At 31.7% G+C, this 72,089-nt stretch overlaps 5 protein-coding genes, 1 long non-coding RNA gene and 2 pseudogenes across 6 annotated transcripts in view; 4 read left to right on the top strand and 4 right to left on the bottom strand.

Moving 5' to 3' along the window:
• The first annotated feature begins 12,589 nt into the window (after nt 1–12,589).
• LOC120146583 (protein CHROMOSOME TRANSMISSION FIDELITY 7-like) lies at nt 12,590–14,537 on the top strand. Its single transcript, XM_039160105.1, has 6 exons — nt 12,590–12,815; nt 12,895–13,162; nt 13,354–13,449; nt 13,554–13,628; nt 13,924–14,246; nt 14,324–14,537. Exons 1-6 carry the CDS (start codon nt 12,631–12,633, stop codon nt 14,463–14,465), a joined length of 1,089 nt encoding a protein of 362 aa, XP_039016036.1. The 5' UTR covers nt 12,590–12,630; the 3' UTR covers nt 14,466–14,537.
• Nucleotides 14,538–19,729: 5,192 nt separating this feature from the next.
• On the top strand, nt 19,730–24,135 carry LOC120146613 (exocyst complex component EXO70A1-like). Its single transcript, XM_039160128.1, has 11 exons — nt 19,730–19,960; nt 20,106–20,201; nt 20,506–20,711; nt 20,802–21,035; nt 21,691–21,829; nt 21,919–22,131; nt 22,620–22,825; nt 23,130–23,327; nt 23,394–23,493; nt 23,570–23,820; nt 23,914–24,135. The coding sequence occupies exons 1-11, from the start codon at nt 19,802–19,804 to the stop codon at nt 24,029–24,031; spliced, it is 1,920 nt and encodes a 639-aa protein (XP_039016059.1). The 5' UTR covers nt 19,730–19,801; the 3' UTR covers nt 24,032–24,135.
• Nucleotides 24,136–25,708: 1,573 nt separating this feature from the next.
• LOC120146567 lies at nt 25,709–26,424 on the bottom strand (annotated as a pseudogene).
• A 4,923-nt stretch (nt 26,425–31,347) lies between these two features.
• On the top strand, nt 31,348–32,165 carry LOC120146606 (NDR1/HIN1-like protein 1). The gene has a single exon (XM_039160122.1). The coding sequence runs from the start codon at nt 31,366–31,368 to the stop codon at nt 31,993–31,995; it is 630 nt and encodes a 209-aa protein (XP_039016053.1). The 5' UTR covers nt 31,348–31,365; the 3' UTR covers nt 31,996–32,165.
• Nucleotides 32,166–35,790: 3,625 nt separating this feature from the next.
• LOC120146574 (NDR1/HIN1-like protein 10) lies at nt 35,791–36,694 on the top strand. Its single transcript, XM_039160099.1, has one exon. The coding sequence runs from the start codon at nt 35,881–35,883 to the stop codon at nt 36,556–36,558; it is 678 nt and encodes a 225-aa protein (XP_039016030.1). The 5' UTR covers nt 35,791–35,880; the 3' UTR covers nt 36,559–36,694.
• A 7,880-nt stretch (nt 36,695–44,574) lies between these two features.
• On the bottom strand, nt 44,575–45,466 carry LOC120146552. The gene has a single exon (XM_039160078.1). It carries the CDS (start codon nt 45,308–45,310, stop codon nt 44,621–44,623), a length of 690 nt encoding a protein of 229 aa, XP_039016009.1. The 5' UTR covers nt 45,311–45,466; the 3' UTR covers nt 44,575–44,620.
• A 17,271-nt stretch (nt 45,467–62,737) lies between these two features.
• On the bottom strand, nt 62,738–65,281 carry LOC120146639 (annotated as a pseudogene).
• A 5,330-nt stretch (nt 65,282–70,611) lies between these two features.
• LOC120146641 overlaps nt 70,612–72,089 on the bottom strand; it is a 4,753-nt gene continuing 3,275 nt past the window's right edge. Inside the window, exon 6 of the long non-coding RNA XR_005518245.1 lies at nt 70,612–70,890. This is a non-coding gene — a long non-coding RNA (uncharacterized LOC120146641). The remainder of the gene's footprint in view (nt 70,891–72,089) is intronic.

Genomic DNA, 72,089 nt, shown 5'->3' with positions numbered 1-72,089 from the left:
GATTTGCAAAGGGTGTCTACTACTACTGCTTTTTGGATCCATCTTAGGGTTTTTCAACTGGTTCAAGGGTCAGCTTGTCGTGGTAAATGGGAATCACATGACCTCAAACTCCATTTTTAAAATACAAAATAAACAAGGTGGGATTCACACGTGAACCGCACGCACACAAGAGTTTAAATTGCAGCAGTTCCTTTGTCTCCCTCCATGAATGTGTTGATTTTAGTTTGCTTGCCTAACAGCTTTTGGTGATGTGCATGAATTACATATTAAGCTGCAGCTTGTGACTCCCTGGGTTAAAAAATACGTTGAGAAAAATGATGAAATGTGCTTAATTAAATTCTCTATGTCAAAATATATATATATATTCTTTGTTTATTCTTATGGTAATGGGTGAATATTTATGGTTGTAGCGGTTTATCCTTTTAATTTAGATGAAGACTACACTTGATGTTTTTAGGAAGAGTGATGTGTAGAGAATGGTGAATGGCTTCAAGAGAGAGAGAGTTCCCTCAATTGTGTGAAGAATTTATAATGACCCTTAGTGATAGTGTTAGGTCTAAGATAATAATGATTACTTATGATATTACCATCTACTGATCATGTGAGTCTGTTAGATACCATGTCAAATAATTGTGACTGATAAGATAATATTGGTCTCCAAAGACTATGATCAGTGAAAGGGTTTTTTTTGGAAATTTTTAGGCAAAAACGTGACAACAAAATCGTGACTTGCAAAGGGATATGGAAGAAGTAAAACACTTCATGAAAATAATAATTTTCAATAATTAATTTTATGTAGTTTAAATTTATAAAACCAACCAAGTATTAATTATATTAAATTATTCGAATTTTGGATCATTTGTGGGTTTAGATCCAATTATATTTGATTAAAATTTCTCGATTTACTTTCAAGTGTCATTTTAAACCATATGTTTTTGAAATTTTGCAATTAAGGTTGATTGTTTTCAAATTGCTTTGATGGTTGATTTACTTATGTGTACATGTTTAGTTTCGGGTTTTCGTTATAATTTTTTTATTTGAATTGGGTTGGAAACTTGCAGGTTTTATAATTAGGTTCCCTAATATCTAAATATTTGAAGAATTATATTTGAAGGGAAAAAAGAAGATTAAAGTTTAAGAGTTGTTAAGACAATGCACCATCCCTGGCCAGATTTCATTGGACTTAAGGCCCACTACATTAAACTTTTTCCTTTTTTTTAGTTTTTATTAATCAAATAAATAATAAAACAAGAAAACATTTCAGTACATAATTATTAGAATTAATTGCACCATATGTCCTCAAAGTATGGATCTAATTTAAATTAGTCCTAAACTTTTAATATTCCAATTTCATCCTTAAACTATGATTATCATTCTAAATTAGTCCCCCAAACTTTACACTTTAACTTCCCTCCATATTCTTTTGAGAAACTACTAAATTGTCATTGAAGTTTATTTATTTTATTATTTATTATTTTGGTCTCTAGACTTTACACTTTAACTTTTCACTTTTTCCATTTTGGTCACTAACCAAAATTTTGGGGTATTACAGTACGTGTATACTAATCACATCCCTTGTTAATAAAATTGTTAGGCCAAGTTATATGATTATATGTTTGAAAAAGAAAACAAAATTTAGGTTATATTATGGTTGAAACTAACTACATATTTGCATGAATTTGGGGATGAAATTGGAGTATTCAAAAGTTTGGGAACCAATTTAGAAAGAGGGTCATGGTTTAGGGATGAAATTAGAATGTTCAAAAGTTTAAGGACTAATTTAGAATGAGTCATAGTCTAGGATGAAATTGAAATATCAAAAGTTTAAGGACTAATTTTAAAATGAGAGTTATAGTTTGGGACATATACGATTATTCTAATTATTATGAAATTTCTCGTAAAATTCATTTTATTTTATGAAAGTAATAATAAAATAAAACTTAAACAAAAAAATCACTCTTTAAAGAAATATAGTTTAGAAGTGATAGAAGTGATTTTCCTCTCAACATGGAGCTTAGTAATATAGTTTAGAAGGGTAAAATTTTTTTTTTTAATTATAGGAGGTTCAAAAACTATTTTCAAAAATTTTGGAGGATGTTTAACATATTTAAAAGTAGTTTATTGAGATTTTTAATAATGTAGTAAAGATAAATTTTCATTTTTAAAGGTTGAATATATATTTGATGACGTAAATCATTATTATGATCGTTCAGCTTTCAACCAACAATTTTAAAGAAAATAAAAAAAAATAGAAGAAAAAATGTTTCAACTTTTATGAGTGAGGATTAAACTTACCATTATGGATTAAACTTACAATTATGATAAGGGATTTGATGAAAAATCGTCACATCACACTTCAAGGTTAAAAAGATTACAACTTTTACTCTTTTAGTTAATGTATACTTTAATACAATGACTAAATTATCCAAAATCAAATCTACTCATAAATTTAAATACGTTCTAGGATAATTGTTAAATATTTTTAGAAATATATTTTAGTCTAAAATATTTTCTTTTACTCAAATGAAATATAATCTTGTCAAAGAATTAGTAATTTGGATAATCTATGTATATCATAATATAATTGGAACTGGAATTTAGTCTTATTATTTATTATTTATTTTTATTCAATAATTTCAAATTATAAATTATAAAAGTCCAATTGATTATAAAATTATTTAATTATTCATAATAAATGATAAAATATATTATTACTAATATAAGCATATTTTAAACATAATTTTGTTGAACAATTTATGTAATTTTTACTTTTAAAATAGGTAAACTCCATTGGTGGTCTCTTTTGTTTACGGTTGTCTTATTTAAGTCACCAATTTTGAAAAGCATATGTTTTAGTAGCTTATGTTATCAGTTCATTACATTTTGGTCATTGGGTCATTAACTCACCTTAGTTTGATGTCGTGACATTTAGCAAAATTGTTAAATTTTAACTTGACCCCTGAATTTTAGACAAAATACTATTTTGACCTTAAATTTTAGATAGAATACTAATTTAACTCATGAACTTTAGATAAAATATCAATTTGATCTCTGAATCCAGTCAAAGTCTCGTTGCGGCCTCCATTCATCATCGTCGCCGGTCATCGATTTCAGTTACCGGTCACCGCCGATTTTAGTCGTCGGTCATCACCGACCCTTAGTAACGAAGTTAATTATTTTGTTAGGAGTGAAAAATGTTTGTTTTGCCATTGGAAGTGCGGGATTGTTCTTCACTTTGCAGTAGTCATTTGCAAAATTTTATGTCAACTCCATGGAATTCCATTTGATGTTGAGAAGTCTGCATCACTTCTTTGGGGTGAAATTTATTATCATCCTGATTCAAGAGGAAACCCCCTGCTGGTGGATGAGAACGATGATTTGTTGAATTTATGCTTGAACCCCTTTATAAGATATAGAGCCACGTGATTGCTGAACATAGGAAGAGCGTAGAGTCAACTCTAGCAGAGTTGGGTGTCACTCTTAGCAATGCTGCTTACAAGTTAAATGTTGCGCCTTTGCTAAGGCTGGCTTTCAACACAGTTTTTGGTTAAGCCTCAAGCTTCACTGATATGCTGGTTCAACACATACTGTCTCTAAAGGATCTACAGCAAACAAGGTTGATCACACATACACGGGACCTAAACATTCTATGATTTACAGTGCTAGAATCCAAGCATGGCAGAGTACTGGGAGAAGGCTATTCACCAGATGACAAGGAGGACATACATGACAGTAAAAGAACTAACCAAACTATGGATCTACCAAGCTTCATATAGAATACCTATAAGCATTGCTCCTCCTGGCTCTTAGGTTCTCATTTATGAAAACTGCCACCCTTTGGATCTTGATGAATATGTATACATTTTCCGGCCTTTACAGTTTAATACTATTCCTATTGTAAAAACAACTACCGATCCTTTAAATCCCAGTGAGTAGCCCAAAAATGGTGAAGGGTCTTCGCAAAACCAGCAAAAGTTATCCTCTAGTTATTACTAAAGTTGAGGAATCTGGTGAACTCACTTTATTAGATAACGAAAAGTTGTACTTGGATTCAAGTATGAAGGACCTCAGGGAGCTCTATTCTGAGGTGGAAGTCAAGGTATCTAATTTGTAATAATCTAATAAAAATTATATATTAATTCAAATATTTATAAATTCACTTTGACTCATAACAAACAAACAAAAAATTGACTTAGTCCGTCGACAAACAGTGACCGGTGACAAGAGTTTTAGCTGGATTCAGGGTCCAAATTGATATTTTTATCTAAATTTTAGGTTTAAATTAGCATTTATCTAAAGTTTAAAGTCAAAATATATTTTTTTCTAATTTATTTATTTTTTGTTGCTCTCCCCATTAGAGCTGTTAATGAGACGAGACAGATTGCGAGCTACTCGAGATCGACTCGATCAAGGTTCGATAAATACTCGGATCGAATAGACTCGAATCGAGTTCTTAACGAGCCGAAACGAGCTACTTGATATTTGACTCAAAAAGCTCGTGATCAGCTCGAAGAAATTATTATTTTCTTTTCCCCTTATTTTTTATATTTTATCAATTTTATATATCTTTAATTAATGCAATTTCAAATGCTTTGATGATTGATTCGAGTATTAAGTTAAAAAGTTATACATATAGTGTGAGTTTGTATGAAAAATGATTTGACTGCTCTAATTACCAAATTTTTTACATGTATTGCTAAGCAAATAAGAGGTACAAAAATCGAGTGGATAAAAATAAAATAAATAATTAATATTTTTTATTTTTTATTTAAATTTTAAAATTTAAAATTTAAAATTTAATCCATAATTTTCTTAACTTTATAATCGATACAATATAGTTTTTCAATATACTTCTTTTTTTATAAAATTTAATTAGTTAAAATAATTAAGTTCAAACTTCAGAGGTTTTGAAAAATATAATATTTTAATTGCAGAAGGAGTTTCAATTTTTTTATTAATATGAGTTAAGTAAAAGACAATATTTGTTCAAATATAATTATCAATAATTTGATATTGAATGCTAATATCCCTAACATTCTTGATACTCGAATCTCAAACTTTAAAGAATAACATCAATTCATTTACCACCGAAATTGTTTGATTCATGCATGTAGTTTCAATTTTAAGTAAAATAAATGGATTCTTATCAAAATTAATATATACTAAAGTTAAATTTCATATGATTAAAAAAATACAAATAGGGGATGGTTTAATATTGTTTAAGCAAGGTCTTGAGATTGAGTCTTTGTGTATGCAGAAAATCCCTACGGGAGACTCTCTCACCAAAGCTAAATGTGCGACGCGGGTTGATCCAGATTAATCAAGGAAAAATCTTAAAACATAGAGAATAACTAAAACAAAAAGAAAATGTTATTTTTAAAATGATTAAATATTGTAGAAGTAATGTCTAAATCCAATGATTAAAGGAAAAAATAAAGATCTTGAAAAAAGAAAACACTCTTTTTCGGTTTCCTCATTACTAGATTCAAATAGAAAATTAAAATAGACTCTAAACAAAACAAATGGGTTAGAAACCACTTAATAAAAGAATGTCTTAAGGATTTTGTTGAGCACTTTGATCTGAATCACGCATAGCAGATATGAGTGCAATAAAGGGATGATATTCCCTTGCATGACCCTTAAGAATGCTCGCAACATGCTCAAAAACGGGAATGAGATTTCCACAGGAGGCAAGAGCATCAGTAACTTATTTCACCTTAGTAAGATAAACTCGCATGTTATCCCCTCGTTTCTTGAGAGACTAGAGCTTGTAATGCAAACTCATTACAACAGTTGCAGTGTTAGTGTATGTGAATGCAACACGTGCAACTGCTGTGCATGATGGTTGTGCAACTAAGGATTGGTTCACTGCAGTTGATCAGTTGAAGCAGTTAGTTTGTTGTGAAATTAGTTACATCAGTTTCAGCTATAGTACTAGCTATAAATACTCTCCTTGAGAATTGTTATATACACTCTTAAAGATAATGAATTTCAGAAGTTCTCTTTCGTTTATTCTCTTTGTTCTTACTTTCATAGCTTAGACATTTGTTCATAATCTTTACATGGTATCAGAGACCTCGGATGCCTCACTTTATGTTCGAAAGACCTCGGATAGCTTGGTGTACTTACTGGTGTACGTTGATGATATCATCGTAACAGGGGATAAAGAGATGGTTGTTCAGAGTGTTATAGACAGACTGAATGCTCAGTTTTCGTTGAAGGATCTTGGACCATTGAGTTTTTTTTAGGAGTGAAAGTCAGTTATGAATGTAGTGATGTTGTTTTAAGTCAACACAAGTATATTAAAGACCTTTTACAGAAGCATGGTTTTGGTGGAGTAAAGAGCCTTCCCACCCCTATGGTCTCTAACATCAAGTTGTCAGCCAAATAGGGAACACCACTTGAAGATGTTGCACGATACAAAAACATCGTAGGTGCCCTGCAGTACATTGTGATCACTCGACCTGATGTGGTGTTTGCTGTGAATAGGGTGTGTCAATTCATGCAAGCCCCACTGGATGTTCATTTTCTGGCAGTGAAGCGGATACTTCGTTACCTACAAGGCACTGTTGATTTTGGACTGCGTTTTACACCCTCATCGAGAGTGGCGTTGACTGACTTTGTAGATGCGAATTGGGGCTCGGATGTTGATGATAGACAGTCAACCTCAGGGTTCTGTATATACTTTTATGGGAACCTGGTCTCGTGGAGCTCTCGCAAGCAACAGGTTGTTGCACGTTCGACTGCTGAGGCTGAATACAGAAGTGTGGCTTGTGCAGCTGCTGAGATGGTGTGGCTTCATTCTTTGTTGGGGGAATTGCATGTAGTTTCACATGGCAAGGCTACGTTGTGGTGTGATAATACAAGTGCAGTTGCAGTATGTGCTAATCCCGTTCTGCATTCCAAGTTCAAACATGTTGAGCTAGACTTGTTTTTCGTTCGAGAAATGGTGGCTATGGGACAGCTACAAGTGCATGAAGTTCTTGCGGTTGAGCAGGTTATTGATGTGCTGACCAAACCTTTATCAGCACCTTTGTTTTTCAAACACAGACAACGGTTGTTGGTGGTGCAACTTAAGAGCAGATCAGTTTTGAGTTTGAAGAAGGTTTAAAGTTGAAGATTGCAAGGGGAATGTTAGTGTATGTGAATGCAACACGTGCAACTGCTGTGCATGATGGTTGTGCAGCTAAGGATTGGTTCACTGCAGCTGATCAGTTGAAGCAGTTAGTTTGTTGTGAAATTAGTTGCATCAGTTTCAGCTATAGTACTAGCTATAAATACTCTCCTTGAGAATTGTTATAAACACTCTTAAAGATAATGAATTTCAGAAGTTCTCTTTCGTTTATTCTCTTTGTTCTTACTTTCATAGCTTAGACATTTGTTCATGATCTTTACATTGTTAGTGTATGTGAATGCAACACGTGCAACTGCTGTGCATGATGGTTGTGCAGCTAAGGATTGGTTCACTGCAGCTGATCAATTGAAGCAGTTAGTTTGTTGTGAAATTAGTTACATCAGTTTCAGCTATAGTACTAGCTATAAATACTCTCCTTGAGAATTGTTATAAACACTCTTAAAGATAATGAATTTCAGAAGTTCTCTTTCGTTTATTCTCTTTGTTCTTACTTTCATAGCTTAGACATTTGTTCATAATCTTTACATGGTATCAGAGCATTTCAGTAAGACTATCCAGTGACACTACATCACGAGATGCTATAGCAATAATGGACTCAAATTCCATTGACAACCCAGCAAGAATCACACTTACTTGTTCTTGTTCAGGTACAACACAACCTGCAGCACTCAACAAATCACAGATTATCTTGATCTTGGCTAAATAATCACTCACAGTCAAGCCAGCTTTCCTCTGAGAGTGTAAACTGTGTCTAAGAGAAGAAATCTTGGCACTAAAATGAACTCCAAACAATCTTGAAACTGCATTCCAGATTGTACGAGCGGATGTGAGCCCTGTGAGATGTGGCAAAACCTCCATGCTAACCGTTGTCAACAACCATGAAGCAAACAACTTGTCTTTTTGCCTATGCACCACATACGCTGGATTTTCCTCAAGCTGTCCTGACTCATTTGTAACAAACTGAGATGGAGCAGAACTATCACCATAGACGTAAGCCAACAATCCATAGCCATCAATTATAAGGGTCACCTGATGCTTCCAAAGAAGGTATGTAGACTCGGTAAGCTTTATAACATCCTGTTTGGGTATATGTTGTATATTGGACATGACTGAAGAACCATATGACGTTGAGGTAACTGTGGTATTCACCGGAGAATGAACACCAGCTTGTTGCAAGTCCACCATCTTCAAGAACCTCCAAGAACCTCAAAGAATCCTCAAAGAAAAGAGGCAAACAGAAACTGCAGGACCGTTTTGGCGACTGATACCATGTAAAGATTATGAACAAATGTCTAAGCTATGAAAGTAAGAACAAAGAGAATAAACGAAAGAGAACTTCTGAAATTCATTATCTTTAAGAGTGTTTATAACAATTCTCAAGGAGAGTATTTATAGCTAGTACTATAGCTGAAACTGATGTAACTAATTTCACAACAAACTAACTACTTCAACTGATCAGTTGCAGTGAACCAATCCTTAGCTGCACAACCATCATGCACAGCAGTTGCACGTGTTGCATTCACATACACTAACATTCCCCTTGCAATCTTCAACTTCAAACCTTCTTCAAACTCAAAACTGATCTGCTCTTAAGTTGGTCCACCAGCAACCATTGTCTATGTTTGAAAAACAAAGGTGCTGATAAAGGTTTGATCAGCACATCAGCAACCTGCTCAACTGCATGAACTTCATGCACTTGTAGCTGTCCCATAGCCACCTGGGTATGAGCAAGGCAATGGTGAGCTGGTATGTAAGCTACACAAGGCGATTTATGGGCTGAAACAAGCACCGAGGGCATGGTTTGAGCGACTGAAGGCATACCTGGAATCTGAAGGTTTTTGCCTAGCCAAGTCGGATGCCTCACTTTATGTTCAAAAGACCTCGGATAGCTTGGTGTACTTACTGGTGTACGTTGATGATATCATCGTAACAGGGGATAAAGAGATGGTTGTTCAGAGTGTTATAGACAGACTGAATGCTCAGTTTTCGTTGAAGGATCTTGGACCATTGAGTTTTTTTTAGGAGTGGAAGTCAGTTATGAAGGTAGTGATGTTGTTTTAAGTCAACACAAGTATATTCAAGACCTTTTACAGAAGCATGGTTTTGGTGGAGTAAAGAGCCTTCCCACCCCTATGGTCTCTAACATCAAGCTGTCAGCCAAGGAGGGAACACCACTTGAAGATGTTGCACGATACAGAAGCATCGTAGGTGCCCTGTAGTACATTGTGATCACTCGACCTGATGTGGCGTTTGCTGTGAATAGGGTGTGTCAATTCATGTAAGCCCCACTGGATGTTCATTTTCTGGCAGTGAAGCGGATACTTCGTTACCTACAAGGCACTGTTGATTTTGGACTGCGTTTTACACCCTCCTCGAGAGTGGCGTTGACTGGCTTTGTAGATGCGAATTGGGGCTCGGATGTTGATGATAGACAGTCAACCTCAGGGTTCTGTATATACTTTTGTGGGAACCTGGTCTCGTGGAGCTCTCGCAAGCAACAGGTTGTTGCACGTTCGACTGCTGAGGCTGAATACAGAAGTGTGGCTTGTACAGCTACTGAGATGGTGTGGCTTCGTTCTTTGTTGGGGGAATTGCATGTAGTTTCACATGGCAAGGCTACGTTGTGGTGTGATAATACAAGTGCAGTTGCAGTATGTGCTAATCCCGTTCTGCATTCCAAGTTCAAACATGTTGAGCTAGACTTGTTTTTCGTTCGAGAAATTGTGGCTATGGGACAGCTACAAGTGCATGAAGTTCTTGCGGTTGAGCAGGTTGTTGATGTGCTGACCAAACCTTTATCAGCACCTTTGTTTTTCAAACACAGACAACGGTTGCTGGTGGTGCAACTTAAGAACATATCAATTTTGAGTTTGAAGAAGGTTTGAAGTTGAAGATTGCAAGGGGAATGTTAGTGTATGTGAATGCAACACGTGCAACTGCTGCGCATGATGGTTGTGCAGCTAAGGATTGGTTCACTGCAGCTGATCAGTTGAAGCAGTTAGTTTGTTGTGAAATTAGTTACATCAGTTTCAGCTATAGTACTAGCTATAAATACTCTCCTTAAGAATTGTTATATACACTCTTAAAGATAATGAATTTCAGAAGTTCTCTTTCGTTTATTCTCTTTGTTCTTACTTTCATAGCTTAGACATTTGTTCATAATCTTTACACGCAGAACGATTAGCAAAGAATTGCAGAACTTTATTCCACACATCAGCAGACGTTTCGGCATCAACAAACTGAGGGAGCAAATGGGCACTGATTGTATCTTGGACCAAGAACTCCTTGCATTCTTCATTAGGAACCACAACACCCTCTTCACCAACAACCGTTTCTGAAGGAGGCAACATCGTTCCAGTCAGCATACGCTTAAGGAGATAGCTTCTCACGGTAAACAACACTTGTTGCTTACAAAGAAGAAAATTCATTTCATCAAGAATCACGTTCACCCTTTTTGTTACTGAAAACTTTGATATTTTTTGAAGAAAACTCTACCGAAGCAACAGTTGAGCAAGCACTTTGATCCATTGAGAAGATAAAGGATACGAACAACTAAAGCTACACCTTTCTTAGAGACGAAACCCTAGGATACGAACAACGAATGATACCATCTTGAGAGAGAGCAAAGAGAGTAAGCTAAGAAAGTATAAAGAAATAATACAACTTTCATCGAAGAATACTTCTGGTACAAAAGGTTCATATAGACAGCGTTTACATGCAGTTATACTCGGGTAACAATCCTAACAAACAACTTAATTGCTACTTTGCTCCACGTGGAACACAGCTGTACTGTACAGCTTACTCCAATAATCCCGGAGTATAGTTGTCATGCTTTGTGCATAATACATTTGGATGCTATAAAATCCTAAATTAGTCAACTGCAAGTCTGCATCACGGTAAAGTAAACGAGATTCTCTAGAACTTTGTTGCCAAACGATATTTTGAAAAGGATGCATCAAAACGATATTTTGAATTTACCGGCCATATATGCATGTATGTCATACCAGGTCAGGAGTATCGTCATCTTACAAAAGTTTCGTCAGTTTCAAAAGCGTCAAAATATATGAATCATACGTACAAGATCATATATTATTTTCAAATAAGAAGACATGCATACAATGTTATGATCCACACATTAACGCCTATTTTTAAACCTAGTAATATAGACATTGAACCTTTGATTCGTTATTATTATGAATAATATTATCAATTATTGTTAAAAAAAAAGTTAACATGACACGGTAACGTTTATTCTTCTATGACTCTTTATTTTTTTCTTCTTCTCCATTGTCACATGTTTCACCTCAAACCATGCATGCTCTTTCTCCCCCCTTCTCACCAAAAATGGTACAACGACCCTTAGAAATAACCATGTGAGGCCAGGATTTGATGTTATTTTCAGTCGGCCATATCAAGCATCTACTGCAATATTGCCTTCTCTTCAAGAGCATGACATGCATAAGGAGCAATAGGGTCCACAAATTGTAAATAAATAAAGCATTGCAGCAATATCCATTTCTATAATGAAATGATATTGTAAGAAGTGGCAAAGAAATAATTGTAAATGGGACTAGAAAACATGTATGGTGTATGAAATAATTATTTTGGTGTTTATTTATTTTTTAGAGTATTTTGGTATCTAACGTGTTATTTTGGGATAAAAAAATTTATAATGTTTAACTAAATAATCATTTTAACATCTCTTTTCTAATTTTAATTATATAAATAAAATGATATTTTTACAAATTAAAACTATATTAAAAATTCATTTAGCAAATCTAAAGTCACAAACACAATCCAACTCACAAGATAAATAAATTTTTATTTATTAATAATAATTTAACATATATATATATATAACGTATTCAATTATTTTTGACATTAACAAAAAAATTAAAAATATAAAAAAATGTTATAACTTATCTTCAATAGTATGATTTGACTTAGTGATTAAGGTGTTCTTATTCATACTTAGAGTCTCCTATTCAAGTCTTTCCATTAACTTTTTCACTTCTTTTCTGTCGTTAACTACTTTAGCATATATGAAAAATATTGTGAAATATTACCTAGTAAGAGACTTGGCCATTAGCTCTCTCTCTCTTTGCCCTAGGTTTAAACTCCGCCTAATGCATTTATCACTCTCCACTTTACTTTTCTCAATAAAATGATGACATGTGTCATCATTTAACTAGAGATTAATTTTTTTAATTAAAATTAGAACCACGTCACTTCCGTTAAATACTAATAATTAGTGACTTGATTGACAACACTTAAATAATTAGGTGGTCTTAGTTATAATTAACCCTAAAAAATTTGGGAAAGTAAGAAAAATTTACAAACAGGCTAATTCCGGTAAGGCGGGGAGTTTTTAAGTGGGAAATGGGACTCGGTTTTTAAATTCTCTTTTAAACTCTTTACAGCGCCAATTCCTATGCCAAAAAAAAAACACTCCACCAATCACCTCTTCAATCAATCATCCCTCCAAAATATCGAAGATGCAATCCAAAATAAATTCCTTCTTCAAGCCTTCTTCTTCTTCTTCTTCTTCTTCTATGTTAACTGAGCGCTCGAATTCACCCCCACAGTTCTGCGGTGACGAGAACGATGAATTAGCCATCTGGGAGAAGACTCAGCACACCATTGTCAACACCTACACGCGTAGAGCTTCAGAATTTGAAAGGTATTTTTTTTATTCTGTCGAAAGAAGTAATAACATTTTCTGGGGTTTATGATTTTTTAAAGTTTTTCCCCCTTTGAAGGATTGACAATAAAGAAGAAGCAAGCGATGAGAAATCGGAAAAACCCATTTCAGGGAATATGTTATCAAGGGAAGAATGCGGTTCAAATGGGAGAAATCTGAAGAAGAAGAAGAGAAGTTATGCACAGTTCCATTTGGAGTTAGGTCAATCTAATTTTCTTCTCCATGACTGTTCAACTTGTGGGGTCAAGTATTCTCCAGGGGATGAAGCTGATGAAAAGAACCATACCGTTTTCCATAAGAATTTCACTCTTGGGATTCAATTCAAGGTACGCGTATATTTTTCCAAAAATTATATATATCCGCTTTCTGTAATTGAGAAATACTTCTAGCAAGTTCTACTATTTAATATAACAATAAAAAAGAGAGGGTTTTGAATCTTTTGATCCAAAGCTAGAATTTGAAGGATTGACAGTCGAATTTTTATTGTAGTCTTTTAACCGTGAACTTCGCTTTCCAGGGATGGAGAAATGAGAGGGTTGTTCATACACCCAATGGTGAACGTGGTCGAGTCATTTTGGTTTTGGATTCTGATCCTGTTGCTCAGAGGAATAAGGTCAATATTTTGGGGGTTTTGATTTATCATAAAGTTTACCTTTTATAATTTATTTAACTTGATGATTGTGGGGTTCTTCATTGCAACACTGCTTGTTTTAGCAGGTGCAAGAAGTTGTGAAGATGATGGAGATGGAGATGGAGCTTGGTGAGGGCTGGATTTTTCACAAGCTTTGCAGGGTGATCTGATTGCATTTTCTTATTGGCAATTCGGCACATTATGCATTATTTTTTTTAAAAGAAAATCTCTTTCATTTACCCCAATTGTATGTAAATGATTCTTTTATTGTTCCAAAAGTTCAGCATTTATTTGACTATGTTTAGTTTTTGTATAGTACTGTTTATATCTTTGTTGCTCTCATTTGATCTAATTCTGTCACCGTATTACAATCCAAATGGCTGCAAAGTTGAACAATTTCTAAACTCCAATCTTGGGATTTTTCATTTTTCTTCGTTTTCATCCTGCTGTTTACAGGTATACCTATTCATTTTGTCCCAACGGATTGCTGGATGTGTAGTTGCAGAATCAATAAAGGAAGCTTTTGAAGTCCTCTCGTGTTCGATCGGTGCAACGACAAAGCAAGCGAGGCCAAAATCTGGCAAGCTTCGGTTTGGGGACATTGTTTTACAGAGGGAAGTCATAAATATAGCACCTTCAGAGGTATCACACGAAAGCCGCAATGGAGCGATTCTATGTAAAAAGGAAGCGATGAGCGCTGTTTGTGGCATAAGAGCAATCTGGGTGACTCCAGACAACAGGAGAAAAGGCATTGCCACTCAAATGTTGGATGCAGTAAGGTAAAGGCTTGAGCTTTTTAGGTCATCCACTTTTGGGATTTTGGAGGTTGAATTGAAACCCCATTAAAATGCTGCAGGGAAAGCTTCTGTAGGGGACATGTTATTGAAAAAGCTGAATTGGCCTTTTCTGAACCAAGTTCAGATGGAGAAGCTTTGGCGGCCAACTATACAGGCACCACCTCTTTCTCGGTGTATAAAACTGGTAATTTGTGCGGCTAGATCATGTCAATTTCATTGTTTTAAGGGACAAAATCAGACAAAAAAAAGCATTTTCTCGTCGGAATCCATCACTCAAACCAATACATTTCTTGTTTTTGTACTCTAAAAACTGGAGGAGTGTCAACTATGCACACCATTTGCTTAACCAATTACCGATACGATTCCATTAACAATTTTTGTTGCAAGTTGCTATAATTTATACAAATTTAACAACCTCCACATCCCAAACTCACACGTTCTTGACGAAATTTCAAGCATATCCTAACTTAATCCCAGAAATTCTGGATATTATCCACCAGTTGTTTGCAAATTTGTATTCTCCACGTACAAAATAACCCAAAAAAATCATAATTGAAACAAAAAAATTTACACTAAGGTTATCTGTATTGATGTCGTTATATTGTTTTATTCATATTCTAAATTTTAAATATTATACATATATGTATATATATTCCTAAGTTAAAATTTTATATAAAATACATATTAATACGATGATAAGTTGTTTTAAATTAGTAAAATTGGTTCAACAGAGTTGTACTTTAAAAACAATTTAATTAAAATTTAAAAATATATATTCATATTTTAAAATAATTAGTTCCAATGATAATTATTTATTAATACAAAAATTACCTTATAATTTTTTTTTATTTTATACTTATAATTTTTACTTTCGTAAATGTTTTTTGTCATCGTATTTAGATATACTAAATTCAATTAAATATTTTAAAAAATATATATCATATAAAAATTATTAATAAAATAAAATAAATAAGTAATTATAAATGGCAAGGTAATATTTATAAGTTATTTATTTAAATCTTAAATAATATTTCATTTTTATTTAAAAATGATATAAAAAACAAATATATAAGGTAAATGTAAATATACATAGATGAACACATGACATGTTAGGAAAATGAATTTATAAAATTTTCATAAAAACAACGCTCTCACCTGCCTTCGGTTCTTCATTTTAAATATATCTCAATTGATGTATAAGAATTAATTTAAATTATTAAAATATTTAGTAATGTATTGCGTAAATTAATATTGTTGAAATAAATAAAAACAAATTAAAGTTTTAACAAAATAATGCTTAAATTATTTAATATCAAAAGGAAAGTCCTATATATTTGCGAAAGGGTACTTTGAGCCGAAAAACATTACCCAACTGACAAGGGCAATTTCGTCAAGAGAGACTTTGTAATTTAGTGCTTGGTTTCGAGTGACCGACCCCTTCATCTTGATTTCCTTGAGCTCCAAGAATGTTTGCAAATGAAAAGAGTACCCAATACACCTCTTCCCCTTCGCCTTTTTCCAAAACTACCCTCACCGCCTTCTTTTAATTTACCTTTTTGTACTTAAACCCCCTCCAAAAGCTTCTCTTTTTTCTTTTACATATAAACCCATCTTCTCTTCCCCTCATCACTGTTCTCGGTTTCCATTCCATTCTTCTTTCGCTCATATTTGCTTCGGAGCTGACGTTATCAACATGGTCGACGCCGCCTCCGGTGTCATCTTGGGTGGTGCAGGAAGAGAGGTTCCGTTTCCCATCGTTTTCTTCGATGGAGAGTGTGAAACCGGCATAGGGGAAGTCGTTGTTCATCCAACCATGGATTTCAAGGCTTTCCAATCGATTCTCAGCCGTAAGATCGGGATATCACCTCACCAATTCACTGTCTACATCACGGCTAGCAACAATCCGCGCAACCGCGTCCCCGTAACCGGGAAGGTAAATTTCTCGGCGGTTTCTCGCGAAAAGGACTGTTTCTTCCTCGTCGTATTGAAAAGATCGCGGCGGTCAAGGACAAGAAGGGGAAAGAAGGCGGAATCGTCTCCTGCGATGAAGAAGGAACCGCCGGCGAACGCCATGTTGTTGAGGCGGGGCGATGGCGGAGGCAATAATTCGATGGAGACGAGGATGTTTACGGGATTGGATGAATTCGAGAGGAGGGTAAGGGATTTGCAGATTGAGAAAGAGAGATATTTGGTGAATTGGGGAAGTGCGAATCTGAGAATTGCGAGGGAATCGAAAAGCTTGGTTTGTGAAGAGTGCGAGAACGCCAAGGATGTCGGATTCCATTGGTGCGTTTACGACGCCGTTACTTTTGGGTTCCGGTCTCATGCGGGGCCGATTGCCCGACCCGGAAAAGGCCCCGATTACTAAAAGTAGGCTTTTTTTGGGGTCATTTGTCCCCGAGGAAGAGAGGGGACTGTTTGGCCATAACTTGAAAAACCATAGTTAATTAAGAGTTGGAATTGTTTATGGATTGAGGATGAAGAACATCGTGTTCCCATGAAATACAAAATCTTCATAAATTATAGGCTTCTTTTGCTTTATTTGTGTTCTAAACAGGGAGACGCTCCCTTTAGCAAATTAATGGAGCAATGGATATTATTATCTTCTCATCATTTTTTAATATTTCCTTTCTATTCAATAATATTATATTTAAAATATATTTTAATTCTATTTAGGTGTTTACATATTTTCAATTAATATAAGTCGAATATTAAATATTTCTCCATCAAATAGGCTTTAAAAAAGTTTATTAAGCAACCGACGTGTTTTGTGTATTTTTTTTAAATTTTTTAAAATAAAATTATAATTTTAATAAAATCATTTCTTTTCCCCTCTTCACGTCCTCCCTTTCCTCCAACAGCCTCCCTTCTCTTTGGCACGCAGGAATCCTCCTTCCTTTTTCCTTCTTCGTCGTCTCCCCCTTCTGAACCATCTTAATATTGGAATAATTAAGTTCCACCTAAACCTTGTCTATTAAATGTAAAGTTAGAGATTTATAGATTTAAAATTTAGGATGATGGTAAGAACGATGATCAGTTAGTTAGTAGACGGTACAAAAATGGTAAATGAAGATAATAGATAACTATAAAATATTTATAATGACCGGGAAAAAAAATTAAATGCCTAAAAAAAGGATTTAAATGTTTTTTTATTAAACTTTTCAGTTTTGATATTGTTTTTTTTCCATTAATGATATCTTATCAAATTTAATTTTTTAGGATATAGATGAGTTTTTGAGATGAGAATTGTGATTTACATTTTATTATAAAGTAATAAAATAACTTCTTGAGTGTTTCAATTCAAACATGGCCTGATTTAGCAAACCGTGTGAACCAAAAGGAAATTAAGATGATTCACTTTTCTAATTCAGATATTGGGTGATTAAAAGAGTTTTAATAATTTCGTAAGATGATTTTATTCTCACATCATCATAAAAATTTAAATGAAATATGAAGGATGGTTTTCAATATATACACAAATGTGAATATTTTTAATTTTTTAATATAAATAACTAAAAGGTGCATTAATACTTAATACAATACACAATTTTCTTTTCTTTTTTTTTAGATCTAATAATAAAAAAATTTGAAATGCAATTATAATGCATAAATTATCTATAAATTTTAAATTAAAAATAATTTTATTTTAAAGTATTCGAATATATCATCTTCTGAATATAATAATAATAATGTTTAATAAATAATTTAATATAAATTTCACCTCTTATATTTTAAAGTATTCAAACATAAATTTGTCCATCATCTGGATTTCATTTTTATTGATCGTTCTTTTATTGAAGTTGCAATAATATTCTTAAATTTCAGTATTTAAATTATCTAAAATCGATTGGCTGTCAACTGTCCTAATACTCTTATTGATTAAATAATTGAGCATTGGGCATGACTAGATCCGAATAACAATTCTAAATTATTTGTCACTTAATGAATTATACGTAAAACCTGAATTGACCAATTACTATTCGTTCCTAACATAAAATAGGATAGAGTGTGTGGAAACGAACCAGAAGTAGACGTCCTTAAAGGTTAATTATAATTTACTTTAGTGGTTTTAAGTGGAACTTGTGGATCGATCTTCACTTACCACAGTTAGGATTTATCTTGACCATTCATTAGCAATTGAAAAATCTCTAAAGCTTGTATATCCTTCCCACTCATTGATTTTTTTTTATCTTTTTAAAAAAGATTAAAGTTGTTATTGTCGAAATTATTTTGTCTTGATTTGAATGTGTTGAAATTTTAGAGAGTTTATCACGTGATTGGATTTGTTATTATTGGTTTTGTATTAAGTACCACCGAATACCCATTAATACTTGCAAAATTAAATTTGAGAGTCGGATATATGTGAGGAATATTGAAGTATCCGACGACGCTCAAAATTGAAAGATCGTTGTCAAAACAAAAATGACAATAGTTAAGTGATCATAGTTATAATTTACCTAAATAAAAATGAGAGTAAAGTACACAAATGAACCATCGACTATAGGACGCTTCTTTATTGAGTTTCAAGTTTTAAAAGTTACGAAATTATCATTTGAGTATATGACATTGCTTTGTCGAGTCTTCCAACAATTAAAAGTTACAAAATGATCACTCGATTATTCATATGTTCCAAACTTATCTTTTCTGTTAAAAAATTAGCGACGTTAATCGATTAGCTAAGATATGATAAAATCTGATCCCATAACTTTTTGAATTGTATTTTATGGATTGACTCTCCATTTACATTAGTCGGTGAACCAATGCTTGAAACATTAGTGCTTAAAAGCAACAATAGTGCCAGTAAACATCATTAAAGTATTATTTTATCATATTTCAGTCAACATGTTAATGTCCAGCTCAGATGATCATCAATTTTTTAACGAAAAATGACGAGTTTGAAACATATGAATAGTCAGTGACCATTTTGTAGCTTTTAAGAGTCGAGAGATTAAAAAGATATCATCCTATAGTCATAAGACCATTTTATAACTTTTAATAGTCGATGAACTCAACAAATCAATGCGCTATAATCAATGAACCATTTGTATACTTTACCCTAAAAATTATATTGGAAGTATAACATAAATGCAAAGTTTAAATAGAAAAAAAAATGAAAATATTAAAAGAATCAAATAAGAAGCTTCTTTCTTGTGAAACCATGGAAAGCATTTTCTTAACAATGGCAACCAACATCCATCCCAAAACTTGGTTGCAATAAATAGAACATAGTGTGACCGTATTCATTTCATGCATGAGCAATAGTTTACTGACGTGGAATAAACAATTTAAATCTTACAAATGGGCCCCGACGCCAGTCCCGTCTTTCCTTGCTTCATAGCTACTACATATTTTGTCGTGGAACTCAACGAGGAAAACCGGAAAAAAGCGATACGTCAACTGCCACTCAAAATCAAAATCTCTTTATTTTTAAAATTAAAATAAATGTATGATTAATTTTCAAAATTAAAGCTTTCGTCTGAAATCAAATCACTCCCCACCAGAAAAAAAAGAAAGATCGTCGGCCATCGTGAAAGGAAATGGGGGTGCCGCAGGCAATGGATGCATTGCGGGGGAAAGCAGCGCTGGTAAGAGAGTCGTTGCAGAAGAGCCAAACCATAACCGAAAGCATGGTCTCCATTCTCGGTTCTTTCGATCACCGTCTCTCCTCTCTTGAGACCGCCATGCGCCCAACTCAGGTTTCTCTTCTCTTCATTTCCTTTTTTTCCTCCTCCTTAATTTTGTTTGATGGAGGAATTAAGAGATCTTCCTTTCTCGTGTTAATTGAGAGATTTTTTAAAAGTTTTGGCTTGCGTTTTGATTTTCTTTCTCGGTTTTACGTAGATACGAACGCATTCGATCAGGAGAGCGCATGACAATATTGATAAGACATTGAAAGCAGCTGAAGCTATTTTGACGCGATTTGATCTCACGCGCAAGGTTTTTTCATCGCTGATTTGTTTATAGTATTAATAAAATAAGCCTAATTATTATCTGTTTATTGGATCTATTTGGTGTTCACGATATAGATAATTTCATTCTGGAAAGGAAGAATAATCGCTTTGAGCTAGAAGACAAATTCTAAATTTAAACGTGATGAATAATTTCGTATTATTCTGCGGCCAAACACAAGTTGATTTTCAAATTTAGTTTTTATTCTCTCGATTATACCATATAATTTGGAAATGAGATGCTGTTTGGATTGTAAATGCCTGTTGTTTGTACTAATTTATATGTGCTAAAGGCAGAGGCAAAGATTCTGAGAGGCCCACACGAGGATCTTCAGAGCTATCTTGAAGCAATTGATCAGCTGAGAAGCAACATTCAGTATTTCACTAACCACAAAAGTTTTAAAAGTACAGCCGGTGTACTTACCCATGCCAATAATTTGCTGACAAAAGCTATCTCTAAATTAGAAGATGAGTTTAGAAATCTATTAACAAACTACAGGTTGGTTTTAAAATTATACTGCATTATGTTTGGGTGATTATCTTATAATGAGAAATGTTAAAAGTGTTCTACACGTTGTTTGAACTTCAGCAAGGCGGTGGAACCTGAATGCCTTTTCGATGGCCTGCCAGATTCGTTGCGACCGTCAGCATCACTTGCAAAGCGAGGTGATAACAAGAAAGATTCTGACAACCAAAAGAACTTAGAAAATGCTGTTTACACACCTCCTACTCTTATACCTCCCAGGGTTCTACCTTTGCTGCGTAATTTATCCCAACAAATGGTTCAAGCCGGCCACCAGCAACAGTTGTTCAGGATTTACAGGTGACACCTTTTCTTCTTGATCTGATGCTATGATTTATATGTTTCTTCTCTTAGTGATTATAGCTTTCTGAACTTCTTGACTAATTGGCTTCGGAATTCATATTTGTAGTGAGGAATATCTGAAGTATTATATTATTAACTCTTCTCTTCTGGTCCAATTTATGCTTACTCCAAGAAGGGAGAGCAGAGTCCAAAGTGTATAATCTTAGATTTAAAAAAAAATTATATGGTCTTGGTACCATTTGGTGCTGGCAAGTAGCCAAGTAATGATACATCGACCAAATAATGCTGCTGAGTGAGAGCTTTTACTCGCCAATAATGATTCATATTTTGTAGTCATCTGTGCAGATCTCAAAGACTGTAGTTTTAGGGATCTATTTCAATCATTGATGTTGGTATTTTTCAATACATATAACAGATATATCTGCACTTTTAACTTTGCACTAATGTATGCATAAGTTCCCTGTAGAAACTCTAGAACTTGGCTTGATAAAATTAACTTATGAAAAACGTTTCTTATTAGAGTTTTGCACATATGGTGAATCTTCTTCTTCTTTAATTGGAAAACATTTTGAGTTTTTTTTCGGGTTTCCCCTTATGCTTCTCTAGAGTCTTGAATAATTGGTGCCAATGATATGATATTTCTAAATGCTAGGGATACTCGTGCTTCAGTCTTGGAACAGAGCCTGAGGAAATTGGGTGTAGAGAGACTTAGTAAAGATGATGTCCAGAAAATGCAGTGGGAGGTTTTAGAGGCTAAGATTGGGAATTGGATACATTACATGCGTATTGCTGTAAGGGTTCTATTGAAATTCTGCTACAATGGTAGCCTTCTACTTCTACTTCTGTTCTCCAACCACTATCAAAATAATATTTGACACAGGTCAAACTGCTCTTTGCTGGGGAAAAAAAACTCTGTGATCAAATACTTGAGGGCATTGATTCTTTTCGGGATCAATGTTTTGCTGAAATCACTGCAAACAGTGTATCTGTACTCCTTAGTTTTGGAGAGGCTATTGCCAAAAGCAAGAGATCACCTGAAAAGTTATTTGTTCTTCTGGATATGTATGAGATAATGAGAGAACTACAGTCAGAGGTATCACTAATTTTTCTTGTAGCATAACCTTTACAATATGATGTAATTTTTTTTCTTTGAAACAATGTTAGTTGTTTCCTTTTATCTGAGATAATCATCTCATTGTTTTTGTTTCTCATTAGATACATGAAAAAGACACCATGATTACTTTATTTTCTTTTTTGTTCTTAATCCATTCAGTTCATGCATAAATTGAAACTTCTGAGTTTGAAGAAGGTTTAGATTAGATGTGATTTTTTTAATACATTATTGTGAACGTGTATTTATGTAGTTAACTTCCAAGATTTTTTATGCATTAAAATGGAAATCATTCAGTGAAAAACAGTATCTCTGTAGTGATTAAGTAGGACCGCCTAATTGGTTAACTATGCACTTCGATAAAACTACAGCATGCATTATAGAGACAAATGCATATTGATTCACACGACTTTCTAGGATGACACTATTTCTTACTTCCCTTCTCTCTATTTCTGGGGGCATGTGGACAGATTGATAATCTCTTTGGAAGTAAATGTTGCGCTGAAATGCGGGAATCTGCTCAAACTTTGACAAAGCGGCTAGCTCAGACAGCACAAGAGACCTTTGGCGATTTTGAGGAAGCAGTAGCGAAAGATGCAACAAAAACTGCAGTTCTTGATGGAACTGTCCATCCTTTGACTAGCTATGTGATAAATTACGTGAAGTTTCTATTCGAGTAAGTTGTGTTTCTTCCACTTTTATCTGCTGCCAGATTTCAGTTATAATTGCTGTATCGCATCTATATTTGGATTGTATTATACAAGTAATATTTGCATGGTCAATCACTTTGATTTTGTGACACCAATCTTGCTTGCTACGTTTAATGGGACATATTCTAATATCAGATATTGGTACTCCTATTCATTTTTTTGCGGTATATGTTGGAAAGGAACACCCCCCCCCCCCCCATAAAAAAAAATCACACACCAAAAAGAAAAAGTGAACATTAAACATCTGATTGTGGTTGTTGAGTGATGCAGTTACAAAACAACACTGGAGCAACTTTTTCAGGAGTTTGAGGGGGGTGATCCTGAAGGTCAGTTGAAGATTTTAACTAAAAGGATTATGGAAGCCCTACAGAATAACCTTGATGGGAAATCCAAGCAGTACAAGGACCCTGCATTGACACAACTATTTCTTATGAACAACATGCACTACATAGTGAGATCTGTGCGAAGGTGTGTTGTTTTGTTGGAACGATTCACAATACACACTTGTATGCCTCTTTAATATTCCATTTACAGGTCAGAAGCCAAGGATTTGTTGGGAGATGATTGGGTTCAAATTCACCGACGGATAGTTCAGCAGCATGCAAATCAGTATAAAAGGATTTCTTGGGCAAAGGTTCTGTTTGCCTGACTTACCATGCATTCGTATGGTTAAAATAACCATGCTAAGTGACTCTCTTTTAGTCCTGCAGGTCATTCAATGTGTCACCATTCAAGGGGTTGCTCCTCCAGGTGGTGCTGGAATACTGGGAGGCGACTCTGGCAGTGGAATTTCAAAAGCAATGGTGAAAGACAGGTTTAAGAATTTCAACGTCCAGTTTGAGGATCTTCATATGAGGCAGTGTCAATGGAATGTTCCAGACAGTGAATTGCGCGAATCGTTGAGGCTAGCTGTTGCCGAAGTACTCTTGCCGGCCTATAGATCTTTCCACAAACGTTTCGGGCAGGCTCTCTTTATACTTTTGCTCACCCTAAATCTTATCTTCTAAACAAAATTCTGTTGTTTTAATTTCTTGTGCTTCAATGAACAATTCAGGCCCATGGTTGACAACACGAAGGGCCCTAATAAGTACATTAAATACAAGCCCGAGGACCTTGAACGAATGCTTGGTGAGTTCTTTGAAGGTAAGACATGCGCCGAACAAAAGCGATAAAAAAATGTTGGTGAGAATCTGTTGAGAAGTTTAGATACTGATGAAATGCAGCAGCTTTCAACTAATCATTGTACAATGATGAGGTAAAAATAACAGGGTAATGATGTGTACTTTTTCTGCAAGTCTTGCTTTGTTCTTCAGTCAATTTTGTACAGTTTCAGTTTAATAATTTATTTTATAAATGTTCACATATTTATGTTATATTCTTATTATTTTTCAAGTGTATTTTTATTTTTATATTGTTTTGTACCGTGTCTAATTTATTTCATAAATGATATGATTTTTTTATTGTGATTCAATTTTTCAAGAAAAAATTATACTAGTGTTGAAATTCGTTTGTATTTTACAAAATTTATTTTACAGGTCCAATTTAAATATATGTTTTTCTGTTAATGGCTTGTTTACACTCGTTATATTTTCTTTATAAGGATTCAATTTTAACTTATTTTTATTTCTTAAGTTTTTTTTTTCGGAAACATTTTTTTAAAAGTTGGATTATTGCACCTTTTTTTATTATAAATTATATCAATATATATATAACATTAATGTAACTTTCTGAAACGTGGGTTTTCTTAATCCTTTGACTGTCACGCTTGCTTAATGGAGGACCGGATCGAGGGAGTACGATCGTACATTATAAAATTTTAATATAAATTTACATTTCTGATATAAATTTCTGCGTAAGTCTCTAACGGAGGGTAGTTAGGTACCAAACGTACTCTAATTATAACAATTACTTCAAGCAATGAATATGTTTTGAGCTTAATTAATTAACCAAATACACAAGCTTCGGTGTTTATGGACTGCACTGATTAGGCACCAAATGTACCAAAGCCTCGTATCATTAGCATACAGAAAACCTCATTTTGAACCGAATCTTCTATTTTTAACGAAAAAAGAATATGAATAAAATGAACCATCCTATTTTGAATTTGAAAAAGTAAGATCATGAGGATATAAAAGTAAAATACGTTTTTTAATATGTTAACTTATTGTCGCGGCCGTCTTTCAGTTGGGGCTAGAATTGGGCTTCGACTTAAATAAGTGGGTTAGAGTTGTCACTGATCATTTAAAAATAATTTTAGGTTGATGGGACACTATATTACCTGATCTGCGTTTTACCAGAAATGTGTCAGGTTCGAGAGTCGGTTACAGTCACGGAAGGATTAACACCCTTGTATTGTTCTTTCGATACCAATTAATTTTTCGATTGTCTTAATTGCGAAAATTAAAAATTAAAAATTAAAATTAAAATTTAAAAATCCGATTTGATTTGATTACCTTGTTAGATTGTAAAATAAAAATAAATATGACAGAAAAAAAAAGAAAAATATTAATATAATAATAATAATAAAATAAATAACAAAAATAAATAAAAGTTAGTAAAAAAAGAAAAATAAATAAAATAAATAAATAAAAAAGGATCAAAATAAATGATATTGAAAGTTGGCATGTATTAATCCTTAAAAAATCCAAAACACGTCAATTTAAACACAAACAGATGGGTTATTAGCTCATGGGTCCCACAATAGGATATCTCAATTCAACTTACAGCTTGAAGTTGTTCCCCTATCACATCAAGGCTTATGGAGCTTGAAGCCAAAAACTCTTGGGGCATAGTTTTGTATCGGCTTTTGTGGCTTTAGGTGTCCATATGTCATTAAAAATAGATGCGGAAATGGCGTTCCAAAATAAGCTTCATCATATCTCAGCTGCCGATTCAACCAATTCATTCTGTTCTTCAGTGAACATATCACCATGGGACGATTCAACGTCCAATATTAAATCGAGCGCATAGTCATAATACGGAACTTGACTTCTCAACCCACAAAGATTAAAATCGTCCTGGATGTAGTCATCATCAACTTCGCAGAAAAACTCGTTGCCACGCAAATTGCAAAACCACGAAATCCAAGATGGGCCATCTCCATCAGAACCACTGACATCTGATTCTTCACTCTCCGTTTCAGACTCCTCATCACTTTTGGCTTTGGAGAGAGCTGATGAACGTGAATCGCGATGATCAAGCTGGGATTTAGCAATGGAAGTTGAAGGAACACATGATCTTTCTGTCTTTTTTGCTGAAGCCCCTCGAAGTGGATAGGGACGACTTCTCTAGATGCTTGTCCAGCGCATTCCGATCCAACAGTTCTCCAACTAGCTCCGGTTTCGAAGACTCTCCTCCTCGATCCCTATGACTGTACATAGCTTGTTATTATTATTAAAAAAAATACCACCAAAAGCCTGAAAGGTACGAGCTTCTTTTGCTGTCAATGGGGTAAAAAATCAAGCTTTTTGGAGGCGCAATGCATTGTGGAGGGAGTGAGAACGAGACGAAACTCCATGATTGAGAAATAAGGAGGATTAAAGGTGGAAGGAGGAAATGGCGGCCGTTTACCTGGAGAATCGGATAAAGATGACAGCTAAAAGAAAGAGGTATAGGGCTGAAGGGGTTGATAGAAGATGAAAAACTATGGTTTCTGAATAAGAAGGAGAGAAACACGAGCTCCTCAAGGTGATCTCCCAGTGTCCCCCCTTTTTCAGAATCGAAGGTGAGTCCCCTTTAAAGGAAGCGCTTCAAGATTTTTTAAATCCAATCCCCTTTGTGCTTCGACGTGCCTTTTCTTCCGCTTGGAGGAAAACCGACTGAAAACCTCACTCCCACTTCCCCCAGCAAAAATGTGAGTGATGAGATCATGGGGTTTCCCACGAAGAGAAACGGTTTAGATACGTGGGGTTCAACATGGGGTGTACAAAATAATTGTAATATATAAATTAATAATAAAAAATAAAATAATAATAATATAATATTTTTGTAGATCCGGATAAAAACAGATGTCAATACTTATATTTATTAGAAAATATCTAAAATTTATATAGTTGATATTTTGTGTATGGATTTTTTTTAAAGTATAATTATAATATATTTATTCACCAAATAAAATATTATCAATAACATCTTGTCACATGCATACATGATAAATACATTCATGTTTATCATAAGCAAAATATAACGGTGATCGACCGGTGACCGACCAGTGACAGCCTGATGAGTAAGAGCGTGAACAATTGAGGTAACGTCATATAAATATGGATCACTCCGACATCCCAAAGCATCAGAAAACCTGAAGAATATTCAAAGTAAATGAATGAAAAATAATCCTCCTTTAACCACAGTCACGTCTGATACATATATTCGAGAACCAACAGAATGTCATATGCAAACAAACAAAGAAACCAGAAATCGGAAAAACAAGCAATAATGAAATCTTGAAGAATCATAGACCAAAAAGATCAATGGAAGAAACCTGCACCCGGCGTCCAAAAACACTGATAGCCATGATACCCTTTACTAGATGAAGGGCCAAGAGAAAACATTATTTAAATACGTTAAAATATAACTAAAAATTAATAAAATCAATCAGTAATCAACCAAAGTAAATAAAAATGACAGGAAAGTGATCGGAGGAAACCACCACCGCTACCTTTGATGAAAAGTAAATATAATAATGTATTTATATAATAAATTATCATGATTTTAAGAAAGAAATTGTTCAATATTACTCTTTTTTTTGGAAGGATACAAAACTAAGAGAACAAAAAAAAAAGGGAAATAATTATAGTATGTGAAATATGGAGAAGGAAACTTCCTTTTTATAAAAAATAAAAGAGTAAAAACATTTTTTAATAGATTAAGATATTTATAAGGGAATATACGTTCAGATTGATAACGTAAACACGTAACTACTTGAAACTAAAACCTCTCATTAAAACTAAAACTTTTAAGAAGAATGACACTCCTTAACTATTTATACCACTTTATGAATTCACAAAAGAGTTAAAATATTAAAAAAGAAGGTGAGTGGTAGAAATTATTCTCTCCATTTCATCACCAATATAATTTTACAGTATTATATTTTTTAAAAAATCTGATTTTCTTTGCATTATCTATTATACAAAGTATTAACTTAAAAAAAACTGAACTAACATTCTGAGTTGCACTAAATTGGGTTTGAGAGAGCTAATTAGAACTAATTAATTCCTTGTCTTTAAAATATTATTTTTACATTAAATCATATAATATGCAGCAAATGAAGATAAAAAAGCATATATATTATAACAAAAATCCATGCTATAACATACGTAGTACCAATAGATATCTTCTCATTTTCGATGAAATTAAACAGATGAGATTAAACGATGTTCTGTTTGGAGATTAAATTAATTTAAGGTTTGTTTTTCTGATTCTATCACAAGCCCAACAAATTCATTCATACCCAAATTTTAGTTTAATAGCAAATGCTTGTTATTTATCCAAAATAACGTAAACAAGTTCACATAAATTATTCTAGCTTCCCTGATATATATGTATCCATAATTATCTTCTGTGCCAAAGAGAATCCATGGCTGAATCTTCAATCGCAATTGAGAAAAGCAAACATGACCCCGCTGCTCAATTCTTCCTCTATCTTTCCGTCATAATTTCGGCACTTTTGCTTCTTTACTTATTCCTGCTTTTCCTTCGGAGCTCCACTCCATGTTCACCCAAGAGAGGTTTCCGTTTCGGAGCTCGACGTATCGGATCGGAAATTAACACTCAACTTGAGCACTGCATTTTCCGTTCGCAACCCCAACGAAGCCTTCACGGTGATAATCAAGTCCAACCAAGGCACATTGTATTCCAAGAACATCGAACCATTGGCCGCTGCTACGGTTTCGACTTCATTCGGCTTGAAAGCGGGTGGAGCAGTGATCGGAAGGTTGCGATTTCGAGCGGGAATATGTCCGAGGATTTGAAAACTGGGGTGGTTCAGTTTTGGGTGAATATGAGAATCATGGTGGTGTATGAGGCATGGCCATTATCCTGGAATTCGGATACGGTGTTAATGTGCGGAGGGCTAAACGTTGTGTTTAATAATAAAACGGGGTCCGGAAAATTGATTATCCGCCTCCCAACAATTGTTTCGGCATGTTTTGTTTTAAATTGTCTGCCATTTGTGTATCAAAATTCAATGATTATACGAGTAAATAAGGACTATTTTAGAGTGTTGAGACATAGTATTCAATTATAAGATAAATATAATCATTCAAATTAAGAAAGAAATTCTATTCAAGAGTTCGCCATGGGCCATGGAGAAGGAGAAGGAGAAGGAAAAGCGGTGTATTATATTAGGAAGTTGTAGATTCTGTGCTTTTTTAAGAGGGGGAAGAAAAGAAAATATATTACGAAAATTTATAAAGTGTGAAATTAAAGGATTTAAATACATTAATTCAAATAATTTAGACATATTAATATATTATTAAAAATTGTCAAAAAGGAATAGTATTATGTTGACCATCAAATGAAACCAGAACGACTCTTCGTTACCAAGTTGACAACTCAATTGAGCTTTATATATCTTTTAGTAATAAAATAATTAGAATAAAAAAATAACTTAAAAATAGATTTAATCCGAAATATTAAAAAGCTTAACCCACAATATTCTTAATTAGTAATAATTAAATATAAACGTTCCCCACTCGTTTCACCGTTCAGCTCTTAATCTTTTCTCTAGAAAGAAAAATATTTTGTATAGAAAAAATAAAAAGAGGAAATGGGCTCTCAAAAGGATAATCCTGAAGGAAATGCAGTTGAATCAAATAACGAATCGCCGGCATCACAATGACCGCCGCGGAGTCAGCCGCCGCAGGTGTGTTACCCTCCGGCAGTTTTGCGCAAAAATGCATACATTTGTCATTCAAGCATCAGATGTTTATACATATTCATTTAGTTATTTAATGTGTAGTTTGCACTATAAAATAGATCAGCTATGTATGACTGATAATCTACTACTCACCAAAGAAGCTTGGCACCTACACTGAGCTTCTTTAAATCAAAGAAAACATTTGATTATTTAGATGGACTATAATATAATAACTTAATTTTATTAGAAGAGCTGTTCCCATAGATAATTTCCGTAATATTTAATTAAAATTAATTGATAATAAATTAAATATCGATGTTTGAATTAAAAAATTAAGTTTTTTTTGGCTGTTTCAACAACCCTTCCAAACCTTTGATTAAAAACAAAAAGTATGTATTGAATAAACTTAAGTTACAAACATATGGATTATGAAATAAGATGGTATTTGATTGCTGGACTATTGAAGGTTTGTTAAGATGTCACATTGAAAAATCTCCTCGGGAAAGAATAAACACCTTCTTTTGTCTTTGTTTTTAGTGTTAGTTTTGATCTTTAAATTAATAAAAGAAATTATATTAAATGTACAATTGTTAACTGCCGGAATCAATTATTTAAATTTTGTAAAGTCGGTGAAATGTCATGTAACAAACAATAATTATTATTTATGTCATAAAGAGATTAAAACACTCTGTGATGAAAGATGCTTTGTGTGATATAATCTTAAATGAAAATAAGGGTCGGGTGGTTCTGATTCGGTGATTGTGTGAGTCAGCCATGAAACTCATTTCCCTTTCCTTTAGTATAAACTTGAAATTAAGAGAGAGTCATATGCAGAGGTAAAACTGTTTTAAATCTTTTTCCTTCAAATAATTTAGAAGGTAACATATGTTTATAATTGTGTATATTCTATTATAGAACCTACAAAAGAGTGGGTAGACCAAGGCTGTCTAGATAAGCGGGGTCCCAGGAATCCATTGCTTACGTGTTACTTGGACTTCATGGAAATGATTGAATTAAGCTCTGATTCTCTACATTCAATGCATTAATAAAAGGGTAAAGGACACAAATTTGTCTCTCGACTATGTGGTATTATTTTGTTGAATTTTTTGATTATTAAAAATTACAAAATGATCTCTCAACTATACGATGCTGCTTTGTTGAGTCCCATGACTATTAAAAGTTACAAAATGGTCACTCGACTATTCATATGTTCCTAACTCGTCATTTTCCGTTAGAAAATTGACGACATTCTTAATTGAACGCTAACATATTAACTGAGATATGATAAAATTTGATCTCAGAATTATTTGATTATAACATATAAATAATCAGATGACCATTTTGTAATTTTAATAGTCAAGAGACTCAACAAAGTAACGTTCTATAATTGATGGATCATTTTGTAACTTTAATGGTTAGTGAATTTAACAAAGCAATGTTCTATAGTCAAAGGACCATTTTTATACTTTACCCTAAATACAATTACTGGTATATATATATATATATATTTTACACCATGCAATATAGTAATAAGCTCTTATTTCAAGTTGACATGGATTCTATATATAAATCAACAAAGACAGCCAACACTTTGATTTCATTACACAAACCAAAACAAAGAGGTCCCTCCTTCATTCTTTTACACAAACCATGTCGTCAAAGGATTGCCACCATCATAGCAAAAGCCGTGGGAAATTAGTCCGAAGAATCATAGCCGGCGTTCTCATCTTCCTCCTGGTTGTTCTTATCACAATCCTTATCATTTGGGCTATCCTTCGTCCCAACAAGCCCAGGTTCATCCTCCAGGACACCACCGTCTACGGCTTCAACGCCTCAGTCCCCAATTTCCTCACCTCCAGTTTCCAGGTCACGGTGACGTCTCGAAACCCCAACGACAGAATCGGAATCTACTACGACAGGCTCGACATGTACGCCACTTACAGGAACCAACAAATCACACCCCGCACTGCAATCCCTCCCACTTACCAGGGTCACAAGGAGGTCAACGTTTGGTCGCCTTTCATAAACGGGAACATGGTTCCTATCTCTCCGGACTTTTCCGTGGCTTTGGGGTCCGAACAGGCTGCCGGATCGGTTTTTCTAACTATCAAGATTGACGGACGGGTGAGATGGAGAGTTGGAGCTCTCGTTACAAGAAGATACCATCTCCACGTTAGATGTCCGGCTTATATTACTTTCGGAGCCAACAGTAACGGCGTTATCGTCGGCAATAATGCTGTTAAGTTTCAGTTCGTGACTAGATGCAGCGTTAGTGTCTGAAGTTGGAACACTCTGAGGATTAAGGAAGAAGAGGAAGAAACTAATGCGTTATGTCCCAATCTTGATCTAGCGTCTCGCCCTCGGTTGAGGAAATTGTACACTTTTCTACAGAATAAATGGAGAAACAAATTGAAAGGAGAGATACGTAGCAAAATTTAAAATAAAAATGTACAAAACCGTTGTAGAAATTTTATTTTTCAAATAAAAAAAAGTGTGATTAAACCAGATTCTACATCATCCAAAGTCTACCATTTCTTTTCTACTGCATAACAACACCATATGTGAGACATTTTCATAAAATTTATGAAATCCATACCACAACCTAACCTTACTTGTCATCTGAAATTTTTTAATCAGAACATTAATTCCACATAAGCTAGTTCAATATTTCGTCCATCTTCGGTTCCTAAATAAACATCGTTTATGCCTTTGAACGATTGGCAAGTTTCCTAACTACTATAGTTTTAGCAACAGTCCCGATTTCCTTCATAAAGTCCCCTACCAGGGTTTCAAATCGCGGTCGCGGTCGTGTTTTCAGTTATTTCGGATTTTCCGTGATTGCGGCCGTCGCGGGCGCTATTACGGTCGTCGCGAACGCTATTGTGGCCGTCGCGGGTAACTCAGACAGCGGCGAAACCACTATATTGCGGACGAAAACGCGGTCGCTGAGCGTTTTTTGAAACCCTGTCCCCTACTACTCGCGACCCTAACAATGTTTCAATATCCTCTAAAACGCGAACCATTTCATTATGGTTGTGTCTATTGACTATTGAGTTGAGCCATGTTTTTTCATACCGTGGACCTAATGAGGATACCCTTGAAAATAACTTTTATAGAGAAATCACGGTGTATTGGGGCCACCTGAGAGTTATAAGAGTTTGTTGGGAAATATTTGGGCTTGAATGGATGAGAATTAGCCCAATTGAGTGTAAAAATGTAGTAATTTTTTGTGGGAGAAAAGAAAAGAACTAAGGGTGTAATTGAACCCTCAATTAGAAAAGTATTAATACTAATATCCCTAACATTCATGATTCTTAAATCTAGGACCTCAATGAATAACAATAATTTCTCGTGTTTACGTAAATAGAATAGAGAATGGGGACAAATCTGAAACTCATGAGCTCATCCCTTCTCCCATATGTTTTATTCTCATTCTCCATCCTTCTTCATTCATTATTTCTAGAGCCTAAACCTTAATAAGGTGTTTTCTTTTATTTCCATCCTTCACCCTTCTTCATTTAAGAAAACATCAATTTAAAAAATTGCAATCAACCACATTTTACTTATGTGACATGAGAATTTTCATACATTTGACTATTTAATGTATGCATGTAAATATCAGCTAGAATTTGTTTTTATGTAACTATCACTCAAACAACAACAATCATCTTTGTGGTCAACTCAACTATGTGTGATAGCCGTTTGGGTAAATTTGTTAAGGACTAATCGAGTATATGAGTCTCATATTAGTAATAACTAGTTTGTGATGAAAGCCTATCGTATGTTCCAAAATGTATAAAATTATATTAAATGTCTTTGGTAATTCATGTCATGTATGAGTTCAACTACTTACATTACATGTTTCATGTTATAATTATTAAATAGTTGTGTATTATTAGGTGGTGCAAAGTTTAATGTTCAAATTATTTACTCTTCACTTGTAGTTAGATTTTGATTTGGTTTGGGTTATGACGTCGACATCCTTAAAGGAGTTCCAACGGTCATTATATTCGAGTATCCCATTTATTCATTTTAGTTAGGCATGTACTATTTATAAGACCCTTACTAATTATTGTCTGTAGACTCATTTGATCTTTTTCATTGCTTTTGTATAATTATATGTGGAGTTCCATTTTACCACCGTTTTAATTTGTTTTTAAATAAAATTTGAAGAAATTTTGGGGATTTTTGTGTGGTCTGAATGTGACGCTCTCAAATTCATCAAATATTTGAAATTAAATTTGAAATATTACAGTTAGTGTATACAATAATAATTCATTGCGGTTTTTTTTTCAAATTTATATAATTTTTTATGATTTAATAATATATTTTGTGTATCTTTTGATATTGTAATATATTCATACTTGTTCATATTATATTCTATGTAATTATCATTCTTATATGGTATTTGTGTAATGTATCAATTTATTTAAAGTATTACATAGTTTTATTTCATTTTAGAAAAATTAATTTTGTCCACGTTGGTGGTATATAGTGATTTGATTTTATATATTTAAATATTTTTATAGTAATTATATTTGGAGTAAATATTTATTGTTTTGGGGTAATTATCATTCTTATATGGTATTTGTGTAATGTATCAATTTATTTAAAGTATTACATAGTTTTATTTCATTTTATAAAAATTATTTTTGTCCACGTTGGTGGTATATAGTGATTTGATTTTATATATTTAAATATTTTTATAGTAATTATATTTAAATATTTATAGTGATTTGAGAAATTCAGATGATCGGCCTATTAATAGAAGAATGATTGGCCTACATGTCAATAATCTCTAGTGCATATGATTAAAAGTTTTCGGTTGATACATTCTCTCTCTTAGGTTTGAATTCAATACCTATTAGGAACAAAATTTTCCTCCCTCTCCCTAACTAGAAATTGTTAAAAAAGTGATTGACATTCATGTCGATTCACCAACGAATTTAGGAATTTGTCCACTAAACTGAAAAAGGGTTTAAAATATAAATCATCTAAATAATTATTTTATTTTATTTTTAAAGATATACTTAAAGAATTGATCTTAACATTAAAAATATAATTTGGTTTAAAAATTATATTCGTTTTTTTCTTGAATATTATTTTACTTTTAAATGAAATATTTTTAAACTCAATAGTCAATACCCACATCAGCTAAGAACTTTCTCCACCTAATTAGAGATTTTCAATAACGCATCATGGTGACCGGTATTATTGAAGTTGAAGCCAGGGAAACTTGGAATTCCCATCTTTAGACTGACCTCACAATTCCAAAATCAATAGATATTGTTGTATACATTTGGAATTTCATTAGTGAAATGTATTTATATTGTCAATTCATTATCTATCAAGATCTCTGAATAGTTATAATTTTTTTTATTGATTATCATCAATCTCGTCATTGTTAAATTTAATATATAATGTCAAGGTCTATTCATCCGACTGACATATAAAAGTTATCATCACCTTAGATTTGATATCAAAACTAAAGATTTATATATAAACGAATATACAAAACTGAAAGACGACAACACTAAGGTTTATATATAAATAAATATATAAAATTAAAAGAGACTCTCTTTCTCGTTTGATCATAATTTCCATTTAAATTAAAGACAAATCACAAAAAGGTAACAATCCTTTCTCCCATCAACAAGCATCTTCATATTTCATTCGGCCATTCACAATTCCAAAGCACTAAAATGGACTCATTCAAACTATTGGGGCCTGGAATTTTATTAATCATACACGTCAATATCAAATACGTATTTATATTAAACCAAATTTTCCATTATACAATTACCTTTCCCTCTAAACCACTAAGCATTAAAGTCAAAGAAAACGAACTTGGAAGTTTCCAAGCATCTCCAACCCACAGCACATATAATATATGATAGAAAACATATTTGAAAGGGAAGTTACCACTAACACCAAAAGTCTTATATCGCCCGCACTAGACAAATCAATCCCCCCAAAGCAACCGCGTCAAATTGACCAGGCAGCCTTTCTCACTTTGTTTACGTGTTCTTACAACACGCTTCCTAGTTCCCACTAGTTTGCTTTGCCTCTATATATATCTCTCCATATATCTTCCATTCATTCATTCATTCTTCTCTCAACTTGCAAAAGAAACAAGCAGATTTTCACAGCTTTTAGCAGTTTACAATGGCGGAGAAACAAGCTCATCTCAATGGAGCCTACTATGGCCCTTCTGTTCCACCAGCTGCCAATTACCACCGCCCTAGCCGTAGCTCGGGTTGCGGATGCGGCTGCTGTCTTCTGAAGCTACTCTTGAAGATCATAATCTCTCTTGTGGTCATCATTGGCCTTGCTGTTCTCATCTTCTGGCTCATCTTCCGCCCCAACGAGGTCAAGTTCCATGTCACCGACGCCAGGCTCAATGAATTCAGCCTCGATAACCAAACCTTGCGTTACGACCTTGCTGTTAACATCACAGTGCGTAACCCCAACAGGAGAATCGGCATACACTATGATCGTATCGAGGCCAGGGCTTACTACGAGGACCAACGTCTCCAATCCGTACCTTTGACCTCGTTTTATCAAGGGCACAAAAACACTAGTTTCTTGAATGCTGTGTTCAGGGGGGAGCAATTCGTTAGGCTTGGTTCCGATGAAGCTGCCGATTACAATGAAGAGAGGATTAGTGGTATTTACAGCATTGACGTGAAACTGTATTTGAGGATCAGATTCAAGGTTGGAAGGGTGAGGACCAGCAGGTTCAGGCCCAGGATTGACTGTGACTTGAAGGTTCCTTTGAACACTGTCAATGGTACCCTGGCTGCTGCTCCTTTCACCACCAAGAGATGTGATTGGGATTACTGATCACACTTGGAAGCCTTTGATTGTATTTTCATTCACACTATTTATTCTTTTATGTCTTTATTTCACTGTATGTATAGATAGATAAACAGTGGCGTATTGGTTTCGAGATATATACACGGATGAGTATGTTTTTGATTATTCTTCGTTTCATTGGTTTCATTTTGTTTCGTTCGTTTGAACAAATAATGAACTTTAGTATTTTTTTTTCTACCTTGAGAATGATGTTGAGTTGATCTTTCGTACTCTTCTTTTTCTCCTTAACCAGGGAGGACAGTTGTTGGTTTTGAATTAGAATATGTAAGAAGCTGATTATTTCAATCATTTGAAAAGTCAAAACCTCCATGGCGTACGTAATTGGAAATTTATTATTGGAATAACCTGTTTGATCTTCCAAATGAAAAGTACTTGCTGGTACTTTGTCTATGCTACCTGATAAATTATTAAAAACAAGTATATTTATAATTCGACACCTATAGAAGATTTTAGGGTAGTGTAGACAACACATGGCGGCTATTGACCAAATAGAATTAAAAAAAAAAACAGTGTGTTAACCTCGCTTTTTACATTAAAATTTTGCACCGTTGATATACTAAATATTTATCTATAATATATGTGAGAGTCAACCGCGTGACCCATATGATGATATTGCCACATGGTAATGCGAAATAGATATTGGACAGGGATAGATTGAGGGGTGTTAAAATGTGCTTGTATCTTTTGAAAATTTTAATTTTTAATATAATTTAAGTAGTGTATTTTCTATATGATAGTGTAAATCATTGAAATTTTATAATTTTACACCCTTATAATGTAAATTCTTAAATTAACATCAAATAATGTAAAATCTTGTGTTCGTTCTTGTGTCATTTACCTAAAATTATGCAAGTAAGCGAATTCATTGCACATATATTAAACCTTTTATTGCAATCGTAGCTCGATCTTTCATTAGAAATCCTTTATCCAAACAATTTTGTTAAATGTGAACTTTTCACATCAATTAGGACCTAGATGCTCGTGACATGCATTCTCCATTTGGTCTTTTTAAACAATTATACAATAGCAATGAACTAATAGGTCATTATCATTAATTCTTAACAGTGTATGTATCAACATTGAATACTTTCAAGCATCAATCTATATTTTCCATACATATATTTATTTAGTATTTCATTAACTCAATTACTATACTTGTAAGTTTTACAAGAACCGAACTATATCTCATTTCAGACAAAGCTAGTACAATTTTTGTCGATTAATGTCGTGCATTTATGAGAAACTGTGTTATAATGATGATGTGTTTGTTGGTCCTCTTCTGAACACTCGTAATTAAATACCAGCTGATTTGGAGTCTAATTGTTAAATGTACGTAATGCTAATGCGTGCTTTTGACAATGCAATGTTAATATTCGAATGTAGGAATATATGGAGAAAGTGTTGATTTAGAAATGAACTCACGGAACAACTTTCATAAATAGGATTTGCTACCATCAGGGTTTGTGTTAAAAGTAATTCGACACTTTGTGATTGTCGACATTTAATTAAAAGAATGCATCAATTGTTGCACTCGATTATTCTCCCGATTATCATACTCGTCCTGATAATGAATATTTTCCATTTTAGCATCCAATTTTAAACCAAACTTTTGTTATGAAATATAGAAATGATGCACGAACCAAACAATTTCAGTGGTTAAGAGATTTGTTGATAGACCTTTGAGGTCTCGGGTTCGAGCACTACGTATGTCGAGGGTACAAGTGTTAATTGTCAAATAGTTGAGAGTCTTTAAATAAATATTATGTACTTGAAATGTCCTCACTTTCACTTGCTAAGGCTAATAAAGCCCTCAATCCTCACTTATTATAAGATTATATGGACAAAGGATGCAGAAGTTTTAATACGAGAAATGACCTTATACAAAACGTTTATAACTTAACTATGAAAGCCTTTCATTTCTAGTGGAAAATAGAAGATCAACACATTTTAAAAAAAATTAAAACAAATATTCTTTTCAAAATTTAAAACGTTAAAGAAACATAAAAAAAGAGTATTTAAAAATATTGATCCGAGAAATTATCTCATATAAAACAAATTTCATAACTTAATTATGAAAGCATTTTATTTCTAGCCGCTAACCATAGATGAACACTTTTTTTAGACAACTTATATTTTAAATTTATCTTGACTCTAAAAAATAAAAATCCTTAGCAGGGTCGTCAAACTATCAACAAAACCATGTTTAGGTTTAAAGATTATTTTCATTGAAAAAGTGTATGTGTTTAATAAAATGGATTTAATAAAATGGATTTGCCATAAGTTGTTTTCGGTTAAGTACGCTCGAACACATAAAAATAATATTTTTAAAAAGATTTTTGAAAATTCATTAAAATGATAATTTTGAAATTTATGTGTAAAATTAGAGTAAACTGGGTTCGAGAGTTGTTATGTGTAGGAAAAGTTAAAATATCTATCTTACAACGTCCAAAATTGACACATTTAAAAACATATGTTGCCTTTTTTAAAAATAAACGAAACAAAAAAATAGCATGTGTTAGTTATAATAATAAATAAAAAAAGAATAAATCATGAAGACGGATTAAATTGCAAAAAGTATAAATTAAATAAACTAAAAAATAACAAAAAAATCTTGAAAAGGTGACTAAATTGAATAAAATATCAAAGCAGAAGGACCTAAATACAGTTTAACAGAAGTAGTGAAAAGGAAATAAAAAATAAAAAGAGTGAACTACATATTTAATACCTAAACTATTACTTTTGTTTCATTTGGTATTCAAACTTTATTCTTTTAAATCATACCTAACATTTTGTTTAGGTTTCAATTTGGTTCCCTGTTAAAAAATTAATAGGATTGTTGATGTGACATTTTTTTTATTTTTTCAATGATGATGTGGCATTACCTTATGGTGATACATCAACATCATCGTTAAGTTTAGAACCTAAACTATTACTTTTGTTCCGTTTTAGTATCCAAATTTTATTTGTTTTCAAAAACATACCTAACGAGCATACCTAATGTTACATTTTGGTTTCATTTTATTCACATGCTGTTAAAAAATAATGGTGATGTTAACATCCTGATGTGTCACTATAAGGTAATACCACGTCATCATCGAAAAAAAATACAAATTGTCTCGACGGTAACTCTGTTAATTTTTTTAACGGTGGGTGATCAAAATAAAACCAAAATGTAATATTAGTTACGATTTTTAAAAAAACAGTTTGGTGACCAAAAAATAAACTCTTGAATAGTTAGGTGACTAAACACATAATTTACCCTATTATTTAACACCAAAATAATTTTACTTCTCAATGGAAGTTGCTTATCACGCCCTCCAATTGGACAGTTATTATTAATATTATTGTGATTAGAAAATTTCTACAACGTTCGTCAAGCGTGGATGAGCATCATTAACGATGAGTATCATTAAATTAATTTATAAAACGTTAAATTATAAAGTAATAAACGTTGAACTATAAATTAGTTAAAAATCTAAATGTAATTTAATTAAAATGCAATATTTATAAAACATTAGTTTTTAGGGTAAATTATACCATGGTCACCTAACTAATTACACCTTTTACTTCAATCATCGATTTTTCAATTTTGTCAATCGGGCCACCTAAATATTTATATCTTGTCAATCAAGCCACATGCAGTTAAATATTAACGGATGACATGACATGACAATTAATAAAATTTGTATAATTTCACATTTAGTCCTCATTACTTACACATTCTATTAATTTGATCCTAACTTTTAATTAATTCAATAAATTTAATCCTCAATCAGATGATGACATGTATCCCTATGTGATTGGATTTTTTTCTTAATATTTTTTATTTAATTTAATAAATTTTCCATCCAATCAAATGGTGCCACGTATCACCAATTGAAAGAATAGAAAATAAATTGAATTAGTAATTGTTGTTGGTGGGGTTTGAATCCAAAACGTGAGGAGGGGAAGCAAACGCCCTAACCACTGGACAACACAATTCAAATGACAAACCTATCACGACATAATATATATAGTTAATGATAATAAAAAATGGAAAATGATCAAATAAGAACTCCAACATGGAAAATTGAATAATATGATAATGTATATACACACACACCAATATTATAACTGATTAATATGTGGATGCATTTTATTTATATTTTAAATCATTTTAATGAAAATAAAAATAAAAATAATTGAAATATAATGAAGAGCTTCGTTGACTTAGAATTTTCCTGATAGTTGAATGCTTATCGTTGTAAGCATTTTAACTTATGCATTAACTTGTTTATATCACGATTAGAGTAAGAATTTTATATTATATTCATTATATATTTGAAGAAAATTTTAGGGTAAACTTGATTTTATTGAATTAGTCTATTTTAATATAGAATTATTAAATAATATTAGAATCTGATCGACGTTATAATATTTTAAATATAAGATATGATACATTTAAGTTCAATAAAATTATAATAATGAAGACAAATTGTTAATTTAAAATATGTAAAATGATACATTTCAATTATAACATATTAAATTCACTTTTATTTTAATTTTTACATAAAATATAAATAAAACATATTCATTTATTAATCAATTATAATATTTGTTTATATGCATTTTATATTTTCATATTATTCAATTATTTCATATTTGAGTCATTATTACTATTAACTATATTATAAATTATATAGATTATGTTCTGTATACTAGATAAATTTAGTGATTTAGCTTAGTGGTTAAGGTTCTTAGTGGTTAGGGCGCTCAGTTGTTCAGCTTGCGTCCCAGGTTCATACCCCACTAGTAGCGGTTATTAATTTAATTTATTTTTCATTCATTCAATTGGTGACACGTGGAACCATTTGATTAGATGAAAAATGTATTAAATAAAAAATATTAAAAAAATCGGATCACATAATGACACATGTCACCTTCGAATTAAGGATTAAATATATTGAATTAAATAAAAGTTAGGCCCAAATTAATAGAATGTGTAAGTAATGAGGACTAAATGTATAATCATACAAATTTTATTAACTGCCACGTCATCTCATCCGTTAATATTTAACGGCAGGTGGCTTGATTGACAAGATTTAAATAGTTAGGTGACCGATTGACAAAATTGAAAAACCAGTGGTTAAAGTAAAAGAGGTAAATACTTGGGTGGTCAATGATATAATTTAGCCTAAAAACTAATATTTTATAAATATTATATTTTAATTAAATTATATTTAGATTTTTAACTAAGTTAAAATTAAATGTTTAATATTTTATAATTTAATGTTTTATAAATTAATTTAATGGTGTTCATCTATACTCGTTGAGTGTGCCAATATCATCCTTATGATTAATTTGAGATAAGTAAAATGTAATATCTATTAAGAGATAACACTCAATCATTTATTAATTTTACTATATTCAACTCATACTAAAAATAAGTAAAAGGATTATGTAATATAATTTTTTTAACTTGAATTATTATTTAAAAATTAAATTGTATTGTTTTATTATAAATATTAATATAAAATAAAACTTGAATGTTATTTTAAATAATAAAATATTAAACATTAGAACCATTGGGAGTCCAGTCATTTTGAGGCTAAATGGAGTTGTAAGCGTGGCAAAATGAGCCTGGTCAAAACAGTTGAAAACGCCATTTTCCTAATCAAACTGCCAACTTCAAGCAAATACATATTTGTGTGTGTACAGCTCAGCCTTCCATCACAAAAAATAATTATAATGTTTTATTTATAAATTATTATTTAATTTATTATCTGTAAAAATATTTTATAAATAATATTTAAATGATTTTTAATTATTTTATTATTTTATTTTAAAATTTATTAAAAAAAACAGTTGACATCATTTAAACAATATTTTTAAAATTATTTGATACAAATAATATTTTCATATACTCATACATATAAAATTTTAAAAGTTTAATAATATTGATTGCTTGGTTATGTACAATTTTTAAATATAATCTTAATTCTACTTAAAGGGTAGGAGAAGCGAGAATTTTAGAGGGATGAATGAAAGTACTCCTAATGAATCTAAGATATATAATATAAGAAAATATGAGGGAACAAAGATAAGCAACTTCATCAATCGACTAAATGTATTTTATCTGATTGTTTGATTTATTTTAATATTTGTGAGATTATATTGTCATTTGGTCAAATATAAAATATCAAGTAAATTTAAAAGAGATACAAATACAGTTATCTTACTATAATCAATGGATGAACATGCTTATGGATAAGATCTGACAATTACCATTTTAACACTTGGATGGACAACTGGAGAAAGTCAAATATGTCATCCAATTCTTTTGATTCCTGACATGGAAAACTATAACTCGCTTTTCCTGAGACAATTCTAAAACTATATCCTGTTATTAAGAAAAATGTTCGCGACAAAAGCACTAAAGCAGACGTTCTGATTCCACTCTACCATATCAATTGAAAAATATTTTATTATTTTTATACAAATAAAATCAATTAATTTTATTAAAAAGAAAAAATTAAAATTATAACAAAATTTTACAATTACAAGTGTAAATTAATCGTATAAATAGGATATTTTCTATAGTTATTGATATGAATCTAGTTAATTTAGATTATATAAGGACAAAAAAAAGGAAGATGTTATAAATACATTCAAAAAATTTGAACAAAATAAAGATGCAAATATATTTTATTGCACTAACAAACGAATCACAACATGAGATCAAGTTACTTAGAGACCACCGATAATCACAAATCAAAGTTATTGAGACGACGTCATATTGATTAATCGAAATGACGTAAAATCAAACCTTGAAAAAAATTAAATAAAAAATAATAGGCAAACAATCTATGGATAATATAAAAAATGAGCCAAAATGGTAGAAAAAAGTGTGTCATTGAGACATAGTTATTAGAAATTAAAAAGAAAAATAAAATAAAAATGTGATATTTAATGAGTTATGTGAGAATGAACATTTTCTTGAATAACTGCTGCAGAACCTTTGTCGACATCCAATATATATTTGAATTCAAGCAATGAACATATTTTTCTCCAGGAAATAAATTTTATCTCTGACCTCATCGAGCTTCAAAAATGGGTCTGTCTTCCTCTTGCCTATACCTCTCATTGGCAAGGTAGGGGGTTGACTTTTAGTAAATGATTTTTTAATTAAAAATTCAATAAAATATTAATATAAAAACACAAATCTTCTAATTCTATTTACGAGAAAAACGTTAAAGTTAAAAAATATATAAAACCACACAACAGTAACGAGAGTAATTAAAATTGGAATCCTCTGATTCTATTACTATTTACGAGAAAAATGTTAAAAGTCTCGATGAGCATTTAGTCGGAGCAACCGAAAGAAACAAGAGTGTTTTATAAAAGGGTAAATTATGTATTTGGTGACTTATATATTTTTACAAATTAATTTTGATCACTCAATTTTTTTAAATTATACTTAACATCATGTTTTAATTCTATTTTGTTCACCCGTAATTAAAAAATAAACAAAAATACTGACTTAATATTTTTTTTGATTTTTTTAATGATGGCATATTAATATCACCGTTAATTTTTTAACGGTAAATGATTAAGACAGAACTTAATGTATGATTTTAAGAAAAAAATTAATCGAATGATAAAAACAAAACCATAAAATTAGATGGATCACTAAATACTAAGTTTAGCCTTTATAGAATTAGCGCATTCGAAAGTCACAAAGCACGGTAACGGGAAAGGGCTACCCTACTAAAGTGGCCCTTCCCTCTGTGTATTTGCAGAGTCTGCCATTCCCTTTTCTTTTGAGCATCGTACCAGTTTTTAATGTTCACCTCTCCTTTACTTGCTTCACCTACCCTTTCTACAATCTACACTTCCTTTTTCATTAAAGTACAGATAGCTAGTATTCATGAAGTCAGACAAAATTATGTTTTTAAACATATTTACAGACTCGGTGGAAAATTAGCAGCAATAATCGACGCAAGGAGTGGATTGAAATATATTTGATTACATGCTAAATATGACTAATTGTTTACCCTTCAATTCTTAAACTCACGAACCCCACTTCTCTATCTGACAATACGTCATTTTCTGGCGAGATTACTTCATCCATTTCCGGTGAAAATATCAAAAGCCCTGAATCAAGATCACGATCTGGAGACGGGGACGGTGTGAAGTAAGGAGGCGATGCGCATGGCGTCGAAAGCGGAGTCTCCGAGTCAACTGCAACCACCACGTCACCCGACAAACAGTCCCTCGGACAAGCCCGCTTCTCGTTTCTCGCTTCACTCTGATCAGCGGAATTCTCGACGCTCTCGTTCCCTTCTCGTTCCTCTTCTTTTATAGTATACAAGATCCTCGACTGCCCGTACAACGCCTGCCACGCCGCCAGTTCGTTGTCTTCGTCCTCTGTCGCGGTTACCTCCGATTCCGGCGCCGTAGCAGCCTCCGTTGGAGTCGGGGACACCACCCCAGAGGAGGGCTCCACACGAGCCGGATGGTTTTTCCAGCAGAAGAAGTAGAGAAGTTCCTTAGAGGGAGCAGCGTAGAAAGTTGAACCCGAAAAATCAGATTCAATGGAACGTGCGCCGCCGCTGATGACGCTGCGCTGACTGAAGCTTCGTTTACGCCAAAGAACGTAAACTAGCTCTATGAAAAGTGCTAAAAGAATCGTTGCGAAGATGACGATGAGGGCTATTGCAAGCTTAGTTGGAGCATTCATGGCGATTTACTGTTTCAGCTGATGTTACATAACAAGGAGTCAACCGAGGAATTGTGGGGGAAGGAGAAAAGATGGGCTTTTTTTGTGGTTTTATGGATGAGAAAATGACGAGGTTTTTTCTTGGAAAATGTATAGGGGATGCGGAAGTAGAAAAGCCAGTGAGGGGGACTCTTCATCTTTATTATTTTGTTTTTGGATTTAAAGAGATTTTAAATGAGTTAGGCGGACGGATTTCAAGTAACTTTCTAGTTAACCTCCAAACTCTCGTCTATTAGTATGTACTATAATACTTGTATTTCTAAGTTTTGAAAGGTATGTATCATCCGTTCCTAAAATTTAATATAATAAATCAAATCATATTTATTATGGTAAAATAAAAAGAGAAAAAAAAACTTTTTGATTATGAGATATTTTTATGGATAAATTATATAGATATGGTTCTTTATATTTTTAGTTTGTTCGATTTTAATCATTAATTAAAAAAATAATTTTAATCACTTATATTATCTGTCTATTTGATTTAAATCTCTAAATCGTTAATTTTTATTAATCTCTTAATGGAAGTATGAGTTGATAATTAAAAAGTAAATAAAAATTCATGTGTTCTTCTTTTTCTTCTTCTTCTTCTCCTTCCCTCTCTCTCACCCATTTTAAACGCATGTCGACTAGCATAACCTAATTCTTGTTTCTGCATGACTTATTTCATCATATACTCAAGAATTCAATCCTCCTCTTGTCGTACTACCACCCCCTTGTGAAGATAACCTTTTGTGTTTACGGCTAGCTAGTGCCAGCCATACTCAACGGTTTTCCTCCAACTCCAACTTCATTTTCTTCGTCGTCATCGTCATCGTCAAAGCCTTAAGAAAAAGTAAAGTTGTTAGAATAGAAGTCTCTCATTATTAATGTCAAATAATGCCAACAATCAAGAAAAGAATGTCGAAAATAGATGAAACAATGAATGAAGCATAACAATAATCTTCTTGCTTGAACGATAACATTTTATTCTTGATGTGAAAAATGAGAGGAAATTCAGAGAAAAAACTGGAAAAAAAGAGTTGACTGATGAAGTAAATGAAGATGGTTATGACAAAAAGTATAATTTTATGTTAAGGAAACTTTTAAATTTTTAGAAAAGGGATAAAGTTATAAAATTCTAAGGATAAAATTTTTTTTTTAATAAAAATATATAAAAATTAAAATATATAATAATTTTAAATTTTCAAAATAACGTAGGAGTTTATCCCTAAATATCATAGTTTTTAGAATCGGACCGGTCAGTGAATTGGTCCTGCTACAGGTTTACTGGTTAAACCGGTCGAATCGGTCAGACCGGTCATAAGAACCGGACGACGTCATATTTATTTAAAAAATTAAATAAAAATATATAAAATATTTAATAAAAATCAAAAAAAATTGTTGAACCGATTCACGGTCCGATCCGGTTCGAACGATTCAAAACCGGTTCGAATGATTTCCTGCGGTTCACTAAAACCGGTTGAACCGGGATAGAATGAACAAGACAATACAACGATTTTCGGTTGAACTGATTAAACCGACCGATTCGATCAATTTTCAAAACAGTGCTAAATATGGAGATTGTGGGAGGCTCTCCTTTTCATGGTGCTTAAGATTATTTTTTTCAAGAATCTTTCGAGATTGGGTTAGAGTGGTTGTTGTGGATCGGTCCATTTCTTAATTGTAATAAAAAAGATGTCGCCAGCTCGTGAGTCGTGATTGGTGTGAGAGAGAAGGGGGGAAATAAAAGAAGAATAGGAAGGCATATGGAGTTTTATTTTATTTTTTAATTGTCAACTTAGACTTTCACGGAGGGTTTAAGAGTAGTTAACAGTCGACATATTAAAATTGAACGAACCAATAATGTAAGAGACTAAAATTATTATTTTTTAAATCGGTAATTAAAATCAAACAGATCAAAAATATAAAGAAACATCCATATCTTCTTTTTATTTTTCAATTATAAAAAGTTGAATAATAATAGTCATTCAATTTTTTATATAATGGGTATCCGATTTTAAAAATAATAATTTTATTCATTATCGTTAAAAAATAATAGATAACACAATAATTAGTAAAATTGATATAATAATAAATTTAATTTTCAAACTCCGACCCAGGTGCCTTTGTTTGTTAGTATTCCCCCTTAATCTTCCTACGCCCCCTTTGAGTTATAGGATCCTAATCAGTTATTTGATATACTAAGAATCCAGAAAGCAACCTTATTAAAGCAATTCACCGACATTAGCCAAAAGTGCAATCATGCATACGTTTACAACATAGTTTTGAAAGCTAACAGTGGAAACCAAGGCAAATGATTTATTTTATATACTGGCCTTAAAGCTGAGTTTCTTGCTGCACAGGGAGCCTCTTTCTATTCTGCAATGTTCAAGCTAGTCTTTCTTTTGTTGAAAAGCTGATCCATATAACTGAACCAGAACTTTTAGATATCTTTGTATGCATGATGTAGCATAAATCTTTACTTAAAACTAACCACATCGGACTCATCAAGTGATTCAAATAGTAAAAGTAAACATTAATTTCTTTAGAGGTAATAGATTCGAGCAGCGACGTTTGTAGGGTTTGTTTATGTTGTTAATATATTAAGAAAATTTTGAACAGATATTTCGTTGTAATTTTTTCATACTATTAAAAATATATACTATGCACATCGGTGAACTTTTTTTGTGAATAGCGAGAATCCTAAGAATGGGGTATGTTGCACAAGTGGTGGAGGAAAGATTGGGTTTCGAGGTGCTAGTCAAAGAAAAACATATTAAAAAGGGGATAAATTGAACTCTTGTCTTTAAATTACTTAGAGTTTATAAAAAAATCTTATAATTAAATATTTAAAGTTTAAGAGTAAAAATAAAAGTTAAACCTGCTGATTAACTTGTCACATCATTAAAGTAAAATCATCTTATGTTTCGATAATTAAAACTTATTGGATTGGTTTGTTAATATATTCTGTGTTTTTCCATCCGTCGATGAACAGCTTAGTGACATTCTTAGTTGTGCGTACTATATTGCACCAGAATTTATTGTGATTTTTTCATTTAGGGTTTGAATGTTTCCGTCTTCTAGGCTTTCGATTTTATATTTTCAATTAAATTGATATAATATTTAAATATTATTTTAAAAAATAAAATTTAACTAAAACAATATATAAAATTTAAAGATTAAATTTATTATTATATTAAATTTATGGATAAACTATACATTTAGTACTTGAACTATCACTTTTATTCTATTTTAGTCAATTTTTTTTTGTTTTTAAATCATACCTACATAGAGGAGAGGGGAATAAGGGATTATATGGGAATGAATTGAGTGCTCCTAATAGGTGTACAACCCATGACCTAAGGAAATCTAAAAAAACAAAGATGAACAACTTAATTAACCGATCAAATATGCTTGCTCGATATCAAACAAAATTTTAAAACATCGACTATAAAAAATATAAAATTTGTTACATCATCTATCTAGCAAGTATAATAAACCAAACATTATAGTGAAGCAGAGGTTTGAATTGGATATATGGATCCACACTCATGAGTAAACCCGTAGAAAACCTTTCTCCAGACATTAAAATACAAGTAGCTTCTTGGATCATAATATATACCACTTGTATAATAAAGCAAGCATATACATCAATCAATAAGTTTCATCTTAATAAAGTGATTTTAGTTATAGAAAGGAATATTGTTTTAAAAAATTTGAGTTTAAACAGTTTCGTTTGTAATATATATATATATATATATATATATATATATATATTGTTAATTAATTAAGAAAATTTTAAATAAATATTATCTTATAATCATTATAAACTAATCAAATCAAATTCAACACTTCATTTATCCTTGATTAATCAATTATCGCTCATCACGTGCTATCTTAAAACAAAATATTTAAACTATAAAAACCTAAATAAAAATAAAGGAATATGAAATTTGAAACTTTCAAATCCTATTATATCTTATCTTATCTTTCAATCTTTGTATTAATAAAAGGATATTTACTTTTGGGTAAAATATACTAATGATCCCCCTTAACTATTAAAAGTTATAAAATGATCCCTCAATTATAGGATACTACTTTGTTGAGTCCTTCGACTATTAAAAGTTATAAAATGATTATATGACTATTCATATGTTATATACTCGTCATTTTTCATTAAAAAATTTGATGGTCGTCTGAGATGAACATTAACATGTTGATTGATATATGATAAAATCTGATTACGAAACTATTTGAGTTACATTTTATAGATCAACTCTTTGTTTACATTATACTGTCGAACCAGTACTTGAAAGATTATACCGTCGATTCAATACTTGAAAGCAACGACGATGTCAATAAACATTATTATATTTGAGATTCATATATATATATATATATATATATGATCATGTTACACAATGTAAAATTCTTTTAGTTTCACTCACATTTAGGATCGTTGGATGAGTGAAAATAGATGACTGAGATTAACAGTAGTAAATGAAAAGATATTAACTAGAAAAAAATGAGTTAATCTCAGCCATCTATTTTCACTCATCCAAAGGTCTTAAATCTATGTAAAACTAAAGAATTTTACATTATGTAAGTGGATTATAACCCATAATATATATATATAACATTGATATCAACGCTAATATTATTTTTTTGTGTTGTATGTCAAAAAAAGTTTAACACGTTAACTTATTATATTTTCTAAAAGCACCATAGCAACATCAAACTTATTAATATCAAACTAAAAATTAAAACTTTAAATATGATTAGATGAAACAATTCAATAAAAAAATAATTAATTTATATATTTGTCCAATAACTTTATAACTTAAATAAAATTCTTCACTGAAATAAATATTTTTATTCATAATTTAATGCTTTGAGTATTTATAAAATCCCTATAGTCAATACTTTTTCTAATTAATTAAATTAGTTCTCTAATCATAGAAGAATGTTCTTAACATTGATCTTAAAGTATCATTAGTATTATTTCCCTTTTGGCTTCATTTTTGTATTACTAAATATGCAAAAAAAAAAAAATTGAGTGAAGTAGGTGAAGTGGGCACAACAACCGGGCTGCTTCACGTGAGTGTTTTGTGTACTTTTACGAATAGGGCTTGTGGTTGGGGTGAACCTCAACCTGGGCCATTTGTATTAATGTGGTCACTGTTTATCCATAGAAGATAGAACTCTATTAGGTTATATGATTCACCAAAGGCATAATACCAAAATTAGAACCAATATTTATTAAAATGGTCATTTTGACCCTTATTCTCTTTCTTGGAGTATTTTGACCCTAATGTTTTATTTTGGGGCAAAAATACCTCTCTATGGATGGAAACCGTTCGTTAACACAATATTAACGCTACAAAATAAGGGTTTTTTTACCCTTAAATGAAATGGCGATGGTTAAAATGTTCTAAAAAAAGAATATGGGTCAAAATGACTATTCTATCAAATGTTAGTGACATTTTGTCCTAAAATGAAATGTTATAGTCCAAAATAATCATAAAAAATAAGAGTCAAAATGATCATTTTGATAAACGTCATAGGCTAATTTTAATATTATATCTTTATATAACGAAGATCAATTGTGTCCTCCCCATACTATAACTTTCTATAAAAAAAATTAACATAAGCTTCATTTAAGAGATCAACCAACTACAAAAACAACCTTTAAACTTTGCTTGATTGAAAAAAAAACAAAAGATGAAAAGAAAAAGAAATGAAAAAGTAAAAATAAAATAAATTTTGGGTACACTTAGTAAAAGGAAAAGTGAGGAGAAATAAAATAAGAGATGGGTAATTTTTCATCATTTCATTTAAAAATAAAAGATGGAAGAAAATGTAGAAATGTAAGTTAATTTAAAATTTTGTTCTCAAAGTTTAATTTTGTTCTCTCGTTTTTCAACTTTACCAAATCAATGAGTCGTGAAAATTATTTATATTTTCTTTCAATTTGACTGAAAAAAGAAGATAAATTTTGAGATTATTTGATAAAAAAAAAATAGTTAGGAGAAATAAAATAAGAGTGATTAATCATTTTCTATCCTCGTGTAAAAATAAATTATTCGAATTTAAAAGGAAGAGATGAGAGGAAATATGAAAAAGATAATAATCTAAAATATGTTTTTTTAAGGAAAAAAAAATTAATTTCCCTTACTTTTTCTATCCTACCAAAACATAAAATCATATCTTATTTAAAGTTTTTCATTCTTTCTAGCAAAAACACCCATAAATAATTTTTATTTTATTAGTTTTCATTCTTAACTTTTTTCCCCCAACCAGACACTGCTGTTTGCCAAGAAAATGAAAAGAAATGATATTGTCTAATCTTCTCAACTTGAAGTATAGGCCCAATGATGCACAGCTAGTTGTGGACATGGGCTTAGTTCTAACATTGACAGCTATATGCCAATGGACTCTGCATGTATACAAGAAATATGCAGAGAGTTACGGGGGTATGCTCAATAACCTCTCTTTATCACTTTCAAGAATGCTTTTAAGAAAACGACCCAACAATCATCAAAAGCAGCATCAAAACTGTTGGGGGGTGTTTTTGTTGATTTATAGGCGTGTAACCATCTTTTTGACCAAAAGGAAACACAATACAGCAGCACAATAAGTAAATATAGCATCTCTTTAGTCTTTAGCTGAGCTCAGTCCTTGGATCCCCCGCTCCTCCTCACTTTCAAATGATAAAAGCAACGAATGCAAATCAGAGGGCTGTGGATGGGGATTGTTATGGGATCCCCAGATTTCCCTTACTTTCATGCAATGCAAAACTTCAGTCGTAAAAAAGAGAAAAGAAGGGAGTGAGGAAAGACCCATATGTTACAGTTAGTAGCTCCCATTTTGTTAAAGTCTGCAAAAAGGGTGGGTTTAAGGTGTGTGGAAACTTTGTCTCCATGCTTATGTTGTCCTTTTTGTAGATGCCAACAAGTAATTGGTGGTCTTCCCTCTTGTCTTTTGTTTGTTCATAAAACCTGGAATTCCATGCAAATTCTGCAGTCCCATCCCCATTGTCTCATTCTTGTCTGTTGGAAAATGCTTTTCAAAGTATGGTTAATTGATATTATCATTTCTTTCCCTTTGCTTTTGAGGTAAATACATGTGTCCGTTGTTTAGGGCTTAAGGGCTTAAACCCTTTCTTTCTAACAGGATATAATGTCAAAATTAGTCCACAATATTTGTCTTCATAATTATTTTGATATTTATTCTTTTTATTTAGAATATTTTAGTTAACTAATGGTCAACATATGTTGCCGAATGAAAAATGCTAGTAAATTAATCGTCAACATATGTTGTTAACGTGATATTTCTACATACGTTAAATTGTTAACATGATATGTGTCGCATCACCCAAGGTGATGATGTGGTATGTAACGTATCACCCAAAATGATAATGTGTCATATATAATGTCACCTAAGATAATACTAATGTGGTATGTTCCACGTCACTCAAGTGGATGACATGGCATGTGATATGTCAATAATTTAACACATGTGAAAATATTACGTCAGAAACATTTATTGACTGTTAGCCAACTAATGATTCGCATCCAAGTGGTTTTTTTTGACCAAAATTTGAAACTTTGAGATAAAATACTCTAAAAAAATGACTGAAGTGATTATTCATATAAACGATATGTGTTAATTTCAGCTTTATTTCAGAATAAAATCAAAACAAACAAATTCTGCTTTGGTGCTAGTTGTAAAAGCAATATATGCTTCAAGCGTCTTAAAAGAATATATATCAAAAGAGCGACCATTATTTGAATATAAACCAAAAGAAAAACAGATAAAACGCATATAAGAAGATATATACATTAGAGTTTCCCAAGAGTTACTTGGTGGTTGTTTGAAAAAGGTTTCCAAATCAAAGGAAGGAGAGATAAACAAAACTAATTAAAGAAAGGTTAAGAATAAGCCTAATTGCCTTCCATAAAGAAAGGCCAAAGAAAGGCTGTTGCCTTAATGGGTATGTCTCGTAAGGCTTTCGGCTCAAGTTTTAGGCCTCCACTATCAATATATTAGACATAACCAGAAAGGAAACAAAAGAGAAGAGAGAGTTAAGGGGCTCCACTCATTTTTATGGGCCAAATTTTATTCCCAAGTGTTAGGGAATTTTACTTGTGTTTCAAAAGAAGGAGACATCATTATTCCCTATTTAAAAGATTTTCACTTATCACGTAATCAAGAAGTGATTTTAATAGTTAACGTATTTTTATTATTTTGAATCGTTCATGTTTAATAAAATAGAATCGTCATCAGTCATTTTGAGTTATGTATAGTCAAATACTACAAATTATCTTTCAAACATATTTTATAATATTCTCTTTTGAAAAGATAATTTTAGTGGTCTACATTTAAAACCGAAATAAAATAAGTTCAAGAATCAATTACCTATAAAAATGTTCAATTTTAATAATTATTTCAGTAGGTTCAATTTTAAAATAACAATAACTCAAGTTACAAAAAATTTGATACAAATGTCATTGAGTTGTGTAATTTCATTAAAATCAACTTACAAAAGTTTCAAGTTAAATCGAGTTGTAAAATACAACTCGAATATCTCAAATTTTAGTAATTAGTGGATTAATTTTAAGTTGAGTCAGTCCTTGACTCTATATGATATATGTATATCACATATGGAACAAATATGAAGAAATATATGTATTGTATATGGTTAAAACTATTTAAATTAGAATCAAATAATATTATAGTATTATAAATATTATAATTAAATTTAAACAGAAAATCAAAATTCATTCAATTCGACTTAATTTAAATTTTATAAACTCAAATCGAAAAAATTTCGAGTAAACTATTTTATAAACTGAACTGAATTAGAATCAAATAATATATAATATGATAAATATTTTATAATTAAATTTCAAACAGAAACTCGAAAATTCATTCAATTAGACTTGATTTAAATTTTATAAACTCAAATCGAAAAAATTTTGAGTTAACTATTTTATAAACTGAATGAGTATTATGTTCAACATAACCCTAAATTCAACATAATCACTTATGTTCACTTATAGTTGGTTAATTTTTTTGAAAAATATGTTTTGAGGGTTTAGGGTTGATGCTTCAAGTTCAGTTTATTACGGTAGTTTTGAGAATGGATTATGAATTTGAGAATGGATTATGAATTTGGGGTTGGGTATGTAATTAAAGTATTTTAGATTTTGAGGTTTAGAATGAATTGATGATTGTGTTGCAAGTTTTAAAAGTTGGGGGACCTAAATGCAAGTGTATGAAAATTTTAGTGACCATTTATATAATTTACCCTAACGGCAGTTGAATGGCCTTTACTTCGAGGACCATATTGCAAACGAAATAAATGTTTGGTGACTGTATTGCAAGTTTTAAAAGTTGGGAGACCTAAATGCAAGCATCTGAAAAGTTCAGTAACTATTTATATACTTTACCCTTTTAAAAAACAAAACTCGAAATGATTTTTTAAAAAAAAATTGGAAAGTAAGAAATGTTATTAAACCTAAAATTGATAGTTGTTAAGGTGGTTATTTGCGCAATATTTTTCGTTTCTTTGTTAGTCGGAGTGATTATAAAATATTATTTGTTTAAAAAATTTTTAATTATTTGACAACGAATACTAAATATTTTTATAGACAATACGCTCGAATCTAAAACCTCTAAAGATAAGAATCATCTATTTAACCATTAAAGGCTTTGATTCGTAAAATATTAATAACCCTATACTTTTGTTTAATTATAAGTTTGATAATGTCCAAAAACTGGTGATGGTGGTGACTGATGCTTTTTTTTATCAAGTTATGGTGATTATAAGAGAAGTATTTATTTTTAACCTTTGCAGCTTTTGGTGTGTAAATCCAAAAGATAACAATTATTTTTTTAATCTTTAAAATCTGATTCAATTGGCTTAGCCGATTGTTTTCTAACATATTATAATGAATTCCTCAGTTTCGATAAACGTTAAATCGCATAGCATCCCTTTATTTATTCTCAAATTAGACCTTTCTTTATGCCGAAAGAACCGATATTTATGTGGTATATAAATTTGGTATTGAATTTAATTTGTTGGTTTGTTTAAAAAAAAACTATGTCCATATGTGTATTGGCTAAGAAAAATAGAGGAGTTAGGTCAGGTTATGATAAAGTCTATAACCTTTTAATTTGGTCCCTCGTAAAAATTGAAATAACAAGTGCATACAATATAAAAATTTGATTACATTCCTATTCTCTCACTCAAATATAGTTCCACTTCTACTCTTTATATTATTCGAAATTAATATGAAAGCCAAAAGCTAGGCAAGTTCTTAAGATAATATTCTGTTCAAATTTTAATTTCAGCAATACAAACCTTGGATTGTATCATGTAAAAAATTAATTTTAGGAAGGCTTTGAACCAAAATGAAAACATTTACATATAAAAATATAAGCCTTGAATTACCTTCTGTTATTTTGGTGATATTTTACTCGATTTTAACACGATATCTTTATGATCTATAAAGTATGATTTTGCTAATGAGCTTTTTAGAATCGGCAAGAATGATTTTTTTAATCTTAAACACTCAAAGTTTAAGGATTTATTTCTTTGTTGTCTTCTCGGCTTTTTAGGGTTTTATCTTGATTAATCCGAACTGATCCGTGTCGCACACATAGTTTTAGTGGATGAATATTCCAACAGAAATTTTCTACGTATACAAGGCCTCAAATTCAAGACATATTTAAACGTTACTAAATTACAAATTATTGAACATTGGAATTTTTTTTTGTAATTTATTAGTTTTTTTTAATATGATTTGATTCATTGTTGCTTAACCATAATTGAGATGCCATTCAAGTTTCTCTAGGAAAAAAATTGGCGTCACATATCCACTCTCAACAAGAAAATCTCAGTTAATAAATTAGAAGTTTTTTCAAAATCTAATTTTAAAATAAGAGACCATTATTAAATTAGGAGAACCATCAAATAAATTTAGTAATAAAATCAAATAATATTTTTTGTTAGAAAATTTGAATTCAAATAATATACAGAATGTATATAACTAATTTATCAATCACCAATTGAAGCCTTCTCTCCATCACTTTTGCAAGGACTTTATACGCCAAATCCTTCTCAATGTAATCTCTCGTATAGATTTGCCACAAACAAAGTGCATACAATTTAAGGCTTAATACAAAAAAGTGTTTAAGTTTTACCTAAAAAACAATTTGATATCTAAAGAATTTTTTTGCTAAAAATTGATGTATAATATTTTCTCAGTTACATTTTTAGGTGTATATCGTTATATTTATTAATTTTTAAAAATAAAAAAATTATTTTAAAAAAATTTAAAATAGTATAAAAAAACCCAATTTTTTAATGATTATAAAAACTTCTAAAAAGCTAAAATATCTCATTTCAACCCTATTACCAACTGTCATCGGTTATCTCCGGCCACCATCATCACCGAACACTTGGGTTTTGATCAAAATTGTACGGTGGTTCGAATGGTGGTGGTAGTATGGCTTATGAACATCGGGATCGATGAAAAACAACGACTGTAGCTTAAAAGTCAATGAACCTTTGAACACTTCTCCACGAGAAACAGTGACAGTTTACGACGAAAGGCAAATGGGATTTGATTGGGGTTGATGAAAGGCCTATGAAAAGGGGAAAGGGCAAGGGGGAAGGGAGAAGGGGGAGAGGGGAGGGGGCAGACACATGATGTTTGATTTTTTTAAAATAATTTTTTTTAATTTTTAAATAAATTCTTAAAATTATCAGAACATGACACGTGTCACTTAACGATCAAATTCAATGACCGTTACAGTCTAGGCACCTAAAAGTGCTCCGATGAAAACATTAGAACTTATTTTTAGCCAAAAATATTTTAAGAACTAAAACATTTTTCGAGGTATAATTTAGATAAATTTTTTTATTAAGACAAATCCTAATTATGGGAGCTACTTTGGGACACCATAAAACAAATTTTGTTTTTTCATAGTTTATATATTCTTTAAAAAAATCCAAAATCCATTCTTTACCGGTTAACTTTTCCTCATTGTTGAGTGAGCTAAGATGGGCTCACCCTCTGTTTTTTGCCATTAATGTAATAGCGACGCCTCTCACAGAAGGAAAAAGATAAAATAAAATGAAAGTAGAAAAAATCAGGAATAGAGAGATCAAAGTTTACCTCTGCAAGCAAGTTTTCAATTACAACCAGAGGGAAAGTGTTGAAAATAAATATATAAAGAAAGAAAAAAGTGATTAGCTTTTGCTTTTAAAGGGACACCCCTTTCTCCCGGTTTAATAATCTTTTTATGTTTTACAATAAACATTTTCTACATTATTTTTTCTTATATCACTCTCACCTTTATCTTCCTTCTTCTTCTTCTTTTATTTTTTTTGTTGGTAAATAGCTTTTTTTTCCTACTTTTGAGGGGAGAATAGATTCTATAATGTTTGCATCTCAATTATTAAGATACCACACTCTTTCCTACAAAAGATATCATTCAGATAATCTGGATTGTACCCAAGAAAATATCATTCAAATCATCATAAAATTAAAAGTACATACGCAAATGATCCCGAATATATGATATTTTTTGTTGAGTCATTTGACTATTAAAATTTGTAAAATTATCATTCTATTGTAGGACGCTATTTTGTTGAATCCTTATGTTATTAAAAGTTACAAAATGATTATCTGACTATTCATATATTTCAAACTCGTCATTTTCTATTAAAAATGACATATATATGAGCTAGACATTAACATATTGAATGTGATATGATAAAATCTGTTCTTAGAACCATTTGAGCTGTATTTTGTGGGTTAACTCTCTATTTACATTATATCATCAAACCAGTGCTTAGAAGCAATGGTGGATCGAGTAGACATCATTAAAAATATGATATTATCATATCTTATTCAACATATTAACGTGCAACTCAAGCAACCACCATTTTTTAATGAAAAAGGATGAGTTCGAAACATATAAATAGCCAAGTGACCGTTTTGTAACTTTTAATAGTTGATGGACTCAATAAAACAACGTTCTAGAGCCGATGACTATTTTATAAATTTTAATACTCTAGGAACTTAAAATAATATCCTTTAATCGGAAGATCATTTATGTACTTTACTTTAAAACTAAACTACAACGGTATATGATTTACCCACATATTTTGACATACCAAAACTTCACTAAACAAAGATTTTTATATTGTGAATCATAACGTATGATATATTAATTGTGAATGGAATAAATTGATGAGACAGTCATTCTATAATGAATCTCTACAATATTCAATTCGAATTATTCAATCAATATATTGAATATCGATACTTAAATTAAAAAAAAAAAACTTACAGAATGTTGCCACCTCATTAAGCAAAGCAATTTTAGTTGTTGACAAGAAAAGTTGAAAAGTTGAAATAGAAAAGAAAAAGGGAGAAGAAGAATTAAGAGAAAGGCAGTCATAAATGGAGGCTTCTATCTTGAGACAAAGAAAAAGAAAAAGGTTGATGGATTAGATCATAATATCACCATTAAGATGGACTAGTTAAAAATTAGAAAGAGGGATGTGGAATCTAAATATGCTTTCATTTCTAAAACCCTAATCTTTTTAAAAAGCAAAAAACGACAATTTCCCTACTTATGCTTAAGGATTTTTAATTTAAAGTTGTCATGACATAATAATCTTTGTGTGATTCTAAAGTAGAAACACCTTTAAGGTTTAAAGAGAGAGATGCTTATCTAAATATATGTATGTATACCATTTCTAATTATTATTAGTCTTTCCTTCGCTTTATAGTTTTTAATTAAGGAGCAAATATTGATTTTAATATTAAGATTTTACATTTTTCATGAGATTTTGAGTTATAAAAAGCAAAAAAAGTTTTACTTTTGAGACAATCTTTTATAGTTCAAAAATAGTTTTATTTTCTCTAATTTTTCTCATCTTAATTTACTATCTCTTTTATGAAAATAGTTTGTTTTGTATTTATCTTCACTTTTTTTTGGCTTTCACTTTCACTTTTAAGAATAGTAAATTGTAATTACTTTGAATTTTGTAATACCACAGCTTTCTAATGCTTTTCCCCGCAGAAAGATATAATTTTGGGGTTTGAAAAAATAAAGTTAATACTTTTAGAAAACAAAACGAATTGAAATTAAGCATAAAAGGAAATTTTGTTCTCTTTGTTTTTTTCTCATTTAATTTTTAAGTGACGATTTTTTTTATTTTAATTTTTATGTGATGATTATAAGAAAATATATATTTAGATATTTTTTAACCAATTGACAACGCATATACACTGCAGACGTAACTATTTGGACTTATGATTTCTAAGAAAAATAATATTATCTTTTACTACTGAAGGCGCTTGAAGAATTCTTTCATTCCAATTCTAAAACCCTAAACCACATAAAAGTTGTTTCTCCTCTGCACAACCCATACGTTTCGGATTATACCCTTAACCTCTTCGGCCAATAATATACGTGTAATATAACTTCCCCCCACTTCTATTATATTCATGAGGAATATACTAATATTCAATACCATAATTTATATACATACATACTACTTTTCAAAATGTTTAGTATATGATCATTATAACTTCTTTTCCGCTATTCTATGTTATACAATCTGATCAAGACTTGTCGTTAACTCAAAGAAAAACACAAGACTTGTTCATTAATTTTGGAGTGCAATATTAGTGGAGGTAATTTATTTACATGAAACTTTCAAAATTTATTTTCATAATATATGTATCGTACTGTCTAAATTATCAATTTGTTGATAACATATCCACTAACATGTGTATAGACACGACAGAAGAGAAATTTCGTTTAAAGTTTTTGATCATTGAATCATTAATTTTTATTATATTATTGATATGTCATGTTAAAAAGGAATTAATTTTTAATTTAACTTTCAAAACTTTAAATAAAATATCAATTCATTCCTAAATAAGATTAATCAACCGTTAATTTCTATGGCGTTCATTATCTTCTTTGATCGACGAGGATACCAAAATGCTTATCTTTTCCTTATTGTCCTCTTTGTTGGACTAACTTTCTTTACGAGCACCCAAAAAACTTTCAAAAAAATGATTCAAATGTAAACTATTTTTCTACTACGATCTTTTAATTAAGTTGTTTGATAATCTTCAAATTGAGATATGTGATAAAAAAAACTCTTATGTTCTTTCTTCTCAAATTTATTGAATATAATTTGATATTTTAATATAATTGACAACACACAAGCTGTAAATATAATCGTTCGAACCCAAGATTTCTAAGGAGAACAATATTCTCTTCAACTATTGAAGCCTCTTGATAGGTAAAAGGTATTCAATTTAAATATTCTGATACAGGGAATATATTGAATTCAAGTCGCTAAACATAGAGACCTTTAAGATTCAATAAGTACGTAACCATCAATCAGACGCTCAAGGACCAATTTGCAATCAATTCAAAAACAACTAGGGCATTTGCGATATTTTACCAAATTATAAAATACCATTCTCGCAAGCTTCCAGATTGATTAACAATCATATACGTATTCATACCATATGATGTCATTAATAATTTACCATACAACCGTCAATCACAAAAGAGATTGTAGACACTGAATTTCATCCAACTTATTATTATTATTTTATAATTTTAGGATTCTAAAACTTGATTTTTTTTTAGTTTTGGACTCGTTTTAATGTTTGGACTGCATAATGGACTTACAAATGATTAAAGGACCTTTACATTTTGGGTCTACTGGAACTGGACCAAAACTAATATAAAAATATTCTAACTAAAAATATATATGATGATATTCATCAATTGATAAAAAGAAATTGATTAATGTAAAAGAAATTATAATGACAAAAAGACCAAACAATTATTGAAAAAGGACAAAACAAAAAGAAAATGAAAGAGCATAATTGAAACACTATTGCGCCCCTGCTCTTTGTATAACTTTTTTTTTCTTTTTTTAATTTGGATTTAGACCAAGTCAAGTTTTGTAAAACAATATCGACTTCGAGTTTAGGATGAAAATACTCAACACTACTTAATTTAGGATATAATATATATTCTCTATATTTAAAAATAATTACTATTATACTATATATTGTACACTAAATTCAAATAACATTAGTATGTTACATTACCGTACCGAAACGATAATTACTAAAAAAAAATCAGACCATTTTAATTCTTTAAATAAAATTTATTATGTTCATAAAACATTTAAATAAAATTTAAACTTCAGAGCTCTCTAACAATAGTTTCGGTAACTGTACTCTAAAGAACGGATGGAATTCTATACGATGATGCATATAACCAATCGACACTAAAACGACACAAGCATTTATACTTGCGCCACTAAAGTCAATATATATCTAGCCACAAAAGTCAATATGGCCAACATTAAGGCCCTAAACCTGTATACTCTTACTTTGCATTGAAATCAACTTTACCACTTAGTCCAATCGGGACTTATCAAATTCATATACTCTCAAGGGTATTTTGGACATTTAGGGAGCTAACATATCATATTTAGGTCAATTGAGTATCCGTACTCATGTTCTGACTCAACAAGGCTCATAGCCTAAAATTGTTAGTTGATATTTAGCTCAATTGAGTATCCGTACCCATGGGACATGCACGAATACTTTAAACTTCAGTCGTCCGCTGTTATATTGAAGTTTAAGGATTATATAGGTTAAACTATTAAAAAATCAAATAATTTATTGATATTTTAAATTGTATTCAAGTAATAAATATATTTTTATTTTAAATTGAACATTTTCTTTAATTTAATTATAGGTATTTAATTTAATGATAGATTAATTTATATTATGTATTATAGAGGTTCATTATAGGTAACATTTTAAATCTAGTTTGCTCTATTCATAATATCAGAATTTGAACTCCTAACATTATTCAAAGAATCTAATACATCGTCCCATAAGATCAAACGATTATGTTTTGTTTTAAATTGAATTTTGATTTATGTTTTAGAACCCGTCTCCATTTTCTTTAATTTAATTATAGGTATTAATTTAAGATAGATTAATTTATATTATGTATTATAGAGGTTCATTATAGTAACATTTTAAATCTAGTTTGCTCTATTCATAATATCAGAATTTGAACTCCTAACATTTCAAAGAATCTAATACATCGTCCCATAAGATCAAACGATTATGTTTTGTTTTAAATTGTTTTGATTTATGTTTAGAACCCGTCTCGGATAATAGAGTAGAAGATGATTAGTGAACATAATTTTATAGAAACAGGAAAATTCGATTTTCTGTTAATCCAGTCCTAAGGGTATGTCTGAGAATCTAAAGACAATTTGAACAAAGAGAATTTTCCCAGAAAAAGAAACGTTAAGCACTTAAAGAAGGATTACAATTCCTGAAATTTGAAAACGATCCTCCTGTCCACAGATTCAAGAAGCCCAATATCCTGGATTGTTTGCTCTTGGAGACTATCATCGTCAATGGACACATTCAAATCCAATGACACGCAAGGACTTGTTGACTCCTCCAACGCACCCACTTTTTCTTCCTCGGAAGTACCATCCGATTTCAGCTTTGCAGGAGGAGAGCATGCTCTTGATCTTGAGCTGAAGCTTTCGCAGCTCAAAATGACGATAGCATCTCTGAGCCTAGCTTCTTCTCCATTGGCTTTGCTTATTCTTCCTCTTTCGATTGCTCTTTGGAAACCCATTTGAGAGCAGTAATCTGATTGCCCAATATCTTCAATGAAGAACACTCGATGTGGTTACTTGAAACTGATTCAGCAAAATCTCTCAAGTAACTGCAGCTTTGTTCGTCTCTCGATCTTTTGCTTCGACTATCTTCGGTATAATCAGATCTTTAGATGAGAAACTGCTTAATTCAATCGAGACGAAGTTGTTTTGTGATCCGAAAACAAGCCTAGCCAACTCTTTAGCTATCTTCTCTTTAGCTTGAACATCGACACCTTGGAAAAACAACCAAGTTTCTTCTTTAGACTCACCATCCCTCAACTTCCCTCTTCTTCGTAACATCCCAGACCTGCATTTTAATATAGTGGTTACGATCTCTGGAACTATATCCTTCTGCCATGGCACCTTCTTTTCCAATGCAGTGCAAAGGGTGGTCAAGTTCTCAGCATTCAGCCTTGAACTTGTGAACATATTCCATCTCCATCACATCACTGGAAGAACCCGAGTTAGGGCTCGAGGATAGTGTGGTTTGGGTCCTTGTAATTCTGTTCCGGGATATATAATCTCAAAGCACCGGTGGCTCAACAGTGTTTTCAACTGTTTCAGAAATCCAAAAATGGTCTTTCCGTGCCTGCCTTGGTTCAACCACAGGCCAGTCATGGTGTTGGTTCAGCCGAAATCCTCCAGCTTGAACCGTTCTCAACTTTCTTGCTTGTGGTCTGATTTTGTATCTCGCTGAAGAGAAGAGAGAGACAGAGAACAAAACACTATAATTATGTATTTTATATTTGATAACCTTGATGAAAGAATGATTAGTTTACCTATCAGTGATGAGACTGAAGCGTAAGCTGCCGCAGGAATCGTTAGAGGATGCAGACCCCAAACTGTTTCCAGTGATGGATGGCCAGATTTGCATCTCATGTAAGTTTTGGAAAGTGGCAGACCCCATGAGCTTAAACCCCACTCTCTCCAATGTTAGATATCAATAATTTCCCAATCTCCATGATCATATGCTCCACCGGACAGTAATATCCCCTACTTTGCTCACTTGGACTTGCCCTATACTCGATAGCCCATTTGAGATCACCCAGATTCAAAACAATCCCCTTACCTAAATAATTCCCAACATGCTTCTTTAACTCCTCAAGTTTTTTGCTCAACCTCTATTCTATTTATGCCCAAAAGATGAGAAAGAAGGTTTACAAACTTAGCATCTCTTAAAGACTGAGGAACATCTCCTTTATCAGCTTTGTCAACCACAGCTCTAACTACACCTTCTATGCTGGAAATACACTCTCTACCACCACAAAACTTCTTCTCTTTCGTTCATCAGATTCTCCATCACGAACATGACATCTTCCTCCCTAATTATCGGATCTGATCCTCTTGGTTTCCCAGTTTTGTTACTTGCAACTTGAGAAGCAGTAGGAGGTTGAGAGACGGCTAAATTAGCGTTGCTTATTTCCTTATATTTATTACTGTTTACTGTCGAAGGAGCGTTTTGAGAACAGATTTCTAAGGAAACAGCTTGCTCTACGTTGCTTTTGACTTGTGTACTAGTGAAACCGGCTTCTCTCATGACCTACTCACGCTAGGATCGTCTAGAATAGATATTAAGCTGCTCCAGCTCTATCTTAACAGCTAACAGTGGTTGTTGCTGGTTTCAATGGTTCCACGCCTTTGCTGAGCCTGAGCACGCTTGAAGGCAGCAACCAAGGCATTAGAGATGGAAGGGTAATGGGAATGAGCTCCCAACATAGGACTCGAAGACGTAGCGGGGAGGCGATTGAGGGCGACGTTGAAACAAAGCTCCAAGGCTCGACACTGGAGGGGATGTGCGTGGGATTGAATACAAGCAGTTCGGAGCAGACCAGTAGAAGCAGAAGCATGGTGTTAGCTACATGGAGGGGAGTGACTTGGGCATGACCACGCCGCCTAGCAAGAGTAACAGCTTGCTTTACCACGTTAGCAGCCTCGTTGGTTAGAGCTTGTTGCACGGTGCAACCCCCGGCTCTCATGTTGTCTCTCCGAAACCTATATTTCCACGAAAGTGTCAAGTGAAAGGACAGTTGAAACAAAAACTAGATGAAGGAAGTTTGTGAAGTTCAAGCTTCATGGATGCTGGTGCTTGAACAAAAGGAAAGAGGATCGAAATCATGAGACAGAGTTGTGGTATAAGAATTATAGTAGGAAGTAGTGTAGATTGTGGAGATGAGTGAATAAAATGGTGGGCTATGCTTTTCTTGTAGGCGAGGTTAAATTTTGGTCCAAAGTCGATTTTGTAGTGCAAAGTGGAAAGCATGTGCTGACAAGCAGGAAGGATGCAGCAGTATCAAAGGCAACTCAGCTTTGCTCTCTCTCTCTCTCTCTTTTCTATCTAAATTTTGAAAAAAATTAATATGCTACTGCTAAGCTAGGTGGGTCTATCTTTTATGCACAATTTACATGGTAAAAAAATGATGAACAGGCAACTCTAGATCTTTATCTTCAAGGTTCAGTGCAGACAAACAAAATCTAGGCATATTCATTTTCAACCTTGAAGCCTACACTATCTTACCACCTTTTTTCATTAAAACATAACTGAAACATGCTCTTTTTAGACACATGAAATTCATTAGACTTACAAACTATACATATAATTGTTTTATGCAAAGTTTTTATATTAAGTATTAAAAAAATCACATAATTTGATCTACAATAACAACATGTAATGAATAACAAAACTTAATGTAAAATGAGGAAAAGCCTTGAAATATGACATGATGGAGCATATCAACGCGCAAATGTGGAGTTTTACCGAAGCAAATTGGTGGCTCTAATGATACTGAGAGGAAGAACGGAAGCTTTTGCAGTCGATTTCTATCCGCCGAAACCGAGGAGCATCATAAAGATCAGGGGAATTATAGACTTTCTTTAACCTAATATACTTCATTAATATTATTTGGCAAAATGGTCATTTATACCCTTGTAGTAGGCTCAATTTATCATTTCTATCCCTATCGTATTTTCGTATCAATTTACCTTGAAGTTGCTCAATTGCATCATTATATTTTATCCCTTACTTAAAACATTAAATTGAGGGTTTTAAGTTAGAAACTAAGGTTTAGGGTTTAGACTTTAAAGGTTATAGGATTATTGTTTAGGGGTTAGAGTTATCAATTTAGGGTTTTAAGTTGGGATAAGGTATAAAATGATGTAATTAAACAACTTTTAGGGCTAAATTAATACGAAAATATGATAGAGACGAAAATGATAAATTTAGTCTACTACAAGGGCAAAAGTGACCCTTAAGTTATTATTTTTCATTAAAACCTCAAAATCTATTAATTCTCAAATTAATATTTTTTTATCGTACCAGTAAAGACGTGTAAGAAGAGTCTTTTATTGATGTGATAGAAAGATTGCATCTTAAAAATATGAAAAAAATGTATATGAATTTTATCTAAAATGAATAAATGAATAAATTTTATGTTCAATCATTTAATAAATACATATTTAAGAGGAAAATAGACATTTATCTTCTTTCATTTTACTTTTTTTCTTTTCTTTTTTCAAGTTAATAAATTACATAATTTTGTTTCTTAAATAAACATAGATAAATCTAATTGTTAATACTTGATATCGTCTTGTTATTTGTTAATGTAAAGTATTGAAGAATTATAGTCTTAAAATGCAAATACTAGTGTATGTATATTGTTGCATAGGGATTATTAAGAAATACACAGCTCCCAAAGCACAAAACATTCCACTCCCACAGTCCCACACACTCTCTCTTCATTATTTCGTAAAGTTACAGGAGCTTTTGGACCCTCTTGAGTTCGTTCAAAAATAGGGGGAAAAAAATTCTTAAGTGAGATTAGGATGGCAATGGGCCGGGTTCGGGCTGGGTATTGGTCCCCCGTCTCCGTCCCCGTTTAAAAAATCGGTACCCGTCCCCATTTAAAAAACCGCGGGGATTTAAACGGGGATCCCCGTCGGGTAATCGGGGAAAACCGTGGGGAAACAGGTATCCCCGTTTAGCATAAACGGTTATTTAAACGGGTATTGGGCCGGGTATTGGGTCGGGTATTGGGCCGAGAATCGGGCCGGGTATATATATATATATTATTAATTAAATATATAAATATATATTTTTTTATTTAAAAATTTATTAATATTATATATATATATATATAATATTTTTTTTTAATATTTATCGGGTCGGGTATCGGGGCGGGTAATCGGGGCTGGTAATCGGGTAATCGGGGCGGGGATTACCAAACCCGTCCCCGTCCCCATTTAAAATAAATGGGTTTTCCCCGTCCCCGTCCCCATCCCCGTTTATCATCCCCGAACCCGACCCGTTTAATTCGGTTTTCGGTTTTCGGTTTTTCCCGTCGGATTCGGGTTTTTTTGCCATCCCTAAGTGAGATCGCCTTAATATATAGTTAAGAAAATATATTATTAGTTTTATTATTATTTTTTTAACAAAATTAATAAAATTTATCGAAAATATTATTATTTCTATCAATTTTGTTATTATTGGATATTTTACCGGTTTTGTTAACATATGGTAAAACACTACTAGTTTTGTTATTTTTTCTACTGATTTTGTTATTATTGAGTACTTTACCGAAATTTAAAAAATATTATATGTTAGGTAAAAAATAATGTTTTAGGTAATTTTTTTACTGAATTTGTTAAAACTGAATTTGTTAAAAAATAATAACAAAACCAATAACATTTTTTAACCGTATATTAAGGCTACTGCATGGTAAAACTTCCCGAAAAAAGGGCAAATGGCAAAATATGATAAGGGAGTTTCCAATGGAAGGCACGTAGGCAGTTTTTGTATCCATAACCGATTGCATCGTACCAAATCATTTGTGAACAAGTTGTGATAATTATTCTAAAAGATAATTTACAATAAGATTTTGGCATTATTTGTTTATATCGGTTATAAAGTTTCGCCTTAACTAAGGTATTTAAATATATTATGTATGTACAGATAGATTAAAGGGGTTAATGGGGCGGTTTTTGAAAATTTTATATTCTTATATAATTTAATTATTTTTATATTTTCTGTTGTTAATATGTATATGTATCTTAAAATTTTATAATTCATCTCGTAACACAAAATTATATTTCTATCATTATGTATGTATATAGTTTTTTACACATACAAACATGATTAAATAGATAGATTTTGAGGGTAGGACTTCATTTGTAAAATTTTAAATTTTATTCGTGAATATCATAAGATAATTTTTTTCGTAGCAACTAGTGTAAAAAATGATAATCATAAAATCTAAATATAACAACACCTGATTTCACTTATAAAATTTAAAATAATTCAAATTTTAGAAAAAAATATTATTAGGTGAGATATTTATAAACTTAAAATTTTATGAAATTTTATAGATCATAGAACGAATAAAATAATATTTTAATTTTATCATTAATATCAAAGCCGGTTAATAAGAGGAGATCATGAGGGATTGTCAGGGACCTCGTTTTTTATAGATCTCCTAATTATTTTTTTCAATTATTTTTTTTATCATTATAATTAAGGACCTTAATTTTTTCGATTTATTTTCTATCTTTATAATTGAGACTCCTATTTTTATAATATCAATTTTTACCTTTATAAGAGGCTTTAATTTTTTTTCAATCCCTTTTTACCTTTATAATTAAGGCCTCTACTTTTTTTAATTTCACTTTCTACATTTATAATTAGGTCCCTAATTTTTTAATCACTTTTACTATGTAATTGAGGCCTCAAATTTTGTAATCCCACTTTTTACCTTTATAATTGAGACCCTAATTTTTTTTTCAATCTCACTTTTTTCCTTTACAATTGAGGCCCCTAATTTTTGTAATCCCACTTTTTTTCTTTATAATTGAGGCCCCTCTTTTTTTTTTCAATTCCACTTTTTTCCTTTATAATTGAGGCCTCTAATTTTTAAAATTTCACTTTATGCATTTATAATTGAAGTCCCTAATTTTTTAATCTCACTTTTTTCCTTTACAATTGAGGGCCCTAATTTTTGTAAACCCACTTTTTTCCTTTATAATTAAGGCCCCTATTTTTTTCAATCCTACTTTTTTCTTTATTGAGGCATCTAATTTTTTTCTCACTCTACATTCATAATTGAGGCGCCTAATTTTTTAATCTCACTTTTTACCTTTATAATTAAGGTTCCTAATTTTTCAATCATACTTTTTATCTTTATAATTGATGATTCTAATTTAATCATTTTCTATGATTTATTAATGTAATAATTGTTCAAAGTAATAGAATATATTTCGTTCTATAAAGGCCTATCTTTTAGTTTCACTTAGGATCCCAAAAATGTATGAGACTACTTGATTAATACATCAGATAATTATCTTTTTTACATATAAAAGAAAGGAGAAAAACGTGTTTGTGGAGAGCCTTTATAATTATATTAGTATAGCAAACAATTGGGGGTTTATAAATGGTCTGAATAAGAAAACCTTGAAGAATGCATGCTCTTATAGAAGCATTTATATTGAAGTTTATTTCACACGTATGAAATAAAAATAAAAAGGCCAGAGCAAAGCCAGTGGCACATATTGCCCATCATCATATTATAAGACAGAAAACTGTGCATGGAATTGGCTACAAGAATTTGTATATTACATCAACCATGCAAAATACTATACAAAAATAGCCCCTGTTCTGCCTGATTCTGATGTTGAGGGTGTTTTGTCCCATTTTAATTCACTACTGCTCTTATATTCCTCAGTGGCAGCGTGCCATTACATAGAAAGAAGAGCTGCACTCACACCACTATATAACTAAAATCGAAGCATTTTTCCATACACAAAAAAACCAGAGATCTCCCTTTCATTCCTCAATCATCTAATTCTCACTTTTACTTGGTTTTTTAATGCAAACATTCCTTCCCAACCCCATGCTTACCCTTAATACTTCTGGTCTCAAACGTCTTCCTGAAAAACAGTCATTTAAAAAGAAAAAAAAACAGAAAAAAAAATAAGCAAATGATGATACGATGTATAACTTGACAAAGGGTTGTCCTGGTTCAGTAGATTAAAGTTTTCTTTTTCAACCTATGGGTTCTTTGCGTTGCATGCTTACATTGTTGCAAATTTGTTTTGTTTAAAATCCATGCAAACATCATATCTGGTTTTAGTCATTCAACTGTTTGTCGACATGCAAATGCATTATTCAAGGAGATCGGTACTTTACTAATATCAGTGTAACTACTGAACACAATATTGTCAATGCTCAGAATAACCACACTACATACATTCATGTTTTCTCTGCATTAAAAAAAGGTATTGGTACCTGGGTAAAAAGAAATATTTCTTCTTAGAAGATTCAGATTTGAGCACTGTCTTGCGATGTTAATAAGCTAAGAAGAGTACTGAATAAATACTACTATGTAATCATCTCAGATTATAAAAAAAATTGAATTGGCAACTGAATATACAACTGATAAAAATTACTATAAAAGCTGACCCTCTAAAAAAACGAACTATCTATATTATAGAACAATATACACATGTCATGTTAGATACATCCATATCTCTAACTCATCATGAGTTTAACAAACAAAAGACTCCCGAATCAACCTAAGAATTTATAGAGCACAAAAGTATACACACAATTAACATTACATTACACTGTCCTACATGGGGTGATGAAACAATTATATGATTTGTATGTGAGTGGTGTAGACAAATTAATAGAGAAGTAGGACCCAAGGAGTTCCTTACAACAACAAATAATCCAAAACTCTCAACTGTTTATTCTTTTTTCCCCAGTGAGTATTTTTTTCAGAGCCTCCTCCAGTCAAAAAGCGTCTTCTCTACCTTTGTTGGCCTAAAAAGTCATACAAAGGGGTCACTAAATTATTTGAATGCAAAGCAATTCTGAAATGCTAGAAAAGGAGCGTTTGAATGAAAGTGAGAGGGGAATATATACAGTTTCTTAGGCCATACCCCAGCTATAACGGTTAAACTTTGTTTAAAGAAGCTTAAGCATATATATATATAACGAAAACGAAATCCAAACCCCAACTATTTCATGGTAATCTTTGTTTGGAACACTAAAAGAGATATGGGTCTTAAAGTGAAAGTTAAGAGGGATATCTTTTCTATTCATTCCCTGTCAAAAACCTTTAATTTTTTTTCTTTCCAAGGGAACACATTGCATTGGAGCTCCTTCTATAGTTGCATATAATTTTCTTTTCTTTGTTTTGCTTAAAGTAAAGCACTCTCTCGTAAAGCAAATATTAAAAGTAAAATATGGCATTATATACTCAAAAGGACCGCTGATTTTATGCTTTTAAGCTTCAAATAAGCATCTTTTGGTCTATACATGACCATGTGGAGGAAAGCAATATTCAGGAGAAGGAACAAAACCCTCTAAAAGAGAAAGAGAATTGTTAAATAGTGTTTCATGGTGGCCGCCCAGACTTCTAAAGGGTTTAACAATGAAGAAATTTCTTTCTTTAAAAAAGTTGCTCTAATTTTGACATGACAGCTTTGTTAATGTAAAAGCCTAAAAGGAGATGGAATTACGCACCACACATTCCTTTCTAAAAAGTTCCCACTATTATATATCACTAATATCCTCTGCAAAAATTATTAGCTATATTGATTATGATTTTTTTTTAAATTTTATAAGCAAATTACAAATTGTATTTGTTTTCACTTTACTTTAAATAACCCTAATTATTTCATTTTTAGTTTTTTTTTTTAATTCTCTGCACTGGCGAAGAGCGCGAACTGAATAAATTCTTGCTGCTGCTTGATTTGCACACGGAATTTCTTGCGTCTATTACCTGAAATGAACATACGATAAAAATCGTACAACTGAAGGACAACCTCAACCATATATTCTTCGGGCATTTGTCGATTTAAACCGACAAAACTGATACCCACAATTAATTTGATTTTGATTTAATATATTTAATCGATTTCTGGGTTACGAGGTTAATTTTGTTTATTATTTCGATTATCAGTTTTGGATTTTCAAAACCGATTTAATACATTTGGTGTATTTTAAATATATTTATA

Source organism: Hibiscus syriacus, unplaced genomic scaffold, assembly GCF_006381635.1.
Source record: "Hibiscus syriacus cultivar Baekdansim isolate YM2019G1 unplaced genomic scaffold, ASM638163v2 tig00110930_pilon, whole genome shotgun sequence".
NCBI lineage: Eukaryota > Viridiplantae > Streptophyta > Magnoliopsida > Malvales > Malvaceae > Hibiscus > Hibiscus syriacus.
This window is presented reverse-complemented; position numbering and strand designations above follow the sequence as displayed.

Coding starts and splice junctions, on each gene's coding strand:
- LOC120146552 (XM_039160078.1), bottom strand. CDS start 45,310: ATGAATGCTCCAACTAAGCTTGCAATAGCCCTCATCGTCATCTTCGCA.
- LOC120146583 (XM_039160105.1), top strand. CDS start 12,631: ATGCAATCCAAAATAAATTCCTTCTTCAAGCCTTCTTCTTCTTCTTCT. Junction 13,450..13,553: donor CTGTTGCTCAGAGGAATAAG/GTCAATATTTTG, acceptor TTGTTTTAGCAG/GTGCAAGAAGTTGTGAAGAT. Junction 14,247..14,323: donor CAAATGTTGGATGCAGTAAG/GTAAAGGCTTGA, acceptor AAAATGCTGCAG/GGAAAGCTTCTGTAGGGGAC.
- LOC120146606 (XM_039160122.1), top strand. CDS start 31,366: ATGTCGTCAAAGGATTGCCACCATCATAGCAAAAGCCGTGGGAAATTA.
- LOC120146613 (XM_039160128.1), top strand. CDS start 19,802: ATGGGGGTGCCGCAGGCAATGGATGCATTGCGGGGGAAAGCAGCGCTG. Junction 20,202..20,505: donor GATTTGATCTCACGCGCAAG/GTTTTTTCATCG, acceptor TATGTGCTAAAG/GCAGAGGCAAAGATTCTGAG. Junction 21,830..21,918: donor TACATTACATGCGTATTGCT/GTAAGGGTTCTA, acceptor TATTTGACACAG/GTCAAACTGCTCTTTGCTGG.
- LOC120146574 (XM_039160099.1), top strand. CDS start 35,881: ATGGCGGAGAAACAAGCTCATCTCAATGGAGCCTACTATGGCCCTTCT.